At 37.7% G+C, this 72,089-nt stretch overlaps 1 pseudogene; it reads left to right on the top strand.

Moving 5' to 3' along the window:
• Positions 1-19,569: 19,569 nt before the first annotated feature.
• On the top strand, positions 19,570-20,892 carry LOC118703666 (annotated as a pseudogene).
• The last annotated feature ends 51,197 nt before the right edge of the window (positions 20,893-72,089 follow it).

Consider the following 72,089-nt stretch of genomic DNA (forward strand, 5'->3'; position numbering starts at 1 on the left):
ATTTCTAAATGAAAGAAAGATAGGAAATTACACATGGACAATATTTGAAGATAAGTGGCTGACACATTCAAATAATGAAGATATTAATGAATCTTCATACTATCTATGCATTCTGAATGCCAACAAAGATATGAAAAGGAATTCCACATCTATATGGGTACTGCAAAATTCAGAATATTAAAGAAAAAGAGAAAAAAGTTTAAACTGCCAAAGAGAAAAAGTCTTTGTATCTATTAAGAATCATTCTTAAACTGGGGAATTTTTCATGTAGCAATAACCAAGGATAGAAAAGAACTTAATAATAATCAATAATATCTTCAAAGTTCTAAGAGAAAATAATGACTAACCTAAAATTTTAAATCCAGATAAGCTATCTCATAGGAATAACAACAACAATACAACACAAAACAGACACACAAAAGCAACAGTTTCATTAAAGGACTAAAAAACTTGTATTTTAGAAAGAAGGAAATTTTTGGATGAAAATATGTCAAACAGAAAGTGATAAAAAAAAATGTGTCAGTCAATGTAATTCATTATTGACAGAACTATTTTAAAACATGAAACTAAATTCTACTCAATAACGAAAGGAAAATTAGGAAAATGTATACCTATTTGTGCACTATCCATAGAAAGTATGATTGTCCTTGTAAAATTCATAAATACTTATATTTATGGATGCTATGTTTTAAGCACTCCATGTTTGTATCACCTTAGCACCTTTGCACTTTTCTTGTTTGGAAATGTATCCCCTTAAATCTTCTTATGGCTTTTGTCTCTCACTTTCATTGAAGTCTCGGCTTAAATATTGCCTTTTCAGAAGTTAGAAATCAAGGAGGAGGTTACAACTCTCTTTGAAATAGCCTCTCTTCTACTTGGCACCCCATGATGGTAAATATTGATTATTTGATTGATAATTTATCCTCTTTGATTTAAGCCTCATAACAGACTTTCAGCTAATGCTTATCAAGTGAATGAATGGATGAATAAATGAAGGAAGGAGGCTAAAATAATGGTAGTATTGACTTTTACCACCAAATGTGTTCTGAAGTATTTATTACAATAGTAACATAGGCTAACACATTAGAATAGCCTTGTAACTGTTTTTTTTAAGTACTGTGATATCACCAAATATCTGGAAGAGCAAAGGACCATCTTTATACAGCCAAGTCAAGCTGTATTCCATGCATTTTCTTATTTAGTTTTTGTAAGAGTATAACTTGGAATTTAGGAAGAAAGTAGTAGTAGTTCAAAGCCATTGAGCTAGTGAGTCTTGAAATCAACATAGTACAAAGGCCTATTTCTAAACTCAATGCTTTTTCTAACACATTTTTCTTTCTATTCAAATGCCTCCAAAGTACCTATTTTGTGGTAAATTTAAATATTGTTTGTGTTTAATTCAAGGTTATCATCATCATCTTGTAAGTTATCTGCATCACAGAGGAGATATTGGGAATCATATTTCCCAGGGTTCCTTTCCCTCCTTGATTACAAGTTAGAATTTTTCAGGGAATCATTTTCATATGAAAATGAGGTGTAGGCAGGGAGAATGAGCTTTATTCTCCTGGGACACTAGGAGCCACACCCAAGGTTAGAAGGGAGATTCACAGCAGCTCCCCAGGGCGCTCTTCATAACATCAAGCTGAGAACATCTTCTAATGTAAACTTCAGTTCTTTTAATGTAAACTTTCAATTGATTACCTGGGGTACACAGAGAGGACTCTGTTTTTGTGACCAAAAACTGAACACCTGCATTCTTCCATATATTTTATCAAAACCTCTCTTAGCCTTTTAACAAATGAGAAAGCCGTAGCATAAAAAATAAGTTGCTCTAGATCACAACAAATGACCAGCAATTCATTCCTCAAGCCTATGTTGATTCTCATTAAGTTGGAGGAATGTCTAGGAAGGAATGCCAGGGCTGTTTGGCTCAGCGAGAAACAAGGTCATAATCTCTTAGCAATAACCTTGACAATGCCCAGATATATAAGCAGCAAGTGGTGGTAAAGGTATATCACCAGTCATGTGTTAAAATATCAAAAGAATAATGAAATGACAATTCTGGTGTGGTTCTCAGTGACCCAGATTGGTATTCTGGAAAGTCCTCTTTCATTGGGCAATTGTTTAGTTCTCTGCACAAATCAGAATTAAAGATATAGTTGCATGTGTTATATGTTATAAATTAACTATATCATTATGTTTTATTTTCAAAATTTTAAAGGTCCCCAATAATTTTTATTGCCCATTAAATTAATATAAACCTTTAGTGGGTAAATAATCTGTCTTCTAAAAGGTTTTTATTTGAAAATATTCTTTTCTGTGTTTACACAAAACACAGGCTTTTTTACTAAAAACCGTTGGTCACTCAGGCAAATGTAGCATTCATCCCATGGTGCTGCATACCCTCACAGAGAAGCAGACTTCTACATAAGATCAATAATAATTGCACTGTACTCAGACAACACTTGGTACTTCTTTTGGGAAAGACTGAAAGATAGTGCAAAGAATAGTATTACTATTACCCAGCACCTCTCTTCTTGTTTTATGAGCAATATGCAATTTAATTTTATGTTACTTCCTATTCTGTAAGGTGTAGTTCTTTCAGAATGCCAATATGAAGGAAATGGCAAACCAAAAGGGCCTAATAACTGTACATTTTAAACATAAGGCAGGCATTAGTAGATCTACCATGTGTCCGATCTTTGCTCTTGGTTCATCAGGCCACAATTTATGTCAAGTCATTTATCTTTTTTTTAATTTCAAGACTACAATGGACACACTGTGTAGTTCAGCAGTTAGAGAAAATGATTGTTATCTCCTTAGTTTCTGATAAATGGTTGGCAATATAAAAAATAAAATAGCCTGGCTCATGTGGCTCAGTGGTTGAGCATTGACCTATGAATCAGGAAGACACATTTCTATTCCCAGTCAGTGCCCATGCTCAGGTTGCAGGCTCAATCCCCAGTGTGGGGGTGTGTAGAAGGCTGCTGATCAATGATTCTCTATCAACATTAATATTTCTATCTTTCTCTCCTCCCTTTCTCTCTGAACTCAATAAAAATATTTTTTTAAAAAGAAATGAAACAACCATAGATTGTTTTGTACCTAGTGATTCAGAAGTAGAACTGTGGTCATTTACCTAATTCTGGGAAAGAAGGCAATAATTTGATAAGAATATTTCTTTATTTTACCACTCAGGGATTTTTATTTACAAGTCAATTTATATTCTTAATGTATTATCTGATTATGTAGTAGATCAGGTCTGCATTTTAAACAGGTTATGTCTTAGAGGTTTTTAAAACTGCCTTTCCTCTGTCTAATACGGGGTTAATGGGTGCTTTGGTTCAGCTAGGGTCTGAGCTCTAATATCGGCTGTTCCCACTCTGGTTTCTCTTCAGATCGCATAAATCTTTCGCCTTTTAATATCGGCTGTTCCCATTGTACAAGCAGAATGCTTGGACCACATTTGTCAGGTGATTATGTCTATTCAGGTGGCCACTGAATTGCCTGCAATCTGCACAATGAAGCACGTTGCCTACTTGGTTGATAAGGGAACCGAAAACATCAACTCAGCTATTTTTTCCAATCTGGTGTTTTTCATGTTAGCCACTTTATTATGTTGGTTATTAATTTCTCTCTGTTGCATACACTTTTCCACTCATAGTGGAAAAATACATCAATGTATCAGTGTTATCATAGTTTTGGGCTTGCATTAAAACTTGGCAATGCCTTTTAACCTGACCTTGATAAACAGATTACTAAAATTTTCACAGTGAAAGATGTAGCTGCTCTCCAAAAACACTGGTTTAGTTCAGTCGCATGAGACATAATAAAAACAATCATTTTTCTATTTACAAACCAAAATTATGTCCATGCATTTCCATTATTATTATCTCCCTCTTAGTTAGCGGTACTTTTAATCAAATACTAATAATCAGTTTAATGTTTCTGAGGCCTTTGGTTCTGTCTTCAGAATTAAAATAAAAGAGAAAGCTGAGCAATTACCAAATGGGTTTTATCTACAAAGACAAACACTTAGAAAAATATGGCTAAAGCAAAACATTGCCTTTAACTTTATAAAATACATTTTTTATTGATTTTAGAGAAGAGTGAAGAGGGAGAGGTAGATAGAAGCTTAAATGATTAAAAAGAATCATTGATTGGCTGCCTCTTGCATGCCCTCTTCCCCCCAACCAGGAGCCAACCCACAACCCAGGCATGTGTCCTCACCAGAAATTAACCTTGATCTCCTGGTTCATAAGTTGATGCTCAATCAGTGAGTCACACTGGCAGGGCAATTTATAAAGTTTTTTATTCAATCCTTTTAAGCTCTTTTGGAGATTAGCAATTAATTCAATAAATATTTAATGGGTACTTAATTTGTGAAAGGCCTTTAGATACTCAAAGGATAAAAATACACTTAAGAATTCCTAAAAATGCAATTCCAGATCCTCTCTCCAACCCCTATGCAGTCATCACATCTCAATTTGATGCTCCAAAATATCAGCAGATAAACAAATTTTGATTTTGAAAGAGTGGTACCTCTATGAAAATACATGAAGCAAACTATATACTTTATGAAACACACTCAAGTCTTCAGTTTAGCATAAAAAAATGTGTACATTTTCAAAAAAGAAAAATAGATCCCAAGTTCATAACTACAACCTCAAGGAAGATGGGCCACTATTCCATCCAAATTATATTAATAAGTACTGTACCTCATCCCAAAATATTCAGCCTTGATAAAGACACTGACAGGGTGTCATGGGTGTATACAGAAGGAGCAACTGAACAGCAACAAGGCCATCTGGACTCAGTGCTTCAGCAAAATGTCCTCTATAACAACATCTAGGTTCCTTTTTTTCCTGGTATGGAGACCAGGACTCTAAAAGGAGACAATGACAAGAGCTAAACTTTAGGCTTTTACTTACTAAATGTTTGCTCACTGTATATTCACTCACTGAATATAAGTTCAATAACTATTTCTTGAGTGTCTGTTGTGCTAGGCATAGGGCATTTACCAAGAATCCCTTATTGCCAGGCATTGCACCAGCATCAGTGATGTTTCTAGTCCTTCACAAAACAAAACCTAGGAAAAATCTCAACCCATTCATTTCCCCACCCTCTGACGATTCAGTCTTATAACTTCTGTTTGAGGTGAGTTTCCCAAAACTTCTGTGTGGAAAAACCTTCCCATTGGGAAAATAATAAATTACATAAATTAAATTAGTGCTTTCTGGTTTACAAACAATTGTTAAAATAATAAGAACACCAAGCTTAGGGCAAAGCTAGAGAACTCCTAAAATAGAGCTATTTCTGGCAAAGTTTATTTGGAAGAAATCACAGAAAAAATAGTTTTTTTTTTAAAAAAAACACTTTTCTCTTTTAACATGTTGAAAATGTGAAAGAGCAAGTACTTAACTTGGAAAAAAAAAAAGAAAAACTGTGAGTTATTTTACTTAAATAAAAATGCAATTTTATCTGAAAGGATGCTTTTTTCTTTCAGTGTGAGGCAATAGTTATTTAATTTAGGAGGCTGTTAATCCCTAAAATAACATATACAAACCATGTTTAAACCACCCTGGAAGTTGTAGTGAGCAGTGAAATGGATTGCTAAGACCTATAAAAGAGCTCAACTAAATGACCTATGTAAACTATACACCAGGTAACAAAGAAGAGCAGCCAGGCTTAATGAAAAGCAAATACATACTTTACTTTTTCTACTTTTCTATATTTGTCTCTTCACTAAACTATTGTATAGTTTCTAAATAAACTTATGATTATTTTCATTAAAATTTATTTTATTTTTCAGATAGAGTTTGTCATGAGTTTAAAAGAAGAAAAAAAAGGGGGGGGGGGAGCTGAGCTCCATTAAAAAATAAAACCAATTCCTGCTTATCAAATATTTAATAAAAATTTTTGCTTCTGTTAATTCTACAAAATAGTATTAAATGTTAAAAAGTTTAAAGCTTTGAGGCAACTATTTTCACATTTTATGTAAAAGGAAATAGGTTTAAGATTCAAGAATTAGCAGGTACTTGGAACAATACATGTAAGAAAGAACCATTCCTTGTAATTCAAGGTCAATTACTATTGTGTGTTTTTAAAATTTAGTTCATTTAAAGACACCTAAGTAGCAGGCATTTTATGTTATACAGAGCAATGAGCTATGATATAATCCTTGGACCATCTATTTATATTGAATGTTTGCTATTTATCACTAATAATGATGTCTTTATCAATGGAGTAAAACAATATCTAGAAATGGTCATTAAATTAACACAGCCACTGGATGTCTGCTATTCATAATTTTGATGCCCTACATTATTATCAATCTCTAAATTACATTTTAGCCAGTACTGTTTTCTGTTGTGAATAAGAAGAATATGGTGCCAGGACAGGGAGCACTAACTGTCCCAGTCATGGACATTGTGATAGTCAAAAGAGTACTTCCTGAATTAGCTTATTCCAGAACTGACCATACTTCTGAAAATTGGAATACAAAAAAGGGGGGAGTGGGGAGGGGAGAGAATTTGGCAATTCCTCAAACAGCCCACAGTTAAAAAGGAGATTCAGGATCTATTGGTGAGGTGCTTTGGTTCCTCTACAATTGTTTTTAAAAATGTAGGCCATGGACATTGGACAGCAGCTTCAATCTAAGCTCATATCCCAGTGATTTTTTTTTAATTACCAAGAAGCATAAGGCTTGTCAGGAAGCACCTAAATGTTAATTCTTATGCAGTACCAAATGTGTCTTCTAAGAACTGTGATCATTCTAAGGGGGCCCTTAAGGGGAAAAATAATAAATATTGATTTGCGATCTGATAAACAAAACAAAAGTCAAAATAAAGAAGCAAATTAAAAAAAAAATTTCTTGTTCTTACTACTCTTACTCTACAAAATCTTGATTTTGGAAACAAAATATACTTTCCAAACAACTACACAGACAGAATACTCTAATGGTGTAAGTTCAAGTAATGATTTTGAAATTTAAGGACAAGATTTAATTGAAAGCTGAAGAGATAATTTAGTTTGGCTGTTGGTGGGAATGCAGCCACTATGGAAAACAATATGGAATTCTCTCCATGCTGCCTTATGATTCAGCAATTCCATTCTATGAATCTACTTGAAGAAACCTGAAACACGAATTCAAAAGAATATATGCACCCCTATGTTTACTGCACTATTCTTTACAATAGCCAAGATTTGGAAACAGCTCAAGTGCCCATCAGTAGTTGAGTGGTTTAAAAACTGCGGTACATTTACACAATGGAATACTATGTGGCTATAAAAATAGAAGGAAATCTTACCCTTTGCCACAGCACAGACGGGCCTGGAGAGTATTATGCTAAGTGAAATAAGCCAGTCAGAGAAAGACAAGTGCCATATGATTTCACTTACATGTGAACTCTAATGAACAAACAAATAGAAACAGACTCATAGATACAGAGAACAGACTAACAGCTGCTGGGGGTGTGAGAGTGGGAGCTCGGTGATAAAGGTGAAGGGATTAAGCAGAAAACAAAAAAATCTCATAGACACAGATAACAGTATGGGAAGTACCAGCGGGAAAGGGGATTGGGGGAGGTAGAAAAAGGCGAAAGGGGATAAATAACAATGGAAGGAGACTTGACTTTGGGTTATGAACACACAATACTATATACAGATGATGTATAATAGAATTGCACACTTAAACCTATATAGTTTTATTAACCAGTGTCACCCCAATAAATTCATTAATTATTTTAAAAGAGAGTTTAGATCCTGTAAGGAGCTTGGTTCAAATGTTGAAAAGTTATGGCTTAAGAACAAGCAATTGAAAAGAGAAGCAGAGAAAATTGGGAAAAGAGAAAAATAGGAAAGTAGTATATAAAGAGGTCTCATGAGAAAAAGAATTATAACATTAAAATTGAGGACTTCAATCATAATGGTAAAAGGCTGCATACTGAGATAGAGCCATGCAACACATTCCACAATACTGGTCAATTTCAACCTATACTATGAAGGACTGAATGGAAATGACTCTCCCTGAGTCAAGGTGGAGAAATTGAGTCACTTGAGTGCCTGACCTTCAAAAGCATAAAAGCCAAAAGCTTTTAGAGCCAGTTGGCAGCATGTTCAGGGATGGAAGTATCAGGGTATTATTCTTATAAACATGGTATGGGATCTTCCATAAGGGATCAAAAAGGAAGCCTTGATTGGAAACGTTACAAAATTGACTATATATTCTTTATGATTATAAAAACATTTATATATACAAGCACATGGACTATGGTAGCTTTGATGGGGAGGATTAAGCACCAAAACAGAAAAAAAAAAATGAGGAAGAAAAAGGAAAACGTTGAGTTTTTTCAATTGTTTGGAAATAAACTGTAGTCTATGATGGAATTTGGTTCTCATGACTGAAATGTTTTCTTGGTGTCAGAAAAAGAATTGCTGTCATACCTGTCATTAGAAATTATTTTTTCTCCTGATGAAAATCATGTAACAAAAAATAATTTATTTTTAAAAATGATTTAATTTTTTAAATTATTTTAAAAAAATTAATCACAAATAAAGGTTTCCAAATCTGATGATGAACCAGCTCTAGCTCATGGTAGACCCATGAAGCAGTAATCAACCAAGCATTCCACTGACAAGAAGTACTTGGCTTTTACTACAAACTACAAAAAGAAAACTTCTAAAAACAAATAAAAATATTGGCCTGTTTTTGATAATGAAAATAAGGAATTTTTATAACTATATGGATTTAATTTTGAATTCTTAAATTTGTAAGAGAATAAAATAATATACTGACTTCTAATTACAAGAGAAATATATTAGCTATCGACAAGTTGGAATACATTGAAACTCACAATGCATTTTTATCTTGATTTAACCTAATGTTATATTTTGAGCAAATTCCCATATCTAAAACAATTTTTCAAAAGCATAATTTTGCTATTGCAGAGTATGGTGGACAGACTCTAAGGGTAGTCAGTATTATCACCACCACCAGGTATTAATACTGTATCTTTGAGTTTGTGTGGGACCTGTGACTTGCTCCTAGTCAATAGACTATGACAAAGTTGACAGGGCCTACGATGTTGTTATGTTATATAAGCGAGCAGCACCCATGTCTCAGGAGTCATTCTCCCCTGCTGGTTTTAAGGAAGTACACAGCCATGTTGACAGCACCAGGTGGTAAGGGACCACAGGTGACTACAACCCTGTTTCCCCGAAAATAAGACAGTGTCTTATATTAATTTTTTCTTCCAAAGTTGCTCTAGGTCTTATTTTCCGAGGATGTCTTATTTTCGGGGAAACATGGTGTGGTAGTTGCTGAGGATGGAATGCTAGGTGAGAGCCAGCAAGAAACCAAGGCTCTCACAATCCCTGTGCTTGGAAGCAGATTCTTGCCCAGTGAAGTCTCCAATGACACTGTGACCAGTTGACTGCAGCCTTGTAATACCCTTAGCAAAACCCCAGGATTTTCAAACCGATGAAAACGTAACAATAAGCACAATGTTCTAAATAAGGCTGTGGGATTGCCTAGGGATTATCAACTTGGATAATACCTAGGCATGCTAGGTGAAAGTTTGCTGAATAAATTTGGGATATCTGAGTACAAAATTATTTATGCTCAATAAGCTGTCTAGCAGCTTATCACCCAAAGCAAATTCATATGTTTTTAAAAGCATTCCACATGAGATTCAGTATAACAGGGAACAGGGTTTGGTTTTGTTTTCCTACAGGCTCATAGGCTTAATGTGACCCAATTAATCATCGGGTTTCCTTTCTAGGTTTATACTTTTTCTTTAAAGATCTTGAAAACTTATAAAACTTCTTTTGGAATCCCATCCTATAAAATTAGTTTCTAATTCTTTATAACAGGTATATAAAACATGGCTCTGAATAGCATATATTTATGAATAGTTATAATACAATCACTAATAGTAATGTTTTTAAATTTTTCTGGTCATATAATTATAGGTATTAACTTATTGGAAAAATCTGAATTATTTAAAAGACCATGACTTACTTTGAGACTTCCAGCCAAACCTCTTCAACTATTCAAGGACCAGCTTATTCACTGCCCGCAGGGGACAGATGGGCAATTAATGACTAGGTTGGCTTAGGTGAGGGGAAGTGAGAGTCACCGAATAATCCTGTTTTTTTTTCTAATGCAGGCAGTTAGTGGGCTGAGTATCAGCAGATCCTGGATTTTTCAAGACAAAGCAGTGAGATTCACATTTTCAGTGAATTCTTCTTGCTTTTAAATGTATTTCAAGTCAAATAAAACAAGTCTACAGCTTGATTTAATTAACAGGTTTGTGACTTTCAGTCTTGGTTTTTACTCCTTACTGTGACAACAATTGTTCACCTGTTTAACCACTGAGGGAAAACATAAGTGGAACTGGGAATTAATAGGAACAAACTTACAGAAAGGGATTGTTAGTCATAAAACCAATAAGTCAACATATGTACTTTTCCTACGAGATCAGAACATCACCAAAGGCCCTAAAATTCACAAGCAATTGAAATTTGAGAACATGTGCTTGTGAAGACTTTTTTTTGTAGAATAAATGCTATAATAAATATGCACCAAATGAAAGCAACAAATAATATCAAAAAGGTCTGTTGGTGTCATATCTGGTTGTCATGAATGTAGGCAAACAATTAACAGACTCTCAGTTCTGCTTTCCAAATACACTGCGTTTGATCACTGAACTGGATAGTGCTCTATTTGGCCAAGCTTGCTTTGCATCTTGAATTTCAAAAGCATTGATGTAACATTATGAGCCAGCTTTCTTGAAAGAGTTTCCCTTGGTAGACATAAAAAATGCAAAGTATTCTATGAAAATATGCTCTCAGAACTACATGATACCATATCCAGCCAAACTAAAGCTCTTCTGACACATGCAGGTCAGGTTGCACTGTTCTTTTCATTTGAGCCTTGGTTTTTATAGCTTGCTATGTCAACACCCTAGTAAATTCACATCCTCATTTGAACTTCTGGGAAATTAGACAATTACTTATGCAGATACAAACATAGGACAGACCACTCACAGGAGGCTTTCCCCCCACAAGTCAAGTTTCACCTGGATAGGCCAAACTCTCCATCTTACTGATGAGTTCCTCCACTTAAAGCATAGGGAGACTTTGCAAAGGTCTTGAGATTCACACAGAATAATAAAAAGAAAATAAGCAAGGGCTTGAAGTGAGAAAACACACTGCTTTCCAAGAATAGGAGACGAGGGGAGTCTGGAGGAATGTGTAAGTGGGCATGACACATGGGTCAGAAGCTAAACAGGTAGGAGAGGTAGACAGCAGAGCATGGAACCAAAGTGGCTAAAAGTAGCCCTGGTAAGAGACAACAGACAAGGAGGCAGGAGCTTTCTGAAGTGCAAACTGAGCAGTTATACTTCGGATTTGATGATGTGGTCAAATGGGCTAGATAACTGTGCCCAACACGTTCCATTTATCTCTTAACAGCAAAACTTTTCTTTCTTTTGTTTTGAAATATCTGGTTAATCACCTCAACTCTAATATCACTCATTCTAATTACTCCTGTATTGCCAACCAGTGAGTCAACTGTTGCCAATCTTAGGGGGACAGAATTGATAGGACTTTGGTAGCTCCGAGGGGAGAATGTTATAGTTAGCACCTTGTGGGTTTTGAGGCAGTTACCCTTCAGCATCCTGCCCTCTTGCCAAATTTTTATACGTCGAAGAACAGCAGTTAAGTGGGATTTAGATTTTAGGACAAACTAAGGTCCAGAACATATTCTGGAGGCAGGGACGGGGGAGGGGGGATGAGTATATATGGTTTTTCTACGTTTCTAAGCCAGGACAGTAGTAACAAGTGAATAGGAATATTTTAAAATCATCTATATCCCATAATCTGGTTAAATAATTATGTTTTTAAATATGCCTTTTAAAGATACAATTTTAACTTAATTTAATTCCATATGTTTTTGAATTCCTAATTGCAAATCAAAAAGGTCTAGTAACTGTACATTTTAAATATAAAGCAGGCACTAGTAGATCTGCCATGTGTCTGATGTTTGTTCTTGATTCATCAGACACAATTCATGCCAAGACATTTACTTTTTAAATTTCAAGACTATAGTGGAAACACTGTGTAGAGCAGTTAGAGAAAATGATTATTATGTCTCCTTAGTTTCTGATAAATGGTTGGGAATATAAAAATGAAACAGCCTGGCTGGCATGGCTCAGAAGTTGAGCATTGACCTATAAATCAGGATGTCACATTTTGATTCCTAGTCAGGGCCCATGCCCAGGTTGTGGACTCGATCCCTAGTGTGGGGTGTGCAGGAGGCAGCTGATCAATGATTCTCTCTCATTATTGATGTTTCTATCTGTTTCATCCTCTCTCTTCCTCTCTGAAATCAATAAAAACATAGTTTAAAACAACAGAAATAATCAGTGTACAAAAATTTTAGTAAAGGATGATCAATAGTGGCTTTAAAAAAAATAAGAGTGAAAATTATCTGATTTCCTCAAAACAATGGGAGTAGATAAGCCAATTAAATTTTACTGAATATTTAAAGAACGTGCAAATATTTAGAAAAGAAGGCAGAACTTTTAGAAATATTATTTTTATATGTCTGATAGAAAACTGTATTTTGCTGTACTGCTAGGTTTTCTATAATAGACATAGTATAAACATACTGTTTTTTCCTAACCAAGAAAATTAAGATTAAGATAAAAAGATACTTTCTAGGGATTAGGAAAGTTACCTGCTAAACATAAGCACTCTCCTCCTTCCCCCACTTAGCCAACATCACTACTACCATCACTACCGCCTCCCCCACTCCCCTTCCTTTCTCCCCTTCTTCCTCCTTCTTTTGTTCAAAGGTTAATAGACTTGGTATGTTTCCAGTTGAAATTTTGGCTCACTGCTGTCCATCATCTGACAGTAATCCCTTTGTGTTCTTAGGTTACAGATTTATTTTCTTCAAAAGTATTATATTATCATTCTTGGAATTAAAATTAGAATCATTACACAAGAATAGCTCTGGAATCCCAGAGACAAAGGTCTGATACATTTGTGGACATCAGTAGACTCCTTTGAACTCCTGTCCAAACCTCCCTAACTAGTTTGAGTTGTTACCTTCTGTTTCTTTAGTTTTCAATAGCATTTTTTGTTGTTGTTGTTCCAAGAAAATGTTTGAGTAAATATCTGATTTTTCTGTAAATTAAAAAAATGTTATTACTTGGCAGGATTTTTCTGATTGCTTGTTTACTTTGCATTCACAAATTTATAAATTTTCAATTTTCCAAATATTAAAAAAAATTATTTTAGAGAGGAAAGGAGAGGGAGAAAGAGATAGAAACATCAGTGATGAGAGAGAATCATTGATTGGCTACCTCCTTTATGCCCCATACTGGGGATGGAGCCCACAACCTGGGCATGTGCCTTGACAAGGAATCAAACAATGACCTTCTGATTCATAGGTTGATGCTCAACCAATGAGCCACACAGGCCGGGCTTGGTTGCATTTTTCCTTTTTATAGCATTTGATTAAGTCCAATAACCTCCTTTTCCTTGTTTTCTGTTATTTTTTTCCTATCTAAATCAACTTCATCTAGTTCCTATCTTTTTTATAGTCTATATGAAACTTTACTCCAATTTAAATAAAAATTAATAGTTGTGGGCTTTTTGTTTTTTGGAATTGCTTTCATTTTATGTTTCCTTATTCCTTTTAGTCCCCTTTCCTGTCTTTTGACTAAAGTTTATTTTCTTGTCTTTTCCCCACAAAACTTTAAAAACTCTGATTAGTTGTTTCGTACTCCATCATTCTTTTCTTTATAAATCAATGTTTAAAGAAACAATCACCAACATTAGAACAAAGAGCATTGACCTATAAATCAGGTATGCACATGACCATCCATCTTTATAAAGAATTGCAGTGACTCCGGTGGATCAAAGATTTTTTTCCAAACATTCTATATTTTCTCTTCCATTTGAACTTCACTAACCTTGTCAGAGAGATGGATTCTATTAACAATGCAGAGACAGTGATAACATTTGACCTGTATCTTAATGGAAAGCAAAAGTTTGAATGAGCAGAGAAGAAAGGAAAACACACTCATGGACTATAATGAAAGAAGATTAAAACTGTGGATTTGATTAGTGGAAGATAATGTTTGAAAAGTGTCGTGGAACCCACCCTTGAAGATTCTATATTGATAACATAGAAAAATCTAATGAGAAAGCCATTGGGACTAGAGGGCTGTAGTCTTTGGTATATTTTCTTGGGTCATTAGTAATATAAGTTGGAATTGAACAAACTAAAAAACAAGTATCAATTTGAGGTGCACTTTTAATTGGGGGTAACATTATATTTGTATATCTTCTGAAAATGGCACTAGTGAATAGAGCTAAATCTATTAGAGTCAGGATGGGCTTTAAAATCTTGCTGGGTGAAGAAGAATATAAGAAGAATATAAAGATATATCTCCCTGGAATCCTTCAGTTAGTCTCACTATTATTAGACTGCTGATTATTACAAAGTAAACTAAAACACAATTATATTTAGCCTCATTGGTCAAATATCTCTCTAAAACATTACCCCTGTAATGAGTGACGGGCCCCTAAAATATGTATCATAATTAAGCAAATACTAGCAGGTATTTCCTGTCTGGCACCACCAGGCTATGGTTTGGAGGGCAATTTATGGGGAAATCTTTTAAATTCTCAGAGTCTGAAGTACACAATGAAAAGGTTATCCACACTGTAACAAGATGGTCAACTGGATTTTTTTTTCTATTATATTTTAATTGGGATTAAGACCCAAAGGTGGCAGAAAAGATGGTAGTTATCCCACAATCTAAGTTGGAAAGATACCAATAAGCCCCCAGCAGCGGGGACCAGCTATCTACCTGCCAGGCTTATTGAGAGAGGCATGTTCCCACTACCAACATCCCTAACACAGTTTACATGAAAAAAAAGAGAAGTGTGATTGGGCTTTGAACTTAATGTTTGTGAAGGAAGTGCTTTCTCTGTGAAACAGATGTGTGTGGAAGGTGGGGCAAAGAGTGACTTAGTGCTGAAAGAAGGTAAGACTGGAACCTCAACCCTTGGATGAGTGCTCACTAAGCGGCGGAACCCACAGGACTATCCTGGGGCAGCCACCAGAGTGACGTGTGATGACAACATCCTTGGAGAGGTATTCGGAAGTCTTTGTTTTTAGCATGTTGTCAATTTAAGTAACTACCATGCCCTTTGCCCCAAGGGGAAGGGAAAGAGAGGTATGAAACGTGTGACAAACATTGTGGAGAATAATTGAATGCAGGACATGGTCCAGGCATTTCTATGTGTGAGGTGTGCTGGAGTAGCTCTCTCTATCAGAGTTTGAAAGAACCATGTGGTCAGGGGCCTGGAAAAACATGAGGGTTTCCTCCCAGTTTTCACTGGCCTCAGAAGAACACAGAAAGGAACCGAAACATTTTCTATGGCTCCCTATGTTGGAAAATTTAAGATAGCAAGTAATAAGAACCAATGTACAATAGAATCCATGTGGCTCCTGGGCCAAGCAAAGGGACACCCAACTCAAGAAATACATTGTAGCCTACCCTGACTGCCTTTGACAGAGACAAAGGAGGCAGCTCACTGCCCCTCTGAGGGGAGAATGGTTTTCTAGTAACAGAGGAGGTGAGGGACAAGAATATTGTTCCATGAAACCAGGGTGACTACAAATCAACCATAGCCTCCAAATGAAAACAAACAAAAAAAAAAAACAAAACAAAACAGATAGAACTAGAGCAATCCAGAGACACTTTCCAGAATTTAACACTATAACCTCATAATCAGAGACTTCTCTTCCTCACTAAAGGTGTGCAAGAAGGTGCCCAGAAAGATAGACTCAGGGAGGGAGAAGGGAGATCTGCTAGAAAAATAGAGGAACTGTGTAAGGAGGAGATCATGCCTCTCCTTCCCCACCCGCAATTCACACCACTGTGTCCACAACCAAGGCGAGCCTGGTAAGGTATGCGTGGGGGTGGGAAAGTAGGGAAAGAAGTCAAGTTTGAAGTTAAGTTTGAGGCTGATCTTATATGATGAACAAAACTAAGTCTCAAACAGCAACTGAGAATGTCTTAAACCATAAATGGTTGGAAAGTTAAGAAATCTGAACAAGATTTCATTATGGGAAGGTGGAATTGTCACTATGGCACATTGGGGGAAGTTGTAATTAAGACACTCAATAAACTGACTAATACTGCAGTAAACTGAATTGGAAAAGGCACTTCCATTCCTCACTCCACAGTTTAAGAAGAGTGTGATGGTCTTGATGTGACTACTTATTTGTCTCATCTCCAAGCCAGGCCATAACTATGTCAATTTGTTTAAAAAGCTTAGTATTAGCCAGGGTCTACTCTAGAGTATAGCATGAGTGGTGAGAAAATATGAGCTTTGGAGTTTGAAGTTTTTGGGATGGAATTCTAATGGGCAAGTCATTTTCATCTCCTGCAGCCAGCCTCACTTTTTTTCAACTGAAGAAGTAGAGATAATTATACTTTGGATGGTTGATATAAATATTGATTGGAATAATTTATGAAAAACACTTAGTCCTCAGTAAGCACTCCATACATATTATCATTGTTGATATAAATAATTCCCTGCCTTTCAGTCTAGATGGCAGTTAGATCATGATAAAATTCAATTATTATTAACACACTAACTTCTGTACTTGGTTCCAATGAAAAGTACCGAGGCCACATTGGCCCAGGTTCATAATGGTGCCCTGTAAAAGTGCTGATGGAAAAAAAAAAAAAATCTTGCTGAGATACTTAGAAAAAATAAAATATTGGAATTGCTTGCTAGCCAACTAATACTTTCAGGGGAGATCATTTTTTAAACTAATCACTATTTGCTGATGATTCAAGATGCAGTTAAAAAAGCAAATACTACTCTAGTACCTACACAGGTCTTTCCTTCAAGAGTGTTTCTTCCATTTCCCCTCATTTGATTTGTTTTCCATTTTAATTTAGTTCCATGTATATGGAATTCTGCCATGGTGAGAAGGACTGAAATTTGATCTACTTATAAATATTTGTTCATAAAACTCTAGTGTTTTTCCAAGTCAGGATTTCAATGTTCTTGGCTCCCCGGCCCACTGAAGGCTGACCCCAGCAGCCTGGGAAGCAGGAATTACCCTCAACAGTCTAACCAGGCTGTTGGCACAGCAGAGAAAAATATTTGATGTGCAAATACCCTCAACTCTTAAAAACTGAGGAAAAACTATAAATTAGAATAATCTGGAAAAAAAATTGAGAAATACTTTGGCAAACAAAGAATTTCATTGGCTAGCATAAAAATCCTTTCCAGGGATTAACTGTCTTTTGTCCCCTCACTTTCTTTTCTATTTTTCCAAAGGTAATGTTTTTATTCCTCTAGACCAGTGGTTCTCAACCTTTCTAAAGCCACGACCCTTTAATACAGTTCCTCCTGTTGTGGCGACCCCCAACCATAAAATTATTTTTGTTGCTACTTCATAACTATAATTTTGCTACTGTTAATGAATTGTAATGTAAATATCTATGTTTTCCGATCATCTTTGGCTCTATAGCAGCGGTCTTAGGCTCTGTGTTTTCTGATGGTCTTAGGCTCTATAGCAGCGGTTCTCAACCCAGAGGTTGAGAACCACTAGTAGGGTCAACTAAGACCGTTGTAAAACAGAGATATTTACATTACGATTCATAACAGTAGCAAAATTACAGTTATGAAGTAGCAAAAAAAATAATTTTATTGTTGGGGGTCACCACAACATGAGGAATGTATTAAAGGGCCATGGTATTAGAAAGGTTGAGAACCACTGCTCTAGATGAAGTTATAAAACATTCTATTCAATTTGACATTAACAAGAGCACTTAACTTTCATAGTCTCAATCACAGTCGGAGTCTGAGATTTTGTTGAATGCATGAACTGCCACAGTTGATGTTTTTAGAGATATTCTTTCTTACCATCTTTTGCCACTCTAGTGTGTTCAAAATAATTTCTATTTTCAGAATATCTATTTCTAACATCTCTAATATCATTGTATCACCATCACCAAAACGTACACATCAGGCATTTTTTCCTGATGCTAACTGATAAGCCCAAAAGTGTTATTGAAAATCCTATCTAATAAAATAGTGATATGCAAATTGATAGTTCCGCCACTGTGCCCACCAGCCATGTCCACCAGCCATGCAAATTAACCCAACCAAGATGGCTGCAGCCATGGAGCGAGCAGGAGGCTTGGGTTTCCCCAGCAATGGAGAAAGCCAAGCTTCCCACACACACCCTGGTGGGCCCAGGCCTCCGCTCAAGAGTACAAAGTTTCAATTATGGAAGATAAATAAATAACAAAAAAATGGCTGTGGCCACAGAGCAAGCAGGAGGGATGAAGAAAGCCAAGCTTCCCATCCCTATTCCCCTGGCCTGACTTGGCCTCTGCTCAAGACTACAAAGTTTTAATTATAGAAGATGAATAAATCCCAGATACCAGGGCCTCCACTTGGGTCACTGGGGGGTGTGGCCAGCCTTCAAATCACCACAGGCCCCTAGCGCAGGCCGCCTCATGCCCCAAGGGAACCCCCACCCTGATCTGAGATAACCTTCAGAGAAAATCAGCTGGGCTGGCCCCCACCCATGCACCAGGCCTCTACCCTAGCTAATAAAAGAGTGATATGCAAATTAACCATCACTCCAACACACAAGGTGGCTGCCCCCATGTGGACACAAGATGACACAAAGGGTTCCAGATTGGAGAGGGCATAGGCTGGGCTGAGGGACAACCCCCCCTTCTTGTGCACAAATTTTGTGTACCAGGCCTCTAGTAGAACATAAGCAAAATGTAAAGGAAAAAAAGTTAGAGAAGAGAAGAAGGAAAAAAAATTGGGACACATACCTAAAAAAAGAAATAAAAAGCTGAGAGTGGTGAGTGATGTGTTTAAGTTTACTCCAATATTTTCCATTAATTGCTTTAATTCTTTTGCTCAAGATAAGCTAATTATAGAATCTTTCAGGATTCACATTATGGTTCATTTTTTTTTCTGCTTTGAACTCTTTCAATTCAATTTCAACTAAAAAAAAAAAATATCCCCTGCTATCATTTTAAATTGCCAAAATTTTTTCTTCCAATCAGTTCTATTCATTCTCTTTAGGGCAGGTTGATCACATACAAATGATATACCAAGATGAGGGCCATCTTCAAATAAGACTATTTAAAACAACCCTTACCAGCTCATCATTAAAAAAAATGACCTAAAACTTTTTTCCCCTTAAAATTTAAATATTCATTTTTATCACAACACAGTATGCTCCAGTGCCTGAGAATATTAGGTTAGAATATCAATCTCATATTATCTGAACCAATCAGAGCTGATTTAATGGAAGAGAGATTCATCTTCATGAGTTACTCTTAGGCCAATTCCCTAAACAGACAATGAGTAGGGAAGGGAAAGACCCAGGAGAGTCAGAGCTGAGATGGAAGTGATGTTTTCACACTGCTATAAAGAATGTACAGAGTCCCACCAGCTGCTGCCTGAGCCATCGCGAGTACACCTGTTTCCTGTGCTGCCTCCTCATGGCCCAGGGCCTTGCCTCACTATGGCAGCAGCTCAGCACTGCAAGCTCGAGTTTATGCTCGGCACCAAAGCTGACAGCGAGACCATTCTAAATGGCCTCAAGTCCATTTTCCAGAAGCAGGGGATGACCGAATCGGTGCACACATGGCAGGACCATGGCTACTTAGCGACCTATACAAACAAAAACAGAAGCTTTGCCAATCTGAGAATTTACCCACACGGATTGGTGTTGCTGGACCTTCAGAGTTTCGATGGCGATGCATAAGGCAAAGAAGTTGATAGTCTTTTAAGCAAAGTAGAAGAAAGAATGAAAGAATTGAGTCAGGACAGTACTGGGTGGGTAAAGCAACTGCCACTCATACTTCGAAGAGGGACCATTGACAGGTACTTGGTCCACTGCTGATGGCCGCCTGGTTGAGTATGACATGGAGGAAGTGGTGTAGGATGAAGATGCTCCTTATCAGAACATTAAAATTCTGCACTCAAAGCAGTATGGAAATATTCTCATCCTTACTGGGGATGTTATCTGGTGGAGAGTTATTTGGTGTTTATTCAGGCCATCATGGGCAGTGGCAAAGAAGATTACACTGGCAAAGATGTGCTGATTCTGGGAGGTAGAGATGGGGGCATTTTATGTGAACTAGTCAAACTGAAACCAAAGATGGTCACTATGGTAGAGATTGACCAAACGGTGATTGATGGATGTAAATAATACATGCAGAAAAACCCGTGGTGATGTCTCAGGCAATCTTAAAGGAGACTGCTATCAGGTTCAGGATTATCTAAGGAGATTCGAAAGTATACCAGATATGCTTGAATTGGATCACCTCACAGTTTCAGGAGATGTAACACTTGGCAAGAATGTTTAATTCAAGTTATCATCATTGCAAATCACGGTGACTGAATTGACATCCCACACGGAGCAGTATTAGAGAACAGGATTGTATCTGGGAACCTTGAACCACTGAAATGAAAAAATATTGTGTACACTTTATACTAATCATGGGTTAGTTTCTTACAACAAAATGTTCTCTAGCATTCTATAATAGGCAGGTACTTTTATTGTGTTTACTGCACCTGTAGTGCTAATTTTTAAAATAGAGTTTTCTGCAGTATGCTTTTATTTTAGTCTAAGCAAAGCACAGATGGAAGAAATATTTTTCTTCCAGGAAGAGGATCCTGGAAGTTCATCTTAAAGTGCAATATTGTTTAATTTTAAAACTGGGGCAGCTCTGCTGGAAAATCTTTTAACAGAGGCCTCACTGATGGTCACTTTGAATTGTTTGTGATTTCAAAAATAAAGCTGTGAAGAAAAATAAAAAAAGAATATAAAGTTCAATGTTCTCTCAAGCTTGTACCAATTGAAGCATTCCAAAAACAGCAACAGCCACTCATTGAATTCCTTCTCTGCTCCATGGGCCTTATAATCACCCATTGAGTCCTAATAACCCCCCTGTGAGTGAAATGCTAAAACCATCATACCATGGACGTTTGTTTTTGCTTACTTAGCATCTCTTTCCCATTTTCGAATGAGCAGGCTCCAGATTTTGATTACAGACCTATCCACTCCTTATGCTCAGTCCATCTGCTTGGATACAGCTCCATCTTCAGCACCAGGAAACAGAGCAGGTAACCGAGTCAGGCTAAACAGGACGTGCCCTGAACACAGAAAGTGGTTGGGTTGGGTGTATCTTGGGAGACCAGAAAGCTGCTCTTTAATGATCTTTAACCTGAAAGGTTATAGATTGCAGCTGCTAAAAGTGGCCTGCCACCACATAGGGAGGGAATGTGTCGGGGTGGGAGGAGAACGTTAAGAGAATGGAACCAACACAAAGCAGAGGGGGCTGAGATAGTAGTGAGAGAAACAAGATCCTAACTGAGTCTCCATGACATCACTAGGCCCTGGATGAACCTGAATCCTAAATTCACACCAACCCATCCATTTCTAGTCACTTGAACTAATCCATCCCCCCTTCATTTTCTTGAATCTCACTGGATTGTTTTTTGTTTGTTTGTTTGTTTTTTGTATCTTACAATAGGAAGAATCTAAATGAACGTGCATGATTTTATAAATAATAAAACTAAGACTCAGAAAATTCTAAACTCACTCAAGGACATTCAGCAAAGGGCAAACCTAGATTTTGAATCCAAATCTCTTTCACCCAAAATACCATACTCTTCAATACAACATGAAGCATGAAGGCAATGTTTTCCTTTTTAGGAAGATGACTAGTTTTATGTGCCAACATGGCTAGGCTATTGTGCTCAGCTATTAAACACTAATCTAGATGCTGATGTGAAAGTATTTGGTAGATGCGATTCACATTTACCATAGTTGACTTTAAGTAAAGCAGATTATTTTCCATAATGTGTATGGATGGGCTCATCCAATCAGTTGAAGGACTTTAGAGCAACAACTGGAGAAAAAGGAATTTTGTCTTAAGAAAATATCCTAGAAACCCTTCCTGTGCTTCCAACCTGCCCTACAGATTTTGAACTTGCCAGCCCCTATAATCATATAAGCTAATTGCTTTAAATCCACTCCCCTCTCCTGACTGATACAAAGAGTAACTGAACACCACTTAGATAAGGTGGAAAAGAACCAAAGAAAATATATATTTTCTTCCTCAACATGCCATTTCCTTTGTGACCTTCCCAAACAAGGCAATCAGGGCAAAGCTCCATGATTAGGGCCATAAAGATAACATCAAATGCCTCATGAAATTTGTTGTTTTTTTTTTAAGTGCAAAAAAAAAGTTTATGAATCTTTATAAATAATGCATGTCCAATCCCCTGTGCAATACTTTTTAAAATGCAGGCTAACGTTGATAATAAAAGGCAACCGAGCAGCACTGGTTTGGATAGGTGTGAGCAGGTTTTCACAGTCTTTCAAAGAGTTCAAGTGCAGTTAGGTGGAAGGAGCACTGACCGATTTTACCTTGATTCCTGCTTGATTTCTCATATCATTCTTTCTTGTATTCATAGCATCCACTGAAAGGCTATATTGTTCAATATAACACAGAGGGGAACTGAACCATTGGCTTGGCTTCACGCTGCAACTGTGCTGATGTTTGTTGAAATTCCCAAACCCAAAGAGAGAAATAATTCACAGTTTCCCTGAAAAAATATGAGGGAAAGGCTCTGACAGGTTGATAAAGAAGAATGCTGCTGTCCATATCTGCTTTTAAGGGGTGCAACTCTATCCTACTTTTCAAATAAACTATGAAATCCACAAAAGTCCAAATTGGGATTCTTGTTTTTAGCCACAGCTATTTTTAATTGCTGTTAAGAGAGATAAGTCAGATGATTTTCAGCTTGAACTATAAAAGAAGTTTTCAAAGAGACCCTAAATAGGAACAAAACAACAAAAAAAAAGGTTTGGTAGGTTTTCCTTTTACTACAACATAAAATGTGAAACAGAAGCACAATAGCTTAATGAGTTTCTGTCTGCACTGTGACAAATCTACAATTTGGCCATTGTAAAAGTAATGATATGTTTCATTAATTTCATATGTTCTTTTAATAGAGTATTTGGAGGGAAGGCATTTTTTTGCTTTAGAAATTAGAGCAAAGAAAACCGATAAAAGCTTCAAGTTAGTGTTCAGTACTTCCTGGAATACATTAATAACATTCAACTGCCTTTCAAACACACAGACAAATCTCAAAGCGATGCTTTGTCTTCCCAGTCACAATCCTAATAATGGAAGACTAGAAATTCTTACTGAGTCTCTCCCTACAACCCTCCTCCCTCTTCACCCCTTGCACATTCATGGACAATGCACACACACACTATGTGTCTTACTAGTACATGTGGATCTGGACATAAACATCCTATAAGCCCATGTATCTACTCTGCTACTTCTGGACAACATCCTCTGTGCCATTGCCAAAGCTCTTATAGGGAACCCTTTCCTGAAACAAGTCACATAATTCCCATAGTCTCGCCTTGCCTTTTCACAAATATCCTCACGTTGCACTTACTTAAGTTGTACCCTCCAGAAGCTGACCCCAGACAAGGGTTTGGACATAAGAACTTATTTGTGAGGGGGTCCAGGAAGCACCTGAAAAGTGGAAGGGGAACATAGACTGGAAGACAAGGAAGCCATTCGAAGAGGCACTATTGAATAAGTTCCCCTTCTGGGCAATGGGGATGTGATCCCCCTGGGGACTGCTGGGAGCCAGTGTAAAACACATCTCGGTTATTCCCAGTTATCTACACTCAGACTCCTATGCATCATTGGCTGAACACTGCTCCCTGGGGAACAGAATCCCAGCACCCTGGCCTGCACTGTTTGTGGGCCAGGGGATCTGGTAGGAAGACAGACAAGTGGGCTTACAGTAAGACCAATCAGCGTGTGCAGGACAGGTGAGAGCTGAGAGGATGGGGTGGAGCCAGCATGCTGCTAATGGTGCCATTAAATGTTTTGTTCTCTAAGTCACTCAGACAACTCCTTTCTACCTCAATTGTCCAGATGCCATATGGCATATTTGTCAACCCTGTCTCTGAAACACATTTGTCGGGTGCCCTTCCTCTGCATTCAGAGCCTGACAGCGGTGGGTTTACTTAGCTTGGTCGGCAGGAAAAATCTCCGGCTTGTTCTGTAAGTCTCACAGAGGCAGCTGGACTTTGCAAACCCACTGTGAAATCTGGATGAGATCAATGTCTTTATTCTATAGAAACATCTTACTTCCCTTAGTGAGATTTTTATCCTAATCCCATGGACAGAAACATGAAGATGGGGTGAGGAGCAGGGTAAACTAGGAGAAGGGTAATTTATATCATCAAATACAAAAGAGCAAGTTTGTATTTAGAAGAAGAAAAAAAAAAGCAATAGCAGTGGGGCAAATTGCAATGTCAGTTAGTGTTTTAATTATATTACAGCAGGGAAATGGACTTCTGCTGTTGTCTATTGTCTTTCTTGGCAACCCCCCTTTACCCAGCCTGGGCAATTAAGGGCGGTCCCAGCAGCCCCTCAGGGGTGGGCATCTTGGCACAGGCTCTCTTGGCATCCTGAGGTTCTGAAGAGGCATTTTTAATTGACTCGTCCGTTGCCAGGCCTCCATTTATTCACTTTTACAAATACAATAGTACTAATTACATCATATTTCTCATTTATCTCATCACCCGAATGCTTTCTGAGAGTGGGATTGGTGAGAAGCAAGGCGATAGAGGGAAACTAACGAGAGATACATGTGAGTAAGAATGCTGGGCTGGAAAATACAAATATATTTAAGAACAAAACCAAACAAACACATTTACAAACTAAGTATTCATGGGGGGTGTGAGCTGCCTGCGAACATCCTTCTCCTAGAGTCCTAAGCCTCAGCACCAAGTATCCTTAAGGATAACTGCTTGGCCTTCACCTTCATGGAAATAATATATGAGCAGCTATCCCTCCAAGGACCTGTGTCTCTAGGTCTAATTTTCTGTGCTCAGAATGATGACATTTCTGACATGAAGTCCTAGTGTTCCTGGGCCTGGCAGTACATTGGGTAGCACTCCTGGGCCACCACAGCATTCTGCCAGATACATGCTTCTCTCACTAGGTCATTAGTTCTTGAAGACATGACAACAAGTACTAAATGGGGACTGTGCCTGTGTGTGTGTGTGTGTGTGTACATGTGTATGCCTTATGTATAAGCAACGCATGCGTAGGAGCTGAAGGGAAGCATAATAATCCCCCAGTATGCCAGAAATAAGAGAACAGCTGCTTGTTTCAGATATTAAAAGAATGCAAATTGGGTTGAGTTTTCTTTTGGCACCAGAACAAGGAATGCTTAAGTTTCCCACTTGCACTTAATTTATTTTTAGGTTTATTCACCACCATTTGTCAGATTTCTTGAGCTTGACCTGAAACTAACCTTTAGATAAACGTGAAGGCAAACAGAGCCCTGAAACTCTATCTGTATGTTCTTTTGTCTTGGGAACTGTAAATCGGGGCATTAGGTGAATAACACAGCTTGGCTTTGTGTCATGAAAAGTAATTCGGGGCTGCGGTAAGGGCAGATTTATGAAGCTGTCTGGCCAGGCTTGGGCAGCATGCCAGCTTACACCTGCTTTGCAGACATGGCTGTGTGCAGTTGGTCACACTGCTGAAGCAGCCAAATTCCTTTCACTGCATAGAGGCACTGCTGTGCGGGCCAAAGCCCCGAGCAGGTAGGGGAGGAACCTGGGGCAGGGATACGGCTGGGGGAGGCAGTGGTACCCAACCAGTTTTTAGGAAACAAATCAATTGCAAACTTCCCTTTGCTCATTCCCAAGCAAAATTCCCTTTAAAAAAAACAATCTGTTCCCAAAACATTGTAACTAAGTAATCTTGTGGGGTTGGCAAGAAAAGGAAAATAAATCCAATTGCAAAGTTTTGGAGTTTTTTGTACAAAAAAGAAAAATGAGGGATGGTGTCATAACCAAGGTTGCTGTAGAACTTATCACCCAAACAGGAGCCCTTTTCAAAGAGGAAGGGGGAGGACTATAATTAATAAGGCTGTGACAACACCCATACATTGGGACCATCTGAGACAAAGTGGGATGGATGATGACGCGAGTCATGAACATTTACACTGCCACACAATAAACCCGCTAAATGAGTGCTGTGTTACAAGGAAGCTTTTCTAAGAAGTGACAGAAATTATATTGTCTCTTTGATGGAGCTGGACTACCTCCATGAAACAGATGGCCAAGTTGTCACAATGCCAGTGCACACTGCGGAATATCCGTCGTAAAATCGTCGTGCTCCATATTTCTCTTTCTCTTTCCTTTCTGAGAAGAGCACGAAAAGCCTCTGCTTCCCCTGACAGGGAGCGGCCAGTAGGTAACACACTAGGCTGGTCAGCATTTGATTAGCTGGGATTAAAGGCAGGAGGTACAATTCACGAGGCAAATACCACTGTTCCTTGTGATCTCAATGCTAACAAAGTTTGACATGAGCTCCTCCTTCTTTAGCAAAGTTGTCCCTTACAGTCTTCAACATTCTTCACACTTTCCCATTCTTATAGATTTACCGCTGAACTACTTTTCTATGATACCATAACAAATTACCAAAAAGTTTGTGTCTTCAGAAAATAGGAATTTATTTTCTCACATTTCTGGAGGCCAGAGTCCAAAATCAAGGAGTGGGCAGTGCCATGGTCCCTCCCAAGGCTGCAGAAAAGAATCCTTCCTTGCCTATTCCAACCCCTGATGCCTCCTCGTGTTCTCTGGGTAGTGACCAAGCATCTGCCTCTCTCTTCACATGGCTCTCTTCCCTGGGTTTCTGTGTCCTCTTCTCTCTCATAAGCACACAAGTTATTGGATTTATAGCCCACCCAAATCCAGGATGATTTCATTGTGAGTTCCTTAATTAATTACAACTACAAAGGCCCCATTTGTAGTTGTCACTACAAATTAGGTCACGTTCTGCGATGTCAGGGGGATATATATTCTGGTAGAGGTTGTTTGGGGAATATGACTCAACTCACTAAAATTAGTAAATCCTAAAAAGCATCCCTTTAACTCCTGCTGTTTCCTATCCAATATCCAGGTAATTAACTACCTATGTTTCACCTTTATTTTCTATAGTTTGCAGTATCGGCCTCCACTGCCTTTGCTTCCAGTGCTGCCTAGCTCAAGTAGGACCTGAGGATGTTCCATTTGGTCCAGTGACAGCCTTCCCTTCTCATCTTTTCAGTGGATAACTAACTAAACAGTCTCATTGGTAATTTTCCAGACTATCTATCTTCCAAGACTGTGTCCTGGGTTTCAGAACTTACACACACACACACACACACACACACACACACACATGGCAAGGCAGTATGTGCTGGACACCTCATGTCAGCATCTGAGTTGTACCAGGAGGCAAGAGACCACAGCAGGAGGGTGCTGAAAGAGAATGTGGAACCGGGGCACAGGCTTAATAGAAGCTTAAAAGAAGTAGTAAAAAGGGCAAGAACATTTGAGCCAGAGTTTAAAGTATAAATGTTTCTTTTAATCTTCAGCTACAGTGATAACCAAAATGTCTCTTCAGCTATAAAAGCCAGAGCCCTGGGGTGAAGCAAACCACAGCCAAACCACATGGACTAAGGTGAGGAGGGGTCATTCCTCACAGGACAGCCATGGTGATATTAGAGAGGAAGGGGGAGGAAAGGTGGACAAGCCAAAACAATGGATGTCCACTCCACTTACTCTGACCACTTTTATGGAAACTTCAGACACTACCAGAAGAATTCTAGCCAGCTGCTAGAGCTGTGTCTGCCCCCAGAAAACCCACAAGAATAACAAGATGACTTTGTTGACACCACAGATAATACAATATATTTTATTTACCCATATCTGCAGGCAACTAGACAAAGGGTATATCTGTCTGCTAGGGCTCTCATCACAAAATAGAAGAGACTGAGTGGCTTAAATGATAGGAATCTACTTCCTCATATTACTAGAGGCTGGAAGTCCAAGATTGAGATTTTGACAGGGCAGGTTCTCTCTCCTGAACTGACTTCTCCCTGGCTGCCTTCTCCTGGCGTACTCACATGACCTTTTCTCTCTGTGTGGATCCTTAGCATCTCTTCCTTTTCTTATAAAGACTCTAGCCCTATGGTCTCACCCTTTTGACCTCATTTAACCTTAATTACCTCTTTAAAAGCCCTGCTCCCAAATATAGGCACTTTGAGGGTTAGAGCTTCAACATATGAATTTGGAGAGGACACATAACCGAAGGGCAAACTTATTTTTCATGCTTCTATTTCTTGTTTACAAGGGTAAGATATGAAGTAATACATTTTGACAATGATTAACTCCAGCATGTGGTGCTGCTTCAAATATTTTCTCAAGTGAGAGATCTAAAATGTCTTCCAGTTTCCAATTCATGATATCTCAGAGGTCACATTCTGATCCCAAGCACAGCCAGAATCCTATTAATCTTCCCACATCAATTAACCCTACAATTTTCCCCATTTTAATTGCCAGATTTTTTTTCCTCAGGTCAACAGGCCACAACTAGTCTACTAGCCAAAAGGGCATTTTCAGACATGAATGACACATATCCACATACAAATATTTTATGGCATGCTACGTAATTATATCCCAAACATACACCCATGTTATAGCAAAGCATGATTTATGGGTATACTCTCTAAGCATCCCAGGTCTTGATTGTTTGAATTCCTCTCCCCGCTAAGCCAATGTTAATATACTGAAAAGACCAACTAAAACATGTGATACCTGTTAAGGGGAACATGAAATATGACACAAGCAAATTGGTTACTAATTCCTGGAGTTGAGTTTTTTCAATCCCATTTAAACCAAGTTACCTACTCTAAGGAAACATTTGGAAACCCAAATCTAGAAAACAAATGCAGATTTGAACTCTTGACTATAGGTTGTCCAATAAAATCACTCTGACTCACTTCTTCAGCCTCTGATGCCGTGCTAAGCTCCCCCAGAGCTATTAACACAATCCTCACTGGAGTTTCTCAAGAGCCCACAGCCCCGATCAGTAGTACATCAAGTCAGCGCACCCCTGTTTCTGCCAATTTGACTTCCAAGGCATATGTTAGAATTCATTTGCCAAATATTGAACTATCCCCTGGTTCCTAGTGTGAAATTTAAAAAGAATTTATAAAATAGTATAGAGGTCACCTCCAAAATATAGGGTATCCCTCAAAAATGTATACACCCTTTGAGTAATTATTAATTCCGATTTTTTTCCTTTTCAGATTTTGCAATTAATTAATAATTATTCAAAGGGTGTATACATTTTGGGGGAACACCCTGTATTTCCATTTGGAAAGAAATAATATCTACTTAGCACATTAGTCCCTTTTGAGAAGCCCTCATTTTGGATGATTTGAATAGAATTTGGTACATAACTTTTAGCATAAATATTTCACTGAAACCTTGACAACATCAACACATCCAATTTTATGAAGACTAAAACGAGTTATCATTAATCTTGGATTAAGTGCATCTTATTATTTATGCTCAGAAGTTGTTCTTGTTTCTCAGTCTTCAGCCTTTTTTTTTTTTTTTTTAGAAAAGGCAATAAAAGGGTGCATGAAAGTTCAATCTCTTAAGGCTGTGTGTACATTTACATGAAACAGAGATATGCAATGGTGGTCCATTTTAGTATGGTGCAATTCAAAGCTGTTTTTCATTAACGAGGCCAGTTTTTAATAAGCCTGGGTGCATGTTTATATTTAGCTCTGTAGAATTCAACATAAATGTAGAATAATCATGAGCTCTGGAGTTTGACTTATATGTTATAGACATTAGAGCCATTAACAAAAAACCAAATAGCACTGAGGGGTAATTATTACATACAACTTCTTGATAACTTTGTAATTTTTTTCTAAACTAAAAAACGAAGAGGATAACATCTTGAATGTAATACCTGACAGATTCTATTATGGTTTCTGTCAACTTTTAGTATATTTCCTAACTGTGCATACTATAGAAAAGGGCAAGGAATTAATCAGGTTGCCAAGAGCTGGATTGCACAGCATGCAGAAAGCACTCCAGCTATATTATTTGCACAATTTCTGCAGGGAGTTGTGCAATAGAGGCCTTAAATTTAATATGTCTGGCCCCCTTCCACCTGGACTCAGTTCAAACCCGTTGCCTGCAGCTTGCTGAATCCAGAGTGGGAAATCAGTCATTATATTAAGAACGGATGGCAAATGATCCCAATTCACATTTTTCAGCTGGTATGTTTCTTAACCCGGAGCAACACCAAATTGGAAAATTCTGCAATTCTGCAAGCTGGGCAGTAGATCTATATTGCAGACTAAATACATTTCTAGTTTGAGGAAGATGACAAGACGATTTTTCTTTAGAATTTCTTTAGTGGCTGTGTCACTGACAGAAATGTCGAGTCCACCACATCATCATCTTCCTGCAGTCCCTTCTTGTCTCACAGGGGTGGGAGGATGGTGTCAGTGCAGTTAAGCTGCAATGGTCTATATAAACACTAACCAGACTCCTGTATACGTATGGACACATTATGTAGATTGAAAGGCCATATTCAGTAAAGATGAAAGTCTCTTAAAGATTATTTAAAAAGAAAAGTAATGCTATAAAAATGGAAAAAGGAAATGAAGAAAAGAAAGGGAGAGAAAAATAAATGTCAACCAGTTGTAACCACATGAAAATAATAATTTTATAGCAAGAAACTTAAAAACATAATTAAAATGGGATCTAATTTTTTATTCAGAACACTGAAAACTAATACCCAGTGTTGGTGAGAATATGTGGCTACATACATTAACAATATGCTTATTTGCTTGTTGATTCAGAGGCATGAGGAGCCCAAAGAAGTCAACGGCAATCTTAAATTCCAGTTCGGTGGAATCGCTGTTGTGTCTGCTTATAAGAACTTTCCTTCCTTTGAAACTATGATCTCTTTTTAACCAACAGAGCACAGGTCATGAGCACAGGAAACAAAAATTTGGCTAGTGAGTCACTAGGAATATGCACCTCTTATTTCTACCCCTTTAATCCTGGGACTTGTGAATCCTGGCTATGGAAGAAAGAGCACCATATATTGGATGTTGATTTTGAACATATACAGCCTTCCAGAGAACACTGGCCCAGACTTGCAAGGTATTGCCAAGTAGCTAGCATTATAATTGAGTCTTCAAAAGGCCACTCCTCCATTTGATCAAGTCAATTGCCTCAAGATGATGGGGAACATTGTAAGACCAGCAAATTTCATGAGTATGGACCCGATGCTGCATTTTGTTTGTTGTAAAGTGATATTCCTGATCAGAAGACATTCTCTAAATCCATAGAAGGTAGTTTTGGCAGAAGCACTTCTTGCAGGGAAGGCAAATCTATATTAGAATAATTGTTTATTCCAGTAAGAACCAAGTGTTTCTCTTCCATGATGGAAACAGGCATTATAATCAACCTGCCACCAGGTAGCTGGCCGAGCACCCTGGGGAATGGTGCTATATTAATGACTCAGTGCTGGTCTCTGCTGCTGGCAGATTGGGCACTCAATGGTAGCAACAGCCAGGTCAGCCTTGATGAGAGAAAAATCATCTTGCTGAGTCCATACAAAACCTCCACCTCTACCATTCTGGTAACTCATGAGCCCATTGGGTGATGACAAGGAGCAGCTGGGAAAAGAGGAAATAGAAATAGAGACTCTCTATCCACAGAGCAGGTCATCCTATCCACTGGATTATTAAATCTTCCTGAGGTCACCCTTTGGTGAGTAACTACATGAGATAAAATATATTCACATTTTTCACCTAATCCGAGAGGTTTACATATATATCTTTTCCCAGACCTCCTTTGCTATCCACTTTCCATTATATTTCTTCCAAGTCCGTGAACATGCAGACAAATAATTAGCCACAGTCATGAATCAAGATATACTCACTCCTTTACCATTTCTTCTTCAAAACAAATTGAACAACAAGGTGTACTTGAAATTCTGTCCACTGGGAGAATTTCCCTTCCCTATTGTTTTTCAGGGATGTCCCCAAAGTGGTTTGTAGTGCTAAAGCTGTACATTTTGGGGTGGTACTTGCAAATTGTGCAGAAACATCTGTAAGCAAGACTTGAGTTTTCTCTTTCTCCATCAGCGATCATAGGAAACTTTCAATAAGACAACAGATGTAGACTGGGAAAGAGAAGATAGTGTCTAGGAATTGAGACAATAGACATTTGGGCCACTTCCTCCAATAACACATGGGTGTCTTCATTGGTAATTGGGGTCCAGTCTCACATGAACTGCTCCCATTTGATGATGGAGTGCTGCTGTGCACATCTAACTTTATGGTTTAGTGGTTCAGATAACACCCAGTTCATGATAGTCAGCTCAGGCACTATGGTAACTTGGTGGCTCATGGGTAAGCATTAGGTCTCTACTAAGGCCTAGTGGCAGGTCAAGAGCTGTTTCTCTGAGGAGAGTTGCCATCCCCAGACGATGGTAGGGCTTTGTTCTGGAATCCTAAGGACCTGCCATGTGATTCATTATAGATTCTGCCAAAGGCTCCAAACAGCACCCTGTCTGCACTACCTCTTCAAGCACAATCCATTGTACTGCTGGTCCCCATGGAAGAGCAGCTTGTACAGCAGCCTAGACTTGTTGCAGGGCCTTCTCTCTTTGGGAGCCCAATTCAAAACTAGCATCTTTCTAGGTCACTTGCAAAATGAGCCAGAGTAGCACTCCCAAATGAGGAATATGTTGTCTCCCCAAACCAAAAAGGCCTACCAGGCATTGTACCACTTTTGGGGTTGTAGGAGGGATCAGATACAACAACCATCCTTCACCCTAGAATGGACATCTCAGTGTGCCCTGCACCACGGGACCACTAGAAATTTCACTGAGGTAAAAAGTCCCTGAATTTTTATCAAATTTATTTCTCACTCTCTGACATGCAAATATTAGTAAAACTAGGATAGTTGCTATTTCTTGCTCATTAGGTCCAATCAACATAAAGCAATAGAGCAATGTGATATTTTGTAGAAGGGGAAGGTGATGGAAATCCCTGCAAACTAAATGATGATATAGGGCTAGAGAGCTGATATTCCCCTGAGATAGTGAAGGTGTATCATTGACTTTGCCAGTTGGAAGCAAACTGCTTCTGTTAGTCTTTACTGATAGGCATGAGGAATAGAGCATTTGCCAGATTAATAGCTGCATAACAGGTACCAGGAAGTGTGCTAAAATTGCTCAAGCAATGAAACCATATCTGTACAGTAACTATAATTGGAGTTACCACCTAGTTAAACTTATGATAAGCCACTGTCATTCTCCAAAATCCATCTGTCTTGTATATACCAAATAGGCAAATTGAATGGGGGTGTGGTGGGATCACCACTCTTGCATCCTTTAAGTCTTTGATGATGGCATGAATCTCTGCAGTTCCTCCAGGAATGCAATATTGCTTGGGGTTTACTATTTTCCTAGGAAGAAGCAACCCTAATGGTTTACACTGGCCTTTCCCACCACAGCAGCCCTCATCTCATAGGTCAGGGAGCCAATATGGAAATCCTGCCAGTTGCTGAGTATGTCTATTCCAGTTATGTTTTACAGCACAGGAGAAATAAGTACAAATAAGTACAGGATGGGTTCAGGGCCCACTGGACCCACGGTGAGATGGACCTGAGCTAAAATTCTACTTCAATAGGCCACCAATCTGACTAGAGAACTACATTTTGGGACTCCTAGAGTTAATGTCAGTTCAGAACTAGTGTCTAGTCATACCCAAGAGAGCTGACTATTTCTTTTTCTTCAGTACACAGTCACTCCAGGAAAACAAGACAGTTTTCTTTGGGTAAGGCTAGGAGCAAGATTAAAAGTATAAATTTTGGGCAGCATACTGAGGTCCTTCCTCAAGTGGTCCTTCATTCAAGGGCTTGTGGGTCTGTACACTGGCTCAAGTCTGGGAATTGACTGAGGGAACCCCCTCTCTATATTTATGATTCAAATTACACTTTTGTTCCATTGACCTACAATGCTTTCACTCATAGGAATTAAGTAAGAATCTAGTAGACTTGTCAACTACTTCACTTCTAGAAGCACTATGATAAACTAGCCAGTGCCACAGTTTTCTCTCAGTCTGGCTGTTCGGACTTCTGCTTTGACCCTGCTGTCCATTGGGAAACCATGCCCACCTCACCTTTGGTGGTTGAGTGCTAGCCCCTGCCGCCACAGAATCTAATTATCCCCATTCCATTTAGGTTTCTAAATTTAGATGTATCCATTCCCACTGTACTTTCTGACCCACAGAAAAGGATAATCACATAGTATTTCAAGGATGCTTGGGGCTCCTGTCACAAATTTACTCCTCATAGTCATGGTGAAAGGAGTGTCTTCTGGTCACTCCATGGTGAGTGGGCAGTTCTTAAATTATAAATCCACTCTGACATTCCAGTCTCCCGGAACCTTGAGCACCGTCCTCAGTATACCAAGGCAAGTGGTATTTCAACTTCACTTATTGTGGGTCACCTTTTGGTTCATGTTTCAGCCAACCAAACTGTTAGAGCCCATTCTACCCTCCCAAGCTGCAGCATTAAATCTAGAATCTCTGCCTAGTGGGCCCATATCAATAAATTCAGCCTGATTAAACTTTATGTTCCTTCCACCATTATCCCGCACCTTTAATACCCACTTCCACACACCATTCCCCAGATTTCTGTCTGTATAAATTGGAAACTCATGCAGTTCTTTGGGAGTGTAGCACACACATCCTTATGGGCCATACTTTGTACATCACCCCTTGGAGACTGCTGGAACTGGAATCAAAGACAGGTCTAAAAGGAGAGGGAAATGATGGGGATGGATCCTGAGGAGATTCAGCAGTTACTCAGAACCTTGCCTTTTAGGAGGTTTTAATCAGGAGTATTTATTGGTGATATTCTGGGTATCTTTACAGCACTAAAAATAAAGTCAATTACTGTCTTTAAACCTAATCAAAAGAGAGAACCAATTTCAGAGACTGCAGAACTATTTCAGAAAACTCATTAACAGTCTGTTCCTCTGGAACCACTCTTAGTACCAAAACCTTTATCAGTCAGTGATTTTAGAGAAATAGAATTAATAACAAAGATAGATAGATGATAGATAGATGGATAGATGATAGACAGATAGATGTTAACCAAATCTACGAAATACCTTCATAGAAATACCTAGATTAGTATTTGATTACATACTAATTACTATATCCTTACTAATCTGACATAAAAAGAAAAAACACTCGCAATGTATCAACAAATTGTCCTCAGGATATTACACTTGACTCTGGCTCAGGGTGAACTTTCTTAAAATAGTCTTGATTGATGGTCAAATGTGACAGCTCAATCTAATCTGGATACTTCAGGAGGGAATCCAAACTGGATTATAGATAATATCTTTAAAAGTAAGAAATGAGGTTAAGAGATCACCCAGGTTTGTCCATTCACTTGAGGAGCTAACACATGTTTTGCATCCCTTATGTACATCCATCATTGTTGTGTCCTCAAACCCTGCCTGCATGGTCTCAAACCCTGCCTGCTCTCAGCTTCCAGCTCAGCCATCTTCTTTGGCAGATTCCTTCATCTCTGAGCTTCATCTGCAACTTATCAGAGTCAGACTCCCATCTATGCATTTCTGTGTTGCTCAAATTGTAGTATTACAATAATTTTGAAGCAAACACTGAAATGATAATATAAAGGTATGAAGCTGCTACAAAATGTTGCTTTATTTCTGAAGTTTACTTATTTTCATGCAACCTGCTTTTGAAAACATAAAAGGCAAAATGAAATAAATACATTTATACTCCCCTGGGAGAAGGATTTCCACTTTAGATGGGTTCTGGGCTCTCTTGAGCTGAGGTGGCTGGCCAGGACATTTGGTACAGAAATTGTTACCTTTGCTAAATGAAAATGAAAATGTTTGACTTGTTAGCTGCAGAGCTCATACTCTGAATTTTGTTCCCATGAGCTCACAACCTCTACTCCTTTCCTACTTCTTGTAGTAATTTAAGAAACCAGTTTATAAATTGGCTGAAGAGCCCAGGCTGCTGCTCCTGAAACAGAGTTTTTCCTGATGCAAAGAAACCCTTCTAGGCACTCGGTGCTTGTCTCTAATGCTCAAGATGACCCGCTCTGGGACCATTAGAACACTTGCCTTGAAAGAAAACAAGAACTATTGTGAGAGGTAGTAGCCAGAATAATATCAGAACAGAACGGAGCAGAATATTTTGAAATACAACCTCTTTGCCTCTCATAGTAAATAAGTTGTTGTAACAAAACAAAAAGAAAAAGAAAAGCATGTGCTATGGCCACGAATTTAAGGCCTACAGCATCGTTTCCTAGCTGATCTACACTGGACAATTCACTTAGTACTGGAGTCTCAATTGTCTCCTATAACAATGGAAATAATGTCCACCTCAAAGTATTGTTGAGATCATCAATGGCATGACAGTGTACACAAGAGAAATTTGTAAATATCACAATTTTGGAAATATTAATTCTGAAAATTTTCTCTGAAAATCTTAGGCTCCTGTAAAGTCAGCACAGATGATAAAAGCAGCAGATGCTATTTGAGAGTACTAAATCACAAAAACATCTCCTTAAAATGAAATTAGAATTTCTCAGACACAGCAAAATAAATCCACAAGTGTTTATCTCTAAAACCAGGGAAATGGGAAAAGATTATCAGTCCTTTGTGCAAAGAATGTATGATTACAAGTTCAGAATAGTGCTGAAACATGGGTTTCACAAGTCTGTTCCTAATAGCCCAGAGACCCAGAGATAACAGACAGAACTAACCTTTCTGGATAAAGCCGGAGGACTGGTTTTGCTGGAGGAGTCTGAAGGTGGGAGCACTATAGGCCATTCTATAATAATATGCAGACTGACAGCAGGAGCCTCTATGACACTGCAACAGGAGCCTCTCCATACCGATAGCAGCTGCTTCTCCAGCAGGTTCTCAGCCTGAAATTATAAGGGAAATGGCATGGAGGCAAGAGAGGTCAGTTTGGGAAAGACTGGCTTCTATTCCAGAAGCCAGACAATCAATAGGAAGTCTTACTTGTAATCTTTGCTCAAAACTAGATGAGGTATCCAGTAGAAAACATTTGTTCTGAAATGTTTCTTCAGCTTGGATCAGACTATCCACCCTACTCTATACACCTACTACATAATGATTTTTAATACATGGTACCTTGAACTTCCTGCTAACTGAAGACAATAACCTAGATGTTATTCTGGCTACTACTCTCACAATAGTTCTCAAATGTATCCTTCTCTCTTTATTCCCAATTCTAACACCATAGCATTGCCCCCTCACTAGATAGCTCCCTCCTGATTGGTAGCTTCCATCTAGATATGTATCCATACTTCAAATTACCAATGGTTTCCCATTGTACTTAAAATCCAGGCTTCTTCCCATAGTCACAAGGCCCTATTTGTCCAACTCTTCCTCCCTCTTTAGTCTCATCTCCAGCCATTCATCTCACATGGACCCTGCTCTGCAGATCCTGGCCTTCCTTGAATGCCCCAAGTTCTTTCCTATATCAATCAGCACCTTCCCCATATACCTTTGACCCTGTGTATAGAATGCAGTTTCCATCAGACTTCCGCTGGCTCCTTTCTACTATTCTGCAAGTCGCAGACTAAAAAGTGAATTCCTAAAGAATGAAAGACTCCCCCATATCTATGGCCCCTCTAAAATTCTCTTTCACTGCCTTGGGTTCTACTCCTTCATCGCAATTCTCATGATATGTTAAATTATAAAGTCAGCTGAGTTTTCATTTATGTTCTCCTCCTACAAGTAAGTGCCATGAAGGCAAGGAACTTGTCTGTTTTGTTCACCATTTTATACCCAGCACATAGCACAGTGTCTGAAATAGTTATCCAATGACAAAATGAGATAAACATAGTAATCAAATAAAAAATAAATATCCAATAGGAAAAACATCTTAAATTTTGATTGCTGTTGTGGGAAACCCCCATGCAAAAATAAATAAATAAATAAATAAATAAATAAATAAATAAATAAATAAATAAATAAAATTAAAAACAACAATAACAACAATCACCTAAAACCAACTATCTTCTTCAAATTGTAAGAATAACACAGAATTGTACTGAATTTGTTTACAGTTATTTCTCCTTAACTAGACAATAAGAAACCTGAAACTGCAGACTATGTTGGTTTTTTGTGTGTGTGTGTCTATTGTTGTTGTTGTTTTAGGTACCCAACATTTGGCAGAGAATAAGCATTCAACACATGTTCATACACGTTTTTTACCTTAAAATTCAAATTATGGAGATTATAAGATTTAAAAATATTAACCATGTATTAATTTTTCAGAACCTATGTGTAGCACTCACTAGTCTGCTTGGTGGTCACATTTTACAAATTGGAGACATAACAGGGACAAAAGGCTATATCCAGGGGAAATACCTAGTATATCCTTGTGCCAGTAAAGAAAATCAGGGTAAATAAAATCCCAAAATATAACCCATTTCCCTCTACGGTACGTATTTTTATGTGCCAGAATGCTGGTGGAGAATCTGAACTCAGGCACTTCTTACAGTGCAATGTTGACCAAGTTACTTACTCTTTGCTTTCCATGGTCTTCCATCTATAAAATGAATATAATAATAAAACTAAATTCACTGGTTTGTTGTGAGATAACATTTGAGCTAGCCTTTGGATAATACAGAAGATATTGACAAGATAAATACAGGAGACAAAAAATCAAACATCATGTGATATGAAGAGAGATATTAAAGAAAATAAACTGGAGCTTAGAATGTAAGAGTTAACAAATATAGATGAGGAATCCAGCAGAAAATATTTGTCCTGAAATTTATTTAGCTTGATTCAGAATCCTGCACCCCCATATTACTCCTGCTACAGATGAGTTTTGGTACATGGTATTATCTTGAACTTCCTGCTAACTAAAGATAAGAACCTGGATGTCATTCTAGATACTACCTCTCACATAGTTCTTAAAAGTGTCCTCCCATCTTTATTTCCATGTCTAACACCTCTGCATCTCCCTTCACTGGAAAGCGATTCCTTCCTTGCATCAGAAGGAACCCTGATTAGTATTGCAGTGACAAAGGTATGCAGAAGGCCAAAGATATAAGAATAGAGATAATGAAGAGCCAACAATAGATATATAGAGGAAGGACACTTAAATGAGGACAATTTTTTATGATTCTTATTTTTTGCCCTCATCTGACTTTTCTGGGAAACTGTTTAAGAACATTAAAAATTAGGACAAGTTTCTGTTTGGCTATAAAATTCCATCTTTCTTTCTCTCTCCCTCCCAAATTACTATCCTATATAAGAAAAGCCTAATATGCAAATTGTCCCCTCAGGCAGTTGTTCAACTGGGAGACCAGGAGTTCGACAGCTTGCTATGGCTTATGCTGACCACCAAGAGGTGGCGTGAAACATGGCGGGCATCAGTGACCCAGTGCTGGCAGCGGGCAGTAGTGGAGGCACTGCTTTCCTCAATGGGCCCTGACAAGAGCAGGACCACAGCAGAATGTGGAGCAGGTGAGTGGGCAACACCGGGCCAAGGTGGGTATGAGTGGGGGATGTGGGGTGGGAGGAGGACCCGATTGTCCCACAGTTGGCAACCAACGGTGGGGGATGGGGAGATTGCTGGGTTCCCAGGCACTAAGGGAGCCGAGTGAGGGTCCCTGGCCCCAATCGATTGCCCCACAGGTGGGATGATGGAGCTGGTGAGGGGGTGTTGCCAGGCCAAGGTGGGGTGGCAGGTGGGGCTGCAAGGCTGCAAGGCTTGGGGTGCAAGCTGGGGTTCTTCGCAGGCCACCCCAAGGGACTCTACTTGTGTACAAATCCATGCATAGGGCCTCTAGTCAGAAATAATGTTAATAGAAGGATAAGCTAACTCATTCTTTATACATATTTTTTAAAATTTCCTTAAAATATTAAGAAGCTTAAATGCAAGAAGGTATGGATATTATGGCTGAAAGATCTACTGAGACCTACAGAGACTAAATTTTAATTGTCAGGGAATATATGTAATTGTCAACAATAAAACTTTATTGAGTATAGTAATAGCTAAAACTTGCCAAACACAATGCTCTAAAAGTCTTATATATATTAACTAATTCAACTATAACTCTTTCAGGGATATTCATTTTATTTCTATTTTACAATTGAGAAAAAGGAGACACAGGTAGGTTGAATAACTTGCCATATCTCCTATTGCCTGATGCAAAACTGTTCAGTTCAGCTGTCATGCTCTATGTTTTTGCACTACACTTGGAGTCAGTGAAGAAATGACCAAGTAGATTGTCCCTTTTTATTCCCCAGTGGTGGAGAAACATGGTCATTGAACTGAATCTTTGGTTCTGTTACACTCTTTTAATGTCTTGGGTACTACCTGATTATCAACTAGATGCTTTGGAAAGTTGTGCTCTTTTTGGGTACCATTTAGTGCACCAAAATGGCAATGTACTTAAGTGAAAACCTTATTAAATGCTGGCATGGTAAACTGGAAGACTAAGTATTGTTCCTCTCTTATCTACTGGTAGGAAGGGAATAGTTGAATCACTGAATTTGGCTAATACCAGTCCAACATCTATTATAATACCCCTAGCATTTGCTGCTCATGGTGACATGAATTCTGGGCTCCCTTGTGTGTTTCAAATGACATTCTTATCCAGGAGCCTGTGACAATTCACTCAACCCATATGTATAGTCTGTAGTATTAGGTGGGACGGGTGGCACTGTGATCACTAATCTGAAGTGAGTCAACACTTACCATATCAGCATAGCATTTTCCACTTGAATTTGCACCTGAATTTGTGCCTCTTGGCTTGCAAAAAGCGCTAATCATGCCTTATACAGACAACTTTAAAAATCAATTTCTGATTTCATGGAAATATGACATTTAATTCTTGGCTAACGTCACTATCAGAGGAGGGCTAAGAGTAGCTTCTGTGTAAAAATCAGGTAGTTTGTACATTGCATCATGAAATACCTCATTGTTCCCAAATGACTATCTTCACTTGAGGATGTATCCCTTTGAGTTCCTTATGACTCCTCTTGAAGCCTTTGAAATGGGCAGACGGCTGCCTCTACACCTTAAGTCATGCAATCTTGATAGCTTTCCTTAGAAGCAACAAAGGACTGTTGGGCTTGTTTATTTCTTTAAAGTAATTCAGTATTGGTGACTGAAGTAAGAGGCTCCGCAGCCCACTTCAAGCTCACCTCTGTGGCTCCTTGGGTTATGGCAGCATCAACTTCAGTGCTTACAGTGAGGCTTGATAAATCAAAGAAGCACATCATGGGCATTTGCCTTGCCTTCTGTCCATGAAAACATTTAAATTGTTCCCTATGGGTGTAATTTCCAAATTCGCAAATTAACCTGTTTGCTAGAGGATATAAAGCTATGTTGAATGCCTTCTCCTCAATACTATTTATACCTAATGATCTTCTAAAACAAGATTTTTCCTTTTTTCCCCTCATTTCCCCAGGTGCAGATCTGAGTGAAACATACAATTTACCCATGCATTGTGTTAAGATTCTGCTGCTGAGTTCTTCAAACTTTTATTTCCAGAAGCCATATATTGCTATGAAAAGTAATGAGCTCCTAATATTTTAGCATTTCTTCTCTCTTAACTCTCTGATAATATTCTCATTTGTGTAGTAAGAATTTAAATGTCTATTTATACACAAATGGGGTCATCTACTCCTGAGATGCTCATGCAAGTTGATTTGGTCCAGAGGTACTTGAATTTTCTACACATTGAATCCATTCACCAAATCATATTCTATCTCATAGTTGCTCAGATGTCCTGCCCAGGGCTTGTCATTTTAAAGAAGGCTGGATGATTGGATACTACACCCTGACACATACTAGCGTGCACATAAACTGATAGTTTATTCATTTAATTTGTCTGTTGATTCAGTTCTTTGTGCTGGTGTCCCAATATACAGCTTATATCTCTATTAAAACCATTGAGCAAAGGGAAAATGGTTTTTTTTTTTAAATGTTTAAATTAGTTTAAATTGATTCTTAAAATAACGAGTTGAGCCAGGCTATATGCAAAGCAGGAATCTGTCTGTCCTTCTTACATCTGTGTTAAACAGTAAGATAAGTAAGAAAGTAAGAGGTTAGAAATGCCTGTTTTACTGTAAGATTTTGAGGGAATGGAGAGTAAGTAACTCTTAAAATGTGTAGCATAATGCTTAAAATGTAGAGAAAATGTTTCCCTTAAATAGCATCAATTATCCAAACAGAGGTTTCACTAAGGCAGTGATCTCTAACCCTTGTTAATTGTATATCACTGTTTTGAACATACAGTCCCAATAAGCATATATTTATATGGATTATTCACATGTATTTCTTTTACTATACTATGTGCATTATAAAGCACAAAATCACAGTTAAAAAGGAATGAAATATAAACAAGTTTAATGAAATTATTTCTTTCCACAACCTGTTGCACATATACCCAATGATGAATGCAACAGCAGACTCTTCATTTTCCTTCAAATATCACATCTAAAGAATGATTAAGTCCTATCCATTTCATCTGTATATTTGTCTCCATTACCACTTTTTCCCCATTCCCACCACAGCCTAATGTTAGAATCTCATAAACTCTTACCTAGGCTCTCTTACTAGTCTCTCTGTTTTCTTTAGCTCTTTCTCTCCAGTGAGAGCTTTATCTAGTGGCCTGGATGCTTTTTTTAAAATTCAGTACTGATTTGTCTCTCCTCTGCTCAGGTCCTTTAGTGGTTTAACATTGCCTACAAGACAGAGTTGAAATTCCTGAATTCAACACAGATCTGCTCTTGCTTAATTTTCCAAGTTTACCTTCCTCCTTTCCCACCTGACTCTAGCTATTCAATATATCAAACTGATTGCCATATTATGAAGACACCAATATCTTTATTTTCATCTTCGTATGTGATATTTTCTCTACCAGAAATGGCCTTTTCTTCTTATCTACCTGGCAAATCTCAACATTCAGCTTAAATATCACTTCCCTTTGCAGGATTAAGCACTTTCTGTTCTCTTAACACTCTGTCTCTATTGAATTAGAGCATTTGACATATGATTCAAATTATTTATTTCCATGTCTCAGAGTTCCTAAATGACAGAAACTCTGCTCTGTCCCCTTCTGCATCATCAGTGTCTATCACAGGCAGGGCATAGTGTCAATGCTTGTTCTCTCCTAATAAGTAGGGTGGGCAGATAAATATTAATTGACCGAGTATGTAGTTTTGGTGGCAGTGAAGAAAACCTTCATAGGCAACATACGTACAATAAATAAACGGAAATGTTTCAACAACATATATGGGGGAAATGCCTCTTTTCTTGAGTTTTTAATATTTTCTCATAGTTCAACAGAGTTAAGGGTTACTTTCAAAGTCTTGCCTCAATACAATTAGTTGTATTGCCCAGTCAATAAAACTAATGATAATAATAAATAAGCTTTATACGTGTTCACTATATGTGCAGCACGGAGATGTGCAGCTCACTGTAATGTCTGAATTAACGGTCACACAGCCCTGTGAAGCAAGTACTAATATTCCCTCCATCTTACAAGTGACAGTCAATGAGGTTCTGCAGGTACAGAGTGGCTCTGTCTAAGTACGTGAAAACAGCACAATTTAAAAGCCTATCTCCGATGGCAGACTCTTAACCTAATGCTCTGCTGCCTTCAGGCCATGTAACTCCAGATCTTTTTCAGAATGTTCCAGTCCTTTCACCGCAAGACTGGAACATTTTCAGTGTTATGGTAGCTGCAAGTAAAATGTTATATAATAAATATGATGGTTTTACATATTGTATGTCTAATAAAGTTTCTAAGACCCAGGAACTCTTTGGGAGTCTCTAGACCATACTGTTTGTTTGTTTAAGTCAAATGTTTTGTTTCACCACGTGGCTTGGCTTGGCTGACTTTTACTTTCCCCATCACCACCCCTGTGTGGCAGTCTCCTATGCCATCGCTGAAATGCATGCTTCTGCAGATGAAATGTTTTCTCTGTTCATAGTTGCTTTAGCTAATTCTTACTACACCAACAACCTCAGCTGAAATTCATACTAAATTCTTTATTTGCCTGATCATTCTTCATGGATGCCATACTAGATTAGTCAGCAAATAAATAGGTGGGCAGGAGACAGCTTTAAAATAGTGTGTGTTTTGCATTATCTTAAAATGTGTGTTTGCTAATTTATTATTATTATTTTTTAAATATATTTTATTGATTTTTTTTTAACATAAAGGAAGAGAGAGGGACAGAGAGTTAGAAACATTCATGAGAGAGAAACATCGATCAGCTGCCTCCTTCACACCCCCTACTCGGGATGTGCCCACAATCAAGGTACATGCCCTTGACCGGAATCGAACCTGGGACCTTTCAGTCTGCAGGCCAATGCTCTATCCAATGAGCCAAACCTGTTTCAGCATGTTTGCTAATTTTTTAATTACAAAATTACAGTCCATATGATGGTCATTTAAAATATTCAGCAAAAATGGGGCAGGGCAGAACAGGGAGAACTGATATCTAATAAATTTTAAAATGTGAAAAAAAATTTATCAGTTTGCTTAATTGCATACAAATACATAGATGTCATGGTAGTTTTCCTACTGATTTGGAATAAGTTTTTACCTGAAAAGTAAATAAGTGTCTGTTTTAGTAGGTATAGTAGTTCCCCCTTATCCTCAGATGACATGTTTCAGGATGCCCAGTGGATGTCTGAAACCAGAGAGAATACTGAACCTATGCTTTTCATATATATATATATATATATATATATATATATATATATATATATATATATACACACACACACACACACACACACACACATATATATATATATTCAATATATGATAAAGTTTAATTTATAAATGAGGCACACCTAATAATATAATAGGACAATTACTAATGTACTATAAAAAAGTGTTACATGAATGTTGTCACTCATTTCAGGGGATTCCCTGCTGAAGTGTGAAGTCTTTGTATAGGTTCAATACTTTTTCGCACACTATTTGCTGTCCATCAAAACCATTTTATGTTCATGTCTCTCACTCACAAATGTAATGCCTTTCCATCTTAACTAAGCACTTGTCACATACTGTGCCCTTAACTTTCACAGTATAAAGTGTAACAGCAAAGCTAGTATGCATTTCTTTTTCCTTCTTCACAATTTCACTGATAGAAGATTTGTTCTTACTGTAGAGGTTAGCAACCTCAGCTTATAATTTTTTTTCCTTCCTTATTAAATCAAGAACCTTCACCTTTTCACTTAAAAGAAGCACTTCACAGCTTGTGAGAATCGCTACCCTTGCTCTTTGGGGCCATTATTAAGTAAAATATGGGTTACTTGAACATAAGCACAGTGATACCAAGGCAGTCAATCTAATACCTAGCCAGCTACTAAGTCATTAACGGTGGTAGTGTATATAGTGTGGAGATGTTGGACACAGGGATGACTCATGTCCTGGAGCAGGAGTGAGAGGAAAAATGCAAGATTTCATCACGTGACTTAGAATGGTCACAATTTGATACGTATGAATTGCTTATTTCTAAAATTTTCCATTTAATATTGTCAGGCCACAGTTAACCAGGGGTCACTGAATCAATAAAAAGTAAAACTGTGGATAAGGGGTGACTACTATAACGTAAACCTAAAAATGGTTCTGTTCCTCTAAGCATGGGAATAAAAAATACTTTTTTATTTTATAAAATGTTAATAGAAACTATAAACAACTCAAAATAAAGAGCATAATAAAAACAACATGGATTTAATAAAGAAAATATTTTTAAGGTCCTTTTGAAAATATAAGCTACTTACTTAGATGCATTTATCATTGTCTCTATTAAATAACATTTGTTACATGTCCTCATACACAAGACTCTACTATTCTCCTCAAAGCAAATTAAATAGGTCTAGTAGGATTATACTCACACTACAACAGGCACCACTGAATATATGCCCAGAGTGGGATATAAGTACCAAATTAAAGCATCTTAAGACATGTTATTTTGGGTAATTACTGATTATCCTGCATTTAGATTTTGCTATCTTGGTATTTTGTGATCTAGTGACCACATTATCAAGACTTCAATGGGAGTTACTTGCACTTTCTTCACATATAACCTGGAAAAACTTTATGGGTAAAAAAGGTTTTCAAGAGAATCCTAGTACAAATGAATGGAGCTAGGCATAGGCGAAAAAGATAATTAGTAAAGAGGAAACATGAAAAGGATCCCATCTTGTTTAGATTTATGCCAATTATTCATAAGTGTATATCTGTATCTCAACCTATCTCTCAAATTTCAGATTTGTGTATGTGCTTCTCTACCTGGCCTCTCCACCTTGAAGTCTACTAGTAAGAATGCTCTCAAATGTGTATGTTAAGATTAAACTCTTGATTTGAACTCCCCATACCCCCACCCCATTACTTCCCCAGTAAATGGCACAACTATCCACCCAAACATAAGTCCTCTGGAATCCCAACTCCCAAGAATGTCTGGATCCATTCACTTTCTCTCCCTCTATGCAACCACCATTTGTTGTTCAAGCCACCACTTGCTCAGACTATTCATCAGCCTTCCATCAGCCTACCGTCTCTCATCACATTTTCCAACTTAACTCAGTTCATAGCCCATCACTACTTAAAATACTCCAGTGGCTTCCAATTTCCACTAAAGTGGCACTCAGGCTCCTTAACAAGATGTCAAAGAACTACATGATCTGGTTCCTATTTCTTCCACCTCATTTTCTATCACTTTCCACTTAAAATCCTGCCTCAAAAGCCATATTCCAATTTTTCTTGCTTTTGGTTCTTTGAACATACTGTAGTTCCCTACACTGTGATTTTTTTCTTCTTATCTTCACATGGCTTCCTCCTACTAGTCATTAGTGTCACCTTTTCAAAGAGACATCGCTTCCTCAGCACAATCTTCTCTGACCACCCCATTCAAAGTAGCCCTTTCCCATCACCTGAAGTCATTTTCTGTAAAATCAACTTGTTTTATTGTCTCCCTAGGACTTAACACTAACTAAAATCACTGTATTTAGTTATCACTTTATTATAGTAGAACCTTGGTTCTCAAACTTCATTTATTCCAGAAGGCTATTCAAAACCAAATCATTTTCCCCATTAAAAATAATGTAAATTGAATTAATCCATTCCAGACCACCACATAATTCCATGATTTAACCTCTCCTATATAGAGTACATGTCTAATTTATTTTAAATCCATAAATAAACAGTTTTTAAAAAGAGGACTTGAAGTGTAAATTAAAATTTAACAAAATAAAATAAAATGTACAATAAAAAAATTAATAGTAATAAGCCACCTATAAAAGCAAAAACAACAACAACACAAAACATGAAAATATTCACAGCACAATTTCCTGATATGCTAACAATGTGAGGTTTAACAGCAAACTGATGTATACTTGCTCATTCTTCCCTTTGTCATCTGAGAGACTAGTGATTGATCATGAGAGGGTTGTGGGGTGGAGAAGCAGTGTTTGAGATGGGAAGCATTTGATAACTGAGGTTTCACTGTCGTTTGTTGCACACCCTCACCAGTTTGTAAACCACCTCAGAGGAGGGTTCTAGAGCCACTTGTTTACTTCTGTATCACCTATATTGACAACAGTTCATGGCCCCTAATAGAACCTCAATAAATGGCGGTCAAATAAACAAAAGAGATACTCAGAGTCACTGATTTCCCAGGAGTTGGAATAGGAAAATAAGTTTATTAAACTTGATGTCCAATGATGTTCGGTTCTAAGACATGGAAAGAAATATCTGAGTCCATCTGTGCATCAATAGGGGTAAGTATCTACACTCATTGACTAGGTTTAACTTATCACTGACAAAGAAACTCACTTAATCAAGTCTGATCTAAATAATATTGATAAAGCCTGGCCAGTGTGGCTCAGCTGTTGAGCACTGACCAAGAAACTAAGAGTTCAGCTGTTCAATTCTGGGTCAGGGCACATGCCCAGGTTTCAGGTTTGATACCCAGTAGGGAGCATGAAGTAATCAGCTGATCTCTCTCATCGATGTTTCTAAGACTCTATCCCTTTCCTTTCCTCTCTCTCTCTCTCACTCTCTAAAAATCAATAAAAACATATTTTAAAATAGCATTGATAAAAGGCTAGGCATTCTATTTTAGTATGCATCAAAGACTAGGCAAAATAAGGACAGAGCTACAGAATTGCTACTTGGATTTTTCTTGTAAATTTATAAAACAGATGAAGCTTTCAGGTAGCCTGCTACTTAGCCAAGGGACTAAGTTATTATTACTCGCTAAAGCAGGGTCTCAAGTTCCATTGTCTTTGCAATTACTTCAGAGATGAGAGATGAAAATATAAAAATAAACTGTTAAATTAAGCCAACTACAGCTGGAGACCATTAACAGCAAAATTGGGTATGCAGAAAATAGCAGTGGGAGACTGAAGTTATCTCAACTGGAGGAACCACGTGAAGGTTTAAAAAACTGCACTAAATGCTGATCCACAAAGAATACCAATGATGCTTTTTGATGTATTCTTTCTGCCTCTAAGCTTCATAAAGCACTTCATTTATTGTTTCATTTATTCTAACAGGTTTGTGTATGTCTGTAAATTAGAAAATATAAGGCAAAATAGTAGGTGCCCTTGGAACTGGGACAAAATATTAAAACATCTGAAAGCACTGAAGCCAATGTACAACAACACACATGCAGGCATGAGTCTTGTGCAGAAGGAAGTGAGGCTCCTGGAATGATTTGTAAAGGTTTCCTGTGAGGAGTAAGGTATCTCCTAAGTTTTATCAAAGCTAAGGTATCTCCTTATGTTAAGATATCTCCTAATATTTCCTCATGGGAAATATTAAGCTAAAATCAGACAAAATATAGCCAAAGCCAAGTAATGTTTACCAAGAGAATATATTCAAGCTAGAAAGTCCCTGCATGGAGTGACATATAGGGAGGAGAGGGGTGATGTAAAGATGTATGACTGGGTCATCTGGCCTTTGAAATGGACACCAATCAGGTTAGCAGCAGCCAGACTCTAAACATCACCCCTTCGACCCGCAAATTCCCATGTGAAAGAGGCAGACACACCTTACAAGTTAGGAGCTGAAATCTTATTCTCTAAAGACAGAACACTATTTCTGTCACTACTACACAAAAATCCTCCTTTAGGACATTTCCATGATAAAGGAACAAGAACATTAATTTAAAAAAGTGCTAACCCTTCTCTCAGGATTTTATTGATTTACTAGGGGCCCAGTGGACAAAATTTGTGCACAGAAGGGGTGTCCCTCAGCTGGCCTTCACCCTCTCCAATCCAGGCCCCTTGGGGGATGTGTGACTGCTGGCTTAGGCCCCATCCTCAGGGATGGGGCCTAAACCAGCAGTCGGACATCCCTCTTGCAATCTGGGGACCACTGGCTCCTAACCGGTCACCTGCTGCCTAATCACCCCTAACTGCCTCTGCTTGCAGGCCTGATGACTCCCTAATTGATCATCTGCTGGTTTGGTCACCCTCTTACTGCCCCCCCTGCTGGCCTGGTTACCCCTAACCTCTCTCTACCTACCTGCCTAATTGCCTCTGTTTGTCAGCCTGGTCACCCCTAACTGGTTCCTTGCTTGCCTGATAGCCCCCTAACTGCCTTCCCCTCCCCCTACTTCCTGGCCTGGTAGCCCCCTAACTGCCCTCCCCTCCCCCTACTTCCTGGCCTGGTCGCCCCCTAACTGTTCGGAAGGAAGTTGCATGTCTGGAAGATATCTGATCAACCTGGTCTAATTAGCATATTATGCTTTTATTAGTATAGATATTTATTTGTATGTTAAGGTATTTTAATTAAACATTAAAATCTTGGCATAAACAACTCATCCCTGTAATGCTCATAGTAAATATACTGTCCTTCCTTCCCCTTGGGTAACTGCAATCCCAAAACAAAACTTGGAGATGCGGAGGCATATCAGATGTTTAGGCTTTTGCCCCCCACTTGTAAAGCCTGGCTTGCCCATAGCTTGTTATTACTGACAACTGAAAACTTTGCTATCTGGTTAAAATATTTTTTTTTCTGAAAAGAACTGTACTTAGAGATCAAATTACCAACCTTTTGATTATACATTATGATAAAAAATTATTATCCAAATGGGAAAATAATACTTCACTTATTTATGTAGGTCAAAAAACAAGATCCTTTTGTCAATAATAATTTTAGTAAAGGAGCTTTTTTTATTGTTTGAAATTTTATTGTCAATTACTAGTGGTAGCCACTTCCCACCATTCCTTCCCTCTCGCATGATATCATTACATATAAACTGGATTCACTTAAGTTCTGTAGAAAGAAGCACCCTTATAATAAAATCATTAAACCATAATGACAGATAAAATGGGAAAGTTGCAGAAGGAAACAGGTGTTTGAAAAACATTTATGGAGCTTCCTGGAAAGGTTGGTGGCAGTTGCTACGTTACAATTAGCTAGGGGTCTTATTATGCCTCCAACTTAATACCTAGTGATATGTTTCTCTCAGTCTTGCACAGGTAAAAAGAAAAGTGGGGCAATCAAGCCTGGGAAGTTCTGGGAGTGGGTTCATCTGAAAGGCTGCATACATGTATTTGACTGTGTGTGTGTGTGTGTGTGTGTGTGTGTGTGTGTGTGTGTGTGTCTGCTTTGAATGAGTACCTCCAGTTTGGACAAGCCAGACAGTGATACCTGATAACTAAATGCACATCAGGGTGTATGTTTTCTTAGCTTCAGCATTAGGGAATAGAGAGCATGTATCCCCCTAGCTCCTATCCAGTGATGTCATTCAGGCTTTAAATCATTCCCTTTACATTTTTATTTGAAAGCAGAGGAGCCTAAGAATGATAATGCATCAATGACTTCACCATTAGACTTCAGGGATTTGGCTGCTATAATGCCATGTGCCTTTTCCAAAGAATGAAGTGGGTTTTTTATCTTCTTTTCTTTTTACTTGGATAGTTTCATTAAACTGGGGCTGCTTTATTGAAAGGGATTCAACTTTTTTTTTTTTTAAAGAAACATTACTTAGGGACATAAGACTAACACAATAAGAGGCTGATTTCCCCTAAAGATAGAATGGCGATGAGATGAAAAAAGAAACAGTGGTGATGTAGAGAATAAAAAGCTCAAGTTAAAAGGCCAAAACTAGCCCATGCTTCTTAAGATGAAAGTGACTGTAGGAGATTGCTATTTTGACCTAATGGGAACTGCAAAGGAACAATGAGGTTACCTGACCCCTCACTAGTTTGTAAATGACTACTTTCTTAGAGAACAATTCCATTTTCAGCAGATGCCTATAAATTACATTCTGAAAACACATACAAAACACACACACACACACACACACACACACACACAGTGGCTGTACCTCTCTTTTCTAAATCCAGAAATACTTGATTTCCTCTCAAGTGCTATTTCAATGGGTTTAGAAGAAGTTAATTCAAAATAATCCTACATTATTCAGCCAGAGGTTTTGCCTTTCTCTTTAATTATCCTTGTGCAAGCTCCTATCAAAGCATGTCTAATGTAGGCATTTGTCTTTCCTTTGCTGCTTTATGCAAATTCCAAAAAGACATTCGGGTACAGAAACTTGAGCCACTATTGTGTCTCTTTAGGGACCCACTTGGGGAGAGATAAAAAACTGTTCGTGCATTACAAATGCCAGCTGAAGCAGATTTTAACCACGCAGCCCTGTCAGAGATCCCTCTGACTTTTGCAAAGCAAACAGCTTTCTGCCTTGCCTGTCACCATTTGATCAATGCCTTTATGACAACACAATAGCGTTATGAAAACAGTAAAAGGAAATATGAAGATGATTAACACAAATGAGAACTCTGCAACCTGAAATGGGGCTGGAAAGTGGGGTAGAGTAAGAGGATGGGGAGAGAGGAAGAAAGGAAACCAAATGGATGCTACTCCATATACCCTCTGATTGGCTTTATTGATTGCTCACCCTCTCTTCACTTCTACCTCCAAAACAGTCCGATAACTCAAGACTTAATTATTTTCTTTCTAAGAAAAAGAGAGGGAGAGAGCTAGAGAAAAGAGGCTGAATCTGTTCAGAAGGGAAGCAGTCCTTGCTGCACATGGTTTTTAAAGCACTTAAGGGTCATTAGTCTGACACTGCAGCAAATGTATTATTCATTTCGCCATAGCCCAATTTCTCGGCTAAGAGTTTTGCAAGAAAACGATACACAGTTCAGTAGAGAGGTGATTGATCAAGCTAGAAGGAACAGAATTTGGGCATCCTGATAAATTTTTTTTCTCAGTCTTCTCAGTTAGCATAAATCAATTTTATTTATGTAGTAACACTTGAATACTAACTACCCAATGCCATCCGTCAGGACAAAATTGATGACTATACCTTCGGGTTAATATTACTTGAACATTTCATTCTGAATAATTTATACACATTTCTGTCTGACTGTCAATTCGAGATTGTTTATTTGGTTTCAGCAAGTGTAGCTGAACCACGGCTTTTATTAGGAAAAGGTTCTCATCTCTGTTTATTTTGTGCATTAAAGGAGCTTGTCCTGTTTACGGGGCCTTGATATTATTCCATAGGAATTGAAATATGGAACAATGCTGGACCTAATCTAGGATTGCCTATTGCGCTTTTCTTAAGGGCCTTTCCCCCCGAAATGCTTTGTAGTTTTCAGTGGTGAAAACATCTAGGATTATACATAACCAGACAAAAAATAGAGGTGAGCAGATATTTAATAACAACACACACATGTTGTTTGTGAAGAGGGTGTGAGTACATTGCATTAACAGCCCCGATTACCATTTTCACTCTTTGGCAAATAATCTAATCTGTCCACCAAGACTGCTGCTAACACCCCTCTCTCCTTTGGAGTGACTTTGACTTTCAATGTGTGTATTATTATTTATCTTATAAAGAATGTGATGTATTTTATAATCACTCTATTTGCTTTTTCTGTAGTTTTATGGTAATCATCTTCCTGCTGGGCAGATAGCACGGAAACATGTACATGTTAAGACTCTGTGACGGAAATGAATGGTCGATTATGAAATGCCAGTAGGTTTTATGCAATGAGACAGAAAATCTTCTTCAACCTAATTACTGAGGATCTTGACCTCAGTCAACTTTGTGTCAGACGGTGTTCCTTTTTATCAGAAATGCACCCATAATATCAGTATTGTGTGAATGTAGCTCAGAGATTTTACCTAATTATATATTTTTAGATTAAGTAAAGAGAGTTTTCCATTTAATTAGAAAGATTCTGCTAGATAAGTTCTCTCTTGTTCTCCACCTTCTCCCCAGTCTCTTTTACACACACACATTCCTCTACTTTCAGGAAACTTTCTCTCAACAATTATCAGAGTTTAGTCTCTTGAGAATGTCTGACAGCTATTGGGAAGAAGCAGCATCTTACAAAAGGCAATGCCTTCAATAATAGAGGGAAAGAATCAAAACACGGCATGAATTCCAAATAAATCACTCTCCAGTGTGATTTATAGGATTAGCATTTCTTCCATATTCAGAGCCCTCATTAGCAGAAACCAGCAGAGGTGCTGGACTTTATAGATGTATACAGACATACCAAACACACACACACACACACACACACACACACACACACACACACTTTTGGAAATGAATTAGGGTTGCCATTAGGAAGCATGCCTTAGATGCAATTATGATGTTAAAGAAATCATAAAATCTACCCATGAAAGACACATGTATTTAGGCACTGATTAAATAGTAGCCAGTGCTTAGCTCTGCTTGGACAATCACATGTGTAGTAGCTTTATCTCTTAAACTAGAGGCCCAGCGCATAAAATTCATGTACTTTGGAAGTGGCTACTGGCTGCTGACTCCTTCCTTTTCCTGGGGCCACTCGCAGGTGCTCGGAGCTCCCTCCCTTCCCCCTGGCCAGTCCAATCTCCTGGCTGAAGTCCTGGTGAAGGGAATAATTTGTATGCTATGCTTTTATTATATAGAAAACTTTGAATCATTTATTCAACTCAATTAATATTTGTTGAACTCCAATTGTTTGGAAGACACTGTTCTAGAAACCATACAATTGCCAAGCAGAGTAAGTCTGAATCCCTAAATGATCTTTAAAAAGGGTAAGAGTACAGTATTATGATAAATATATTGTATACTAGTAAATAAAACAAAGCCAAATTTCTTAAGAGCAGCATAAAGATACTTTTGAATTACTAGAGCATGATATATTTTATTGGAGGCATTTGTTTTTGTTGTACTATATCTATTATGCATAACACTGTGTTTACATAACAAGATTTTAATTAAGAAAATTTAAAAAGTACTTTGTATATTCTGGATTGCTATGGAAGGATTATCAATTATTAGTGTGACATGAGCTTATTGGCCAAGAGAAGAAAGGTACTGTGCTGTGCTTTTTTAAGGGCTCAATTGAGACAGACTCCTAAAGCATCATGCTAAAACTGTACCAGCTGTACATAGCATCTAATAAGTTCAAACACTCTGTTGTTATTTATTATTTAAAAGGTGAGTTTTGTTACTTTTTGCATAGATCAGTTATCCACTCATTACCTATGGAATCTAAATTTTATTAATATTATAATATCATATCAGTTAAAATCTATTTATTGTTAATATTAGCAATATTGCTTTATGGCATTAATTTGCCTCTGTCTTGTTAAATTAAACATGCCTAAAAAAGCATACAATTATTATAACTTAATAAATGTAATTATACATTTATCATTTGTATAGTTTTACTAAAGGGATAGCCTGATATACAATACTTATTAATGTTCAATAATATTTTTTAAATTATGTTTTTATTTATTTTTAGAGAGAGAAGAAGGGAGAGGGAGAGAGAAACATTGATGAGAATGAAACATTTACTGGCTGCCTCCTACACACCCCCTCCTGGGGATGGAATCTACAATCTGGACATATGCTTTCACTGAGAATTGAACTAGTGACCAAGTGGTTCATGGGGCGATGCTCAACCACTGAGGCACACTGGCCAGGCTAATAAATATTCTTAATAATCAATGTTATTTAAGCAATAATTAGAACCATTGATCATTTCAATTATTATTAAGTCTCAAATGTTTAGGTTAAATATTCAATTTTCAGTCTTACTCAGCTATATAATTTATGGAATAATATTTTTGTTTGTTTGTTTTGTTAATCCTCACCCAAGCATATTTTTCTATTGATTTTTAGGGAGAGTGAATGAGAGACAGACAGACAGAGAGAAACATCAATGTAAGAGAAATACATAGATTGGTTGCCTCCTATACAAGCCCTGACCATGTCCCAGGCCAGAGAGGAGCCTGCAATCAATACCAGAATCAATCTCAGAACCCTTTCGTCCATAGGCTCTATCCACTGAGCCGAACTAGCCAGGGAATAATTAAGATTATATGGACTAATTTTAATTCAAGTTTGTATCTTTATCTTAAACTTTACCTTCAGTCATATTCTTTTAAATCTTCCCAGATGGACCAAAACAATTTCATAGATAGTTTTTAGGGATGATTTATAAAAGGTAAAATACTAAATACAATCACATGTGTAGTACACCCGAATTCTGGTCCTTGATAAAACTTTTTTAATTCTCCTAGATGTTTTTTTTTTTCTTTTTAAATATATTTTTATTTATTTCAGAGAGGAAGGGAGAGGGAGAGTTAGAAATATCAATGATGGGAGAGAACAATCTGTTGGCTGCCTCCTACACACCTCCCACTGGGGATTGAGCCCATATCTGGGCATGTGCCCAGACTGGGAATGGAACTGTGATCTCCTGGTTCCATTGCTCAACCACTGAACCACATCAACCTGGCTCTCCTAGACTTTTAATTGAGCTACAGTAATAGGTGTTTATTGAGTTTCTCAAAACTAAAATATTGCTGATATAAATATGGCTAATGTTATGAGATGAATCTATATTACAGGGACATATGGATTTATTTATGGACTAGTGAGTATCAAGGTAAATTAATGACATAAGTTTCTGAGGCTGACCATTTACAACTTCTTGTTGCTGCAGTGGGCTTGGCATGGAACTACTATAGGATTTTTTGGCCACCATATGTTCTTACAGCCTGGGAAATGCTGGAAACAAGAGCACAAATCTTAAAATTCACACTTATTGTGCAAGGATCTTCAAAGATTCTTGGGGTTGTGTAAATGCTTACAATAAACGTATGAGATATGCTATACTTTACACTTTATAGGACAAGAAATTGAAGCTCAGAAGCTACATGTGTAATAAACAGTGCACCCTGAATTAGAATCTAGACTCCTCTAAATGACAAGGCTTTGGTCTAGCCAGTGCAGAAAGATGCATCCTAATTGAGAAAAAAATCCAGAATTTTTCAAGTTGCATCCCAATTAGAGACTGTTCCTATATTAGTCCACCATTAAAATAAACACCTGAGAATGGCTTGTTAGGGGCAAAAGATATAATAGCAAGGAAACATTTTAGGTAGGTTTTAATATTATAAGCAATAATTGGCCTAATTGATTGTACTGTCCATCAGTTGAAGTGGTTATATAATGTTAAAACTAGAGGGGATTGGGAATACAATGAAACCCACCCCTTCTTGTAAGTGGTTCCCACAGTCATCTTAAAATAAAACTATGAGAAATCATGTTTGTTTGCTTTTCCCATATTTCTTTTTGCCTGTGCTGATTTAGAAAAGGAAAACACTGTCTTGTTAAACTTTTACAAATGAGTAAGAGAAAACAGAAAGATATCTGGCATTTTACATTAATCTGGGAGACATTCGTATTGTTAAAATGTGAAATCCTTGAAGCATAAAGTAACCAATCTAAGATGATTTTTAAGGTCTAACAATTTCTGGCAGAGGGAGGTAATTCTCATCTCATCTACTCTGTCTGGGTATGAGAATCTGCTTTACACTTCTCCCTCTGATATACCTGAGAGAGCTATCTTCAACACTATTCTAAAGGAATTCTTTCACAGATTTTTTTTTTTGTGTGTGTGTGTGTTTTAAAGACAATACATATGAAATACACTGTATACAGTTCACTTAGCATAGTAAACTAATATGCCTGTAGTTACATATGAACAAATATGAATATGTTTATTAAATTATATTACACAAATAAATTTAACATTCTATTATTTACCTCTCCCCATCCATTTAGGTTTTCATTAATTTAGCATATATTCAACATGTTTGTTATGTATCTACTAGGTACCATAGATACAATGATGAATAATAATGTATCTATATTTATTAAAAATGTACTATTATGGAGAATCTGATCTGCATTTATTAAAAATATACTATTATGAAGAATTCTTGAAACAATCAGCAATACCATGTAGAAATGAGATAGCTGGAAATAGGACAGACAGTAAAACGTGATAACTAATTTTAAGTAAAATATACCTAAGTGCCTTGTCCTTGGTAAGATAAAGAATAACCTGCATCTTTGCACTGAGGGAAAACTTGAAACACCTGAAAAATCCCTATGTAAAGACCCTTTGTCTAGACATGCTTGTTTGCTCATTTGGTATACATGTCTCTATTACTAAATTGGGCAGAAAATTATTACTTTGTAATTAATATGTCATTAGGAAGTTACCAGTGGATGTTAACACAAATCCATAATTTCCACAATAAGGGAGTTGTCAGAGAAAGACACACAACTTTCTCACTCTCCCACTCCACCACCTCGCTGGAATGGTCTTAACTTTACTACAGGCTACGGGGAAATTGTCCTTTATGCTAGTTTTGGAGGAAAGGGCTTTGTGGAGAACATTTAGTAAGTTATATTAGGCATAAATTATAGAAATATCCTCTCACCATAAGAGTTTTGAACATAATAGCACCCTTTACACCTCTCTCCATCAACCTAATGCTTTCAGTTTCCATGTCTTTCCTGAAGTCACTTTTCTACAAAAACTTCAGCATTAAAAAAATTAAATGGAATCATATCATAGACATTTTATCAATTAAATTTTAATGTCTTTGTTATCTTTTCATATCAGTACATATAAATCAATGTCATTATTTTAATGGTGAAATGTTATTACAGGTACAGAAAGATTAGAATATATTTAACCCCCACTGGTGTATTTTTATAATTTTTCCAATTCCTTGCCAATGTGAGTGGTTCCTGAATATACAAGGGATGTCACTTGAACAGCCTTGTGAATATGCTCATAGTGCATGGTTTTCCATAGAGGAGGTTGTTAGAAGAAAAATTTCTGAGTCAGGATCTCCAACTGTTAATAGATACCACTGATTTTCTTCTAAATGGCTCAGTTAATTGTATCTATAGAGATGTGGAGCTGCCTGTTGTCTCACATTATCATCAGCTCATGATTCCATCAATCAATATGATAGTGATCATTAACTCATTATTGTTTTAATTTGCATTGCAGTGATTACTAGAAACAGTGGCACTTCCATATACTTATATTTCTTTTTTTAGCTAATCATTAGAAGCTAACAGAAACTATATATTTAACAATAACAATAGTGATAAACATAAAAAATTTACAGAACATGAGGCACTATTCTAAGATAGATACAGATATTAATTTAGAATACATAAACCTATAACATATATCCAATTAAATGTTTATGTTTATAAGAGTAATATATACATATATGATATATGTATAGGTAAACATCTATATATGTAAAAGGCTGAGTGACAGTCCGACTGTCTGACTGGTAGCTATGATGTGCAATGACCACCAGGGGGCAGATGCTCAACGCAGGAGCTGCTGAGCTGCAGTGACTCGGCAGTGGTGGTTCTCGGGTGACCCATCCAGAACTTGAGAGGAGGAGCACAATTCTGGGTTGTGTCACCCAAGAACCACCCTCTCACAATCTGGGACCCCTCCAGGGGATGTCTGAGAGCCGGTTTTAGCCTGATCCGGTAGGCCAGGCTGAGGGACCCAACCTGCCTGAGGGACCCTGCTCACTCTCCAGATGCCCTTTGAGCCCCGGTTCTGCACCAGATCTGCCTGCTGGGGAGGGACTGCAGGAGGTTGGATGGGTGTGTCTGGCCCATCTCACCCAGTCCCACTGCACCAGCCACCTCCTAATTAATTTCCTTTCAATATGTACAAATCCGTGCACCGGGGCACTAGTACATAATAACATAGATATAGTCACAGAGTCCTCACAATAGTTGGATGAAATAGGTATTATTATCCAATCTTACAGATGAGAAACCCAGGTAGAGAGAGTAAAGTAACAGACTCCACATCAAAAGCTAGTAGCAGTAGATTCTAGATCTGAGCTCAATCAGGTTGGCTGTCAAGTCCATACTTAGCCACTATCCACTGTTTTTAAATCTCTCTTGATGATGACATTTGTTTTGATTTGAAAAGCCATTACACTATCATATGTAAGATACTGTAGTGCTGTGTGATAGGAAGGGAATCCAGAAACTTAAAGATCAAAACCTTCCAAGCTGCATTTTCAATCAGATGCGTACTGGATTCTGTTGAACTCAAGCTGAGAACATTTGGAATATCCCATAATTTAAGAAGGTGGGCTGTATTCTTTAATTAAGTGATTATTATGGGAAGTATTTATCAATGTCTCATTCCTAAGCTGTCTGTATCCTTATTGATAGAATGCTAATATAAGTCATTATTGGCTAAAGGAGTGACATCATTCAGCAATGATTACGAAACCTCGTGGTGCAGCCTTGGCCTTGAACCTGATTGAAATGACAGATGTTAAAAAGATATTATTCTGATTACTCTGGCATATGCATCTGAAAGAGGTCAAGAGTCCAGACAATTTTAGCTTTCATCGTCATTAATGGGTTTATAGAAATGTCTCAGACATATTCAAAATAATTAACATGGTTCTGCATGAATTCCCTCAACTTTAGGTTAGATTGGCTTTTTTTTTTTTTTTTTTGTCTTTGGCAAGAAAGTGGGTAAGATAGTAAGTATAGGGTAGGGAATACAATTCCAAAAGCAGGTCCAAAATATTTTGTATTTTGGGGGGAAAAAAAATTAGCTTGGAAAGTGGCAAGCTGCTACTTGTGGAGTCCAAAGGCAGCATTCTAACCATTTTATACTTTTTGTTACCATGTAACTTGTTACCATTTGCGTTTTTCTGCAAAGTATACTTTTCCTCCAGAGTAATAAAATATCTTGTATTTTAATGTCCTTGATTTCCTTAATTCAGGATAGCCAACAAGGGAAAGGGAGAGAGGGTCCACTTTATTCTTCTTTTGCAAGTACTTTCTTTGATATTCACTTTCTTAATATTATTCTTAAAGAGCAAGATTCAGACTAATTCGTTGATTATAATGTCCTCAAATTTGCAATATTCTAAAACAATAGAATCTTAGAGTGGGAAAGTTCAGAAATTAAACTTCTTTAATCCACCCCATGGTGGGTACATTAGAAGTGGATGTCAGATTCTGATTTAATAAGAAGTGATGAAATGCTGCTTCCTTACAAGAGAGTGCTTATATTATGCAAAAATCTGCAAAAATCTGCAGACCTAAAAATTTCAATAGTTACTAAACACAAACTACACTAGATTCTGTGAATAGCAAGCCTGATTCATTTCAACATTCATTTAGTAACTCCACATACTTGGCACTGGAGGTACAGAAAGGAATAAAACTGGGTTCCAGATCCTCCAAGAGTGGTATCACCTAATGGTGGAGACAAGTCTATCATAAGGTACCTTCGATATAAGGTGTTAAGTGCAGCCAATGTCAGGCACTTATGTAATGAAAGCTGCATAACCTGACCTCACCTGACCTGGACTGGAGTTCTGGGAGAGGTAAACAGCAAAGCTTTCTGGAAGACATATCCAAGCCGAGCAATGAAGGGGAGAAAAAATTAGGCAAAGGAAAATGGTAAGAGTCTTCCAGGCAGTGAAATGAGCATGTGTAAGCTGTCTGTCTTGGGGGTGGTGCATGGAATTATAGGCAATTTGTTTAGCTGGGAGGCTCACTTATCTAGCTAGGAACCTGGAAGGATAGTCCATTGGACAATTTGGTGTGCCAACCCAAGAAGATGGAATTATAAAGTGCTTGAGCTCAATGACCATTGTTCATGCAAAAGCTAATGCAGAAAACCATTAAGTAAAAACAAATATTGAATGTTCAAGTAATTGCAAACCATAGGTGTACTTTATAATTTGCATCTTAGATCAGTTTCTAGGGTATCTGTAGTAGATGAACTTCAACAAGAGCAAGGAAATAATTTAAGATGAGAAAACTGACAAAGTACTTAATTAGAATAGTTGTAAAAATGAAAGGAGTGAGAGAAGGTGGCCAATTTTTTTCTTTCTTTGAAATGAGCAGAACTTTGTGATTGGATATAGGAACCGAGGAGCAAAGAGTAGTCCAAAAGGACTTCCAGGTTTTACTAAAGTGAGTAGATAGATACAACCATTGCCAAGATTCCTGCCTTAGAGAAACTTCTGAGTTAAGTCAGCAAGATCAATATGCATAGAAATAACACAAATCAGTATACCAAAGGTGACAAAAGTGAGGAGAGAATCATTTCCTCATTGGACAAAAATAGAAATACTCTTTCATTTGCTCAGAAGGCCTGAATAAAAGCAAAAAAAAAAAAAAAAAAAAAAAAATCTCTGAAACAGAGTTCTCTAGTTTTATTTTACAATTATGCAGTTATCAAACTCTACACTTTAATGAAGAGGGTGAAATAGGTTCAAATACTGAGACTGTTGGCTTGAAACTGTCATGTGAAAACTTTCATTTTGATTAATATAATTGAAGTGTTAAATGTGTATCTGCTAAACTGCAATCAAATCAGTAAAATGTTATTCATTTTTTAAATGAATCTGTCATTCAGAAGTTCTATGGGTATCCTGCCAACAGTGAATTGGATTTGCACAGCTAAACTGCAGATAATACTATTTTATTAATGGGTAAACTGAGACATTGAAAATTCAAGCCCTTGATGAGGTAGAGTCAATAGTTGACTTGCAAATACACCACCAAGGTTCCCAATAAACCAAATGAATGGTGTCCCTGGTGAATCCTTTGCAAAGTGGAACAGATTTAATTAAGGTTCTAAATCAACGTATTGAGAGGCACCTAGGTAGGTAATGAAAAATTCACCAACCTCATTCTATCCTGATTCACCACAGACATACCAACTCTGAAAGTCTTGGAGACTCTCTGCGGGGTTCATTGTGCAGAGTATAAAACATGGTTCCCAGCACAATGAAGTAATAAATAATTCATGCCCATGTCTCTATTTTTCTAGGTTAGACACATCAGCATGAACTACTCCCACCCTCTTCCCTGTGGCTCCCACCTCAGGTACTCCCCCTCTTCTCCCCATCCGGTTACCAGTTTCACCTCTCCTTCACTCTCTTTGGTATCCAGTCTTTGAACATCCTCACACTAAAATGTTCGAAGACATGAGGAAGTACTTAGACCTCTTTAAGAAAAATGCGCTGACAGAATGATTCAACAATAAACATCCATTAGAAGTTATACCAGGAAGATAATAGTGAAACCAGTCACGCCCCTGCCTTTGTAGAGTTTGTAGTCTAGTGTGGGGGAAACAACCACGCAAATGTAACACGTGCTATGAAAGGGGAAGTGCAGGGTCCTAGGAAAGCACAGAGCATAGGTATCTAAGCCAGTCCCCTAGGGAGAGGAGTGTGTGCAGGGAAGAGGTCTGAAAGGGGACACCAATTATCTAAGAAGCAAGAGATATGAGAGTTTAATCAGCTACAGACATATATGGCAGTGGTTTCAATGTATCAGAAACTTCTGAAGAACTTTTTAAATCTTAAAATGCCTTGGTCCCATACCATTTTTTATCAGAATCCCCGGGGAGAGCGCTCAGGCATCAGCATTCTTCAAAAGGCCCCTAGGTGACTCTACTGTGTAGCCAAGGTTGACATCTACAGTAGATTTATATGCACAGATCAGGACTGAAGCAAATGAGTTCTAAATAAAGTGTTGTCACACAGTCACTCTTGTATTAACTTTCCTCTTCAGAATGCTGCTAGAATTATCTAAAATTTCTAAATTCTTCAGACATATAAAATACACAACAACAGAAAACAGAGAGGGGGGATAATGGAGGAGACAGGGAGAGAAGGAGAGGGAGTGGGGGAGGGGAAGAGAAGAAGAAGAAGAAGAAGAAGAAGAAGAAGAAGAAGAAGAAGAAGAAGAAGAAGAAGAAGAAGAAAGAGAGAGAGAGAGAGAGAGAGAGAGAGAGAGAGAGAGAGAGAGAGAGAGAGAGAGAAAGAGAGAGAGAGAGAGACGCACAACCCGAGGACTCTACCTCATGTTGAGCAACACATATAAAGTTCACACACACACACACACACACACACACACACACACACAAATAGAATAAAATGTCATTGTTTTATTGCTAGGTTTTATCTTTTCTTTACTACTCACGTAAGTTTTTCACTCTATTTTGCTGACTAGTTCACAATTCTAATGGAAGAGATTAATTACTAGTATACTATCAAACCTGAACACTTTCTCCACAAATTTGATAACACTTTCAAAAGAGACCTTTTGGGTTTTGTTTGTTTTTTGATAACTTATTTCTTAATTAAAGCCTCTTAACAACAGAATCACAGTATTAGGTGTAAGTCAAGCTGCTGAAGAGTTAGTTTGAGCACTTACTATGTGCCGGAAACGTAGAGGGTAGACCTAAAAAATACATTACTTAATTCAGTCCTCACGACTCTCCGAGGTACATATTATTATCCCCATTTACAGATTAAAAAACTGAGGCTCAGAGGGTAAAGTGATTGAAACTTGTTCACAGGGCTGTGTGCCTTGGTTTGACTGGGCATGATGGGGGTGTGTGCTCCAGGTGAGGAGTGTTGTAACCATCCCCATGACAAGTCAGGTGGAATTAGACTAAATGACAGCCTTTGAAAAAAGTTGCTTCTCGAGAGTTGAGTAATTTTTCCATAAGTTAATACAACTTTTAACTGACAGCTCCTTAAACACAAGACAACAATTGCCTAAGACTTGACAACTGTCGTCTTTAAGTTATAGGATTCTGAGGCGGGGAAGGCTGCCTTAATTAATTAGACTCTCCAAGACCTTAGAGAGAGCTAACCAAATGGGGCTGAATGACCGAGTCACATGAAAGAACAGAGGAACAATGCATTTTAATTCATGATTTTTAAAGTTATTTCTAGGTACTACCATTAAATCATAAAATGGTTTAGAAAGCTAAAGATTGCAGAGCTGAAAATGCTCAGACAACGTTGAGGGCTGGTAGTGATTAGACATCTAGTTGTAGGGGAAAGAAAACAAATTGCCCAGTCTATTTAAGGAAAGGTCTATTGCCTAAATCTTCAAATTGATTTTGATAGGTTAATATATATATCACGCTATGCTTTGTTCTATAAGAGCGACTTGCAGAGCTCACGGCTCACTTCTAGTAAATATCAGATTTCTTGGTATATAATTTGTGTCCCAATTTCATGCCTGCGTACATTTTTCCTTAAGTTCATCTTTCTTATTTCAAATTAACTTTATTTTTATGGAGTGTATGCATCTTTTCTGTCACAATGGAAGTACATAGAAATAAAATTATTTTACACAGAGTATCATTTGGGGGACATGGTAAACAAGATATTCTAGCCAAATTTGGGATAAATATTTTCTAACTAGTCAACCTTGGAAAACAGAATTATTTTCTATTAATGACATACTCTAATGTCTCTGGGAACATCGAATTCAATCTTGCTATTACAACATCCAAAAACAATATGTGGCTTTCAGTGAAAAACAAAAAACAAAAAAACACACAGAAGTTTCTCTCTCATATATGAGAAGGGAGGGAGGCAGGGAGGAATAACTTTCTTGGAAATCTCTGTGACTGGCACAGAAAGACAGCCTTCTTGTCTCCTTCTGTGTGGGTGTTCCTCCTACTCCCCAAAGACTTGCAAGAACAGGGCTGGGCCCGGGAGAAAATAGGCAATAAGCAAGCAGTTTAGGCCTGTCTTCGGTTAATTATCAGCCAGAATTCTTGGAGGCAAGATCACAAGCTTAACATAACTGGTTATCTTAAGAGCAAAGTAATTTATTAAGGAAGTGTCAGGATTTACAGAGTGGATGGGAAGAGAGAAACAAGTTTGGAAAATGGCCAGAATGAAGGCAGCTGTGGAGAGCCAAGAGGCAGGCAACACCGAGATGATTTTTGTCGACAAGAATAGGTGAGCCTAGCCGAGACCGGTTTGGCTCAATGGATAGAGTGTCGGCTTGGGGACTGAAGGGTCCTGGGTTCTATTCCGGTCAAGGGCATGTACCTTGGTTGTGGGCATATCCCCAGTAGGGGGTGTGCAAGAGGCAGCTGATCAGTGACTCTCTCCCACCGATGTTTCTAACTCTCTATCTCTCTCCCTTCCTCTCTGTACAAAATCAATAAAATATATTAAAAAAAAAAAAAAAAAAAAAAGAATAGGTGAGCCTGAATAGACAGACATGGGGCATGGTACAGTGGCTGCAGGATCACTGTCCACCAGTGGATACTATCCCCACTGGACATAGAGGCTTGCTTGGATAAATCTGAACTAGCTCTCTGCCTTTTTATCATTCACTCCAAACAGAAAGTGCTGGGCAAGAAGACCCAGGTGACCGACCAGAATCAAGTACTCACTTTCCAGTTGCCTCATGTGGGAGAAGTGGGGAGCCCTGCCCCAAGGCTGGACTCCTGCCTATGGACACCGGTGCAGCAGACAGCTAGGGTTGGTTGTTGTTGTTTTTTTTGCTCTGGGTTGCTGCCTGTGCTATATGACTTAGTTAGGATTTTGAACATTACCCCAGAATTCCAACTCTCTTTTACTGGTGTCAGAGTTCTGAATTGCATTAAAACTCACACATTATAACAGTCTCTCAGATAGATACTAGTATATGCCTGGAAGACAAAAAGTTGACAAATATCACTGCAAGACTTGAATGAGATAAGCCAAAAAGTCCTTGTAGCTCATATATAATCCAGCCTAAATTGTCAGGATAGGTGATTTATCATTGTTTTTACATTAGACTCTCTTAAAACATTTTCTCCCTTAACTTGGAAAAAACTATGGTCAAAACTACTGTAGAAACAAGTTTTAACTCTAGAAATGGGTTATTTTTTACAACATTTGAAATTCAGGTAAAATGAATTAAGCCTTGTCATTTTGAAGGGGGGAAAAAGAATACATAAAAAGCATTTAACTTTTTTGATTCCTGTACTTCTAGTGTTATTTGATCCAAAAGTTTTCCCTTAAAATACCTTATAAAGGAGAGTTTCAATGCCTTCCTCTATGATGGAACATATTTGCAGTTGCTTTAAAATGGGCAACTTCCATGGTCTTCTTTTAGCAACACAAAGGGTTTTTTTCTGAGTGTCATCTGTGGACATAAGAGCAGAGTGGCTGCTCTCTTTGAAAGCTACTGTCCATTACCAGGTAGTGGCTCAGGACCTAAGAGCAGCATAGCTTCTATGTCAGAAGGTTGCTGTCTAATTGTGAGTAATAACAGACCCTGGGAAAGTGTTCAAGAAATCACTGCCCTTGAGTGATTTGTTTGGAGTGTGCATATATTCATTGTAACTTACAAACAATAAAGGCTAGATCCAACATGGCCGTTATAGGAGACATGCATATATTTTATGAGTATATTTTGTACTCACTACAAAGAAGCCCAGAGCCTCTATCTGGAAGTTAGATTGGCATAAGTCCAGCAACATTTGCAAGAAACAAGGGCCAACTGATAAGTGTTAAATGTATTAGGTTCACCCTGGATTTTTATCTCCAACTGTGTATTCTTTTTGTCAACATATAAATTATTCATCTAATAGCGCTTTAATTGTTTCATTTAGGAAAAGGGAAAACATGAAATAAATCCTTTTTCAACTATTTCAGGGTTTAAGATTCAGAAAGGATTTTCAAATTTTAGAAAATTTGTTCTATATTATTAATGTCTCCTTAATATTATCAAACATAATACCTTTGCATGCTTAAGACATACAGAGAAATAAGGGAAAGAAAAAAGAAACACAAATAGGCTGAAGGCATTTTATGCCTGGCAGACAAGTACAACAAATATAATGAAAACTCCTGTTTAAAATTTTGTTTCCAGCAATGATTCTGTCTTTAAAATTCCAAATTATTTATTTATTTATTTACTTATTTTTTACAAATCTTCCAAGGTAGTTCACCTGAAAGGATTCCATGAGGGAAGAAATCCATTTACCAATTCTAAAACAGTAATAAGAAATGTCCAATTGCAGTTGGAAATAGACTTTCCAGCTCCTGTACTTACTTATTATGTATAATCAGAAATCAATTAAGAAAGGAATATCATGCAAAAACTGAGCATGTTCATAAGAACAAGAATTTTTTTTTAAGGTCGGAGAAAATATTAACGAAGAATAGAGGCCTTGGAGTTAAAATTTCTGGATTTGAATTTAGCTCTAATATAATGGTCCTCAACTGTGGTCCAGATCAAGAACAACAGCAACATCTTAAAATGCAAATTCTCAAGCCTGACCCCAAACCTACTAAATTAAAAACATGGGGATGGTGTCCACTAATTGATGCTTTAACAAACCCTCCAGCTGATTCCCAGAGCTCATGAAAGTTTAGGAACCACTGTTATAGCATTAACCACCTGTATGACCTTGACTATGATAATAATTTTGAGTCTTCATTTTCTCATCTGCAAAATAGAGAGAATGAGGGAATAACAGTCTCTCTCCATTTCAAATAGCTTTTGAAAAGATTTTTAAAAAGCAATTCAAATGCATGTAAAGTCCTTAGAAGATTGCTCAGCATAGCATACGTGGCCAATGAGTGTTGGTTCTTGGTAAGTAATTCTAAGTTTAAGGTAACGATGCTGTGAAATGATTAGTTACTTTGTGTGGTTTGGTATGATAACATATTCCTTTTCTGCACTTGCAAAGTGATTTCACATACATTGTGTCATTTTATTCTCACAGAATGCTCTTGAGATAAGACGGGTAGGAATTATAGAACTCTTTCTATCTCTATCTAATAAATATGTATTAGTTGCCTTGTTTCCATGTGCTCAGCCCTGTGCTCAGATGCTGAAATAAAATGTGACCAAGATGAAGAAGGTCCTCATCCTCCAGAAGCTGACATTCTCATTTAATTCAACTCAACCAGTGAGTGAGCTATATGGTTCTCCATGAAACATATAATATCAGCGAGAAGCCTTATTGAAAATATAGATTCTTTGGCCAGACTCCTACGAGTTTGATTCACTAGAATTGGGTTGGAGCCCTGAGATCTGATTTTTTATAACCTTCCCAGATGATACAGATACAGTGGTCCAGAGAAAAACACAGAGAAAAGCCAACGAAACCATGTATCCATGTATATAAGAATGAGTCCTTACAATACAGTGTGAGCTACCTGATAGGAGCTCAGATTGTGGGGGTGAAGGTGAAGGGGACTATTCCTTGACTAAGAGATCTCTATCAGGCTGATCTCCAAAGATTAGATTTCAGTGATTTAAAAATAACAAACATTTCTTTCTTTCTTTTTCCCCCCTCCAGAGAAGTCCTGATTATTCCCTAAACCAGTGATCCCGTGTTCTATTCCCTAGGGCAGGCGTCTTCAAACTACGGCCCGCGGGCCACATGCGGCCCACAGAGGAGTCTGATCCGGCCCGCCAGGTTTTTTGGGCAGTGAGCGCAGCCGAGGTGTTACAGTAGTTCATATCGTCCGGCCCTCCAGCTCTCTGAGGGACCGTGATCTGGCCCCCACTTTAAAAAGTTTGAGGATGCCTGCCCTAGGGTTCCCTCAGATGATTTAGGGGTATTCTAAAAGTCACTCTATTAACATAACAAAAGACACTTCAACTGTTCTCACTCAGAAATTCTAAGGGTTTTAAGAGCTCCTTTCCTGAAATGGAGACAAAGACTAAATATATATTTCTTCACAACTTTCAACATGTAAATGTTGAAGGGATACAATTCAGTTCATAGCACTCATGGTAAAAAGCAAAGAGTGTGATGGTTAGGAGCCCAGACTCTGGGTCTAGGGAGCCTGGGTTTAAATCCTGACCCTGTCACATTTTATAATAGTTAGTTGACCTTGAGCAAGTCATCTTTATTTTGCCTCAGTGGACTTTAAACCAAAATTAATTTTAGCCCGTAAGAAAGAATAATATGCATTTATTTGAGGAAAAGGAGTCACTGCCTGGGAGATGCAGATGCAAATATCAACCTAAACTGTGTTCCCCCAAAATTTATTTCTCGATCCTGCTGTATGTGCATTGTGGGTAACAGAAAGTGGTTGTTTTATTGATTCAGAATCCCAGACCTGAATGCTGCCAGTCGCTGTGACAGAAGAAAATGAAAGCTTTGAGAGTTTTGCACCAACAATTAAATGGAAACAATGCATGCACTTCCTTTCACTAAGTTGTCCAGGATTCGTCACATGACTCCACTGACCTACACAGGGGCTAATAAGTAGAATTAGAGAAGAACCAGAGAATCAGTGAACAACAACAATAATCTTGAAATTTTTACATATGATTAAACTGAACTTTAGTAATAAATAACTTCCACAAAATAACAGGATCAGTTAAGTACCCTAAGAAAGATAAATCCTCCAGTTTCCTGGCATCCATTAAAAATGAGAATAAAATGCCAGCCCCATCTCTAAGTGCTCTTTTAGGAACCTGAACTAATTTAATACAGGTGAGCCCTGTTTGGTGAAGACATAAATCCTGTTTCCAAAGAGATCATACTTCACTGGAAGAGACAGTCATGGCACAGTGAGTATAAGACAGCTCATACTGTGATACGTTATGGAGCAGAGGATGAACATAGGAACTAAGTGATACCCAACTGCAGAAGAGGAAAGTAATCTGGAGGGTGAGTAAGGAAAGGTTCCAGAAGAGACAATGTTTGAGGGAAACCTGGAAGAAACAGAGTTTTGCTTATAGGGAATGAACAGAAGAGCAGTCCAGGCAGAGCCTAAAGAATGGACGTACAGCTAAGGTCCTTATTTGGGAAACCAAGAAGCCCAGCATAGTTTGTCCCTAAGGTCAAGAGTGTCAGAAACTTACAGAGTACATTGGAATTTGAGAGTGAATGACTTAGAATGACCTGCCAAGAATTATTTTCATTCTCTTTTCCCAAGTTGAGATGCCGATTAAAGTTTTTGAGTAGAATAATATTTTGGTTAGAGAGAAAATTGAGACAGTATGGAAAGAATGGAACTAGAAAGAAGAATAAAATGTTTCCAGACTAGATCAACTAATCCGAGCAAAGAATGGCAACTATGGTTATCTTGGCCAATCATCCTAAAATCTTAAAATTACAATTGATCTTCCAAGGTGGAAATTATTATCAACCAAAAAGACCATGAACATGGTTACTTATGATGGGACATGATGAGCCAATTTAGCTACCAGTTGCACTAATGTTTGAGGATAAAGATGATTAGACATGAGCATAAACAAGAGCAGATAGGATGGTCTACAATATCCACAAGATCATTAGAATGTTCCAAATATCCTCCAAATTTGAGTGTTTGCATTGGACAACATCCAGACCAGAAAAATCTTTTGAACAAACCCATCATTTGACAGACAATAACACAAACAGAAATGGTGTGTAAGGACCCAATTCACACAGTTTTCAGCAGACCCGGTTCTAAAATCCAGGTCCAATCATAACTCTCATAGACTGGGCTTGCTATATGGAAAAGTGACCCTTAATGTTCTCATACAGAACTAGTTCTTTTGATGCCCTCGGCCTCCATTCATAAATAATCCCTGTGACCAATGAGGTGTTCTCTATTTGCTTTTGCAAAATGTAGTTTACAGAATACTCATAGGAGCCCTCACCTTCATGTGAGTCTGTGTACAGAAGAGAGTGTATGTACTAAAAAGCTCAGAGAATAAGAATTTTGTGTAATGATGTATAAAATCGTTAATGTTTGCTTATACAGTCACCTCTTGATTATCCTGTAATGGATTATATAATTTTCAGATTATCCATGCTCTCTGTTTCTGTTTTATAAAGAAGGTTGCAGGAGCGAGAAAAATATGTACTTTTTTTTCAGTCAATTCTTCAATGTTAGCAGTTCTTCATATTCTATAAAATAGGACCCTTGCATATACTAGTTTCTAAATTCCACATTTAAAAAGTCTTATGGCAGCCCTAACCGGTTTGGCTCAATAAATAGAGCATCGGCCTTCAGACTCCAGGATCCCAAGTTCGATTCTGGCCAAGGTCATGTACCTTGGTTGTGGGCACATCGCCAGTAGGGAGTGTGCAGGAGGCAGCTGATCGATGTTTCTCTCTCATCAATGTTTCTAACTCTTTATTCATCTCCCTTCCTCTCTGTAAAAACAAATCAATAAAATATAAATAAATAAATAAAAGATCTTATGGCAGCTGTGGCATCTATAAGCTTCCTCTTCTTCATTGAAATGGGAGACCAAAGTATAAAAATATATATTTTGATTAAATATATAGTTTGATGCTTTTTATAAAATACCAATAAGGCTGTTAAGCTAACATCAAGTGGTGCCAACAACTTAAGTAACTGGTAAAATTCAAAATGGAAACCTTATGTCCAATCCATACGATGATCAGTACGTTTAAATAGCAGGGGTTAAAAGTTGTCAGTAGTCTCTTTTTTAGGCTATTTCATCTATAGCCACAGCTTTAATTACCACCTACATACAGGTGATTTAAAAATTTATGTCTCTTTAGAGCTCAAGACCTGATTTGCTTTAGAATTTAAATCTAAATTTAAATAAAAGGAGACCTTCAGCATCTAAAAGTCCTATGACTATCATACCTCAGTTTCTTTAAAATAACAGGTTCTATTTTAAAAGGTAAAATTGATACTCTCTGAAAAATGCTTGAGGTAAACAAGGGAAGACAGAGGGTTGTGAAACTCAAGTTGAAGAGAAACAACTGATAAAACACAGTAGTGAGGGAAAGAAAGGATGAACTTAGACATTAGCAAACTTCAAAAGAGCTACTTGAAAATGGAGATGATATGCATTTGAAAACATCCAAATGATTGGTCAAATATTAAGGCTTGTGTCCTTTGGAGAACTTTT

The sequence above is a fragment of the Pipistrellus kuhlii genome, unplaced genomic scaffold (genome assembly GCF_014108245.1).
Source record: "Pipistrellus kuhlii isolate mPipKuh1 unplaced genomic scaffold, mPipKuh1.p scaffold_m20_p_4, whole genome shotgun sequence".
NCBI lineage: Eukaryota > Metazoa > Chordata > Mammalia > Chiroptera > Vespertilionidae > Pipistrellus > Pipistrellus kuhlii.